This window comes from Anser brachyrhynchus, assembly GCF_964034855.1.
Source record: "Anser brachyrhynchus genome assembly, chromosome: Z".
NCBI classification, from domain to species: Eukaryota; Metazoa; Chordata; class Aves; order Anseriformes; family Anatidae; genus Anser; species Anser brachyrhynchus.
Window position 1 is genome coordinate 11752875 of NC_137697.1, and position 67241 is coordinate 11820115.

The 67241-nt window shown below is 38.8% G+C and overlaps 1 long non-coding RNA gene across 1 annotated transcript; it reads left to right on the top strand.

Moving 5' to 3' along the window:
- Positions 1 to 27789: 27789 nt before the first annotated feature.
- Positions 27790 to 36324, top strand: LOC308184997. Its single transcript, XR_013943065.1, has 3 exons — positions 27790 to 27928; positions 33243 to 33367; positions 34026 to 36324. It is a non-coding gene; the product is annotated as an uncharacterized lncRNA (long non-coding RNA).
- Positions 36325 to 67241: the final 30917 nt, after the last annotated feature.

The following is a 67241-nucleotide window of genomic DNA, read 5'->3' on the forward strand; positions in this document are numbered from 1 at the left end:
GTCTCCTCTCCTCGAGTCTCATCTCCTCTCCGAAATATTTTTTATGATATCATGCACTTTTTTCGTATAATTGCAGATGTTTTATGAACAGGAACAGGTTGCCCAAAGAAGTTGTGGATGCCTCATCCCTGGAAGTGTTCAAGGCCAGGTTCGAAGGGGCTTTGAGCAACCTGGTCTGGTGGGAGGTGTCTCTGCCATAGGTTGGAATTGGATGATCTTTAAGATCCCTTCTAACTCAAACCATTCTACAATTGTAGACTGAAAAAAAAAAAAAGTCAAAAATGACTTTTATAAGCTTCTCTAGATTCTCAAGGTAGATATGGAGTTAGATGTCTTTAGATTCCTAATTCATTAGGTATAAGCCATTAGAATTCTTAATTTGCAATTAATTGATAATAATCGTAAATCATGAGCATATGCAATTCAAGTAGTACAAAGCTATCTAAGGACTATTGTTGTCTGTGCAGGTGACCTGAAAACCGTATGTACTGGGTCTGGCTGGGATGTTAACTTTCCCTGCAGCAGCCCATACAGTGCTGTGCTCTGCACTTGTAGCTAGAACAGCAGTGGTATCACACCAGTGTTGTGTCTGCTGCTGAGCAGTGCTGGCACAGCATCAGGACTCTCTCTAACCCTCCTAGGGGGTGGATAAAAAAGTGAGAAAGGAACATAACCAGGGCAGCTGGCCTAAACCAACCAAAGGGATATTCCATGCTATATGATGTCACACTCAGCAATAAAAGGTGGAAAAAGGAAGAAGAGGGGAGGGGTGGGCTCTCATTGAGAGAGAAATTGTAATTTCTTTCTCTGCACTTCCACATGGCCTTTACATTTTTTTTTTCCCTTTCCCCTTCCCTTTTCCCCTTTCCCTTTTTTCCCTTTAGTTAAATTGTTTAATTAATAATAATCTTTCCTTAATAATTATTTTTTCCCTTTAATTATCCTTATCTCAACCCATGAGTTGTTCTTTCCTTTACTTCTTCCCCACCTCTTCTAAGGAGGGGGAGTGAGAGAGCGGTTGTGGCGTTCAGCTGCCTAGCATGGTAAAACCACCACACAGTACCAGAGCACTTAAAGTCTCAGAGCCCTCCCTCAACAGTTCTCAGATGAGGCATTCCCTAGTCTGTCATGCATGTGAAGAGATAGAATAAAGTAGTAGTGTCCTTCAAAAAAGCACTCTAAAGATTAATTAGACTTTGCATATCTTCACTCATGGCTAAGGTGCTATCCTAGAAAGCAGAGTATAAATGAAATTCCTGCTCATTTACGCTTGCAGAAAGAAGGGTTTTAAACTCCCATTTCCTAGAACCTAGAGAGTTTCTTTGTCACAGAAATATGGATTTCGTGTTTTGTTCAGTTAGATCTTAAAACTTGAGAAGAGGAACTTGAATGGTTTGCTTTGGAAAATGAAGTAATGGCAAGAAGCCATCTGGGACAGATATTTAAATAACTGCTCTGGAGTAAATATATCAAATATTGAAATTAAGACAATCTTGACATGGTCCATTAAGGGGTACTAGTCTCCGAGCTGACAGATATTTCTGATGATTTTCCTTCTCATATTTGGGAGGTGGGTAACTAATTTCAGGATTAAACAGACTGATTTATAGCAGAAGATCTTTGAGGCCAGATCTTTTTAAGTAACAACATTCCACACCTTTCCTCATTGTTTCACTTCTGGCTAGCGTAAATGGCTTCAAGTTATCTAGGGTCAGATCCTTGTTTCTACTGAACTTACACTGAATCTTTACATCTGAAAATATCTTTTGAATTGGAATCTTATCGATCAGCTAACGAAATCTCCAGTGTTCCAAATACTACAAAAGCACTGCAAATCTCATTTTTAGAACCCGAGTCAGATATATTGTGTTTCCTGGGACCATCAGTAGTGTAAATTTAAATAATAAATATTGAACTGCCCCTTAAGATGGATTTGCAGACCACTGAAAATACAGTTTTCAAGTCTGCTTTTTACAAGATTGGAAGAGTATAAGTAAATTGGTCAATAGCTTCACGCTGGAGGTAGTCATGGCTCAAGTTAAAATTTCTGCTGAATTTCTCTAGTGAATTTTCTGCTGAATTTCTCTAGTGAATTATTTACCTATAGACTTTTGAAAAGTGTTCTGCCAATGGACTGCGAAAATATTTCATTTTTAGTCATTACAGCTGAAATCTGGTAATCCTACATAAGGAAGTGATAAATAAGTTAGCACTAATGGGAACTGGTTGCAGCAGTATTATTTGACTAAATAATTGCTATAGCCAATTTCATTTGAACTTGAAGCTTCAAAGGGAAATTATATCTCCACGTCTGCTGGATGGAAATGTAGTTAAGGCAGCTTTACTGTCCTAGAGAAATGTCCAGAAGCTTGTCTGATTTTACTCTTTATTAGTTGGTCTAAATGAAGATAAAACTACTCATTACAAACTTGCCTGGCTTGCGTTTTTACACCATTCTAGGTGAAGCAACATTGTGATTATTAAACCGTATCCCTGTATGCAAAATGACTTTTTTTCAGGTAATGTAGATCACATTAATAAATGATATTCTCTACACTTCAGTCCTAGAAGGATCAGCATGAATAAACTTTTAATTCAACTGATTTTTGTTGTGCTGATGGGTTATTAAAAATAGTATTGGAGCTAACCAGTTAAATATTTCATAGAATCATAGAATCATATGGGTTGGAAAAGATCTCTCAGATCTTCAGGTCCAACCATTAACCTAGCACTACCAAGTCTACCACTAAGCCACATCCCAAAGCACCACATCTACACATCTTTTGAGTACTTCCAGGGATGATGACTCAAGCACTTCCCTGGGCAGCCTGTTCCAATATATCACTACCATTTCAGTGAAGATTTTTTTCCTAATATCCAACCTAAACCTCCCTTGGTGTGACTTGATTCCACTTCCTCTTGTCCTGTTGCTTGTTGCCTGGGAGAAGAGACCGAACCCCACTCCATTATAACCTCCTTTGAGTTTGTTGTAGAGAGTGATCAGGTCTCCCCTGAGCCTCCTTTTCTCTAAGCTTAGCAACTCCAGCTCCCTCAGCCAGCCCTCCATAAGACTTGTTCTCTAGGCCCTTCACCAGCTTCATTGCCCTTCTTTGGACATGCTCCAGTAACCTGATCTCCTTCTTGTAAGGAGGGGCCCAAAAGTGAACACAGTATTTGACGTGTGGCCTCCCCAGAGCCAATATAGGGGGACAATCACTTTCCTAGTGCTGCTTGCCATGCTGTTTCTGATCCAAGCCAGGATGCTGTTGGCCTTCTTGGCCACTGCAGCACACTTCTGGCTTGTATGGCCATCAATCAATACCCCCAGGTCCCATTCCTCTGGTCAGCTTTCCAGCCTCCCTTCCCCCAACACATAGCATTGCATGGGGTCGTTGTGCCCCAAGTGTAGGACCTGGCATTTGGCCTTGTTGAAACTCGTACAGTTGGGCTCAGCCCATTGGTCCAGCCCATTGAGATCCCTCTGAAGAGCTTTTCTGCCCTTGAGCAGATCAACACTCATGCCTAACTTGGTGTCATCTGCAAACTTACTGAGGGGCTCTTGATCTCCTCATCTAGATCACTGAGAAAAATATTTAAGAGGACTGGTCCCAGTACTGAGCCCTGGGGACACCAATGACCATTCTCCAACTCCATTCACCACAGCTCTTTGGACCCAGCCACCCAGCCAGTATTTTACCCAGCAAAGCATATGCCGGTCCAAGCCATGAGCACTCAGTTTCTCCAGAAGAACATTGTGTGAAACAGAGTCAAAATCTTTACTAGGTAGACCACATCCACAGCCTTTTCCTTATCTACTAGGAGGGCCACATTGTCATAGAAGGGAATCAGGTCAGTTAAGCAGGACCTGCCTGAACAACTCCAGTTCCTTCAGGCACTCCTCATAGGGCCTGGAAAACAAGTCCTATGAGGAACTCTCAGAAGGAACTCAGGTTGTTTAGTCTGGAGAAGAGGAGGCTCAGGGGAGACCTAATTGCTCTCTACAACTACCTGAAAGGAAGGTGTGGGGAGCTGGGGGTCGGCCTCATCGTGCAGATAACTAGTGATAGGACTAGAGGGAATGGTCTCAAGTTGTGCCAGGAGAGGTTCATGTTGGAAATGAGGAGACATTTCTTCTCAGAAAGAGTAATCAGGCATTGGAACGGGTTTCCCCGGGAGGTGGTGGAGTCACCGTCCCTGGGGGTGTTTAAGGAAAGGTTGGACGTGGTGCTTAGGGACGTGGTTTAGTGAATGACGTTGGTAGATGGGTAATGGTTGGACCAGATGATCTTGAAGGTCTTTTCCAACCTTAATGATTCTATGATTCTGTGGTAAACACATGCTGACTGGGCCTGATCATCTGTTTGTCCTGTATGTGCTGCATGATGGCACTGAAGATGATATACTCCATAACCTTCCCTGGTACCGAAGACAGACCTACTGGCCTATAGTTCCCCAAGTCCTCCTTGCAGCTTTTTGTTGGGGTTTGTATGTTATATTACAGCCAATTCTGTAGTTGCCTAGAAGTTAAAAATATATTTTTCTTTGAGGCTGAGGCCAATGAATTAAGACATTTATATAGAGGGAAATCTTTCCATCTCTGCCTACCAATGTTACAGTATAATGTTTGAGCACTGAAAGGTAGTAAAAATCTTGAGTAAGTGGAGTTCCCTATTCTCATATTCAAGTAACTGATAGTAGAATTTGGCACAGCTCCTTTTAGCTTGTGAATGCTTCAGTTAATGGACATAATTTGCTGTTAAAGGCAATAGGAAATACAATTTGTGGTTCAGTCTGCTCAAGACAAATATGAGGTTATCTTTGTCAACTTTCTGCCAGACAGCTACACTTACATTTATATTTACACTTATATAATGGTAGGAGAAATATTCTAGAACAGGTCACTACAGTATTCTGAACAAACTCTGTTTGCAAAGGTAATTGAACTATATGAAGATTCACCTACAGGACTTTCATTTTGTCCCTCTTTATTTTTCTGATTTCTCCATGAGATTAGCTTTGAATTCATAGACTGGATAACAGCGAAATCCTGCTGAAAACATTGTACTGGGTCTCTTGTTTAGACACTTATTACTGATTCCATTGAAACCCTTCCACTGAACCAGATGTACTCCCAGCCTTCTCTGACTTTTTTTTTGTGAACTTTTATATAATTTCAGAAGTAAATATGACCTGTCTTTTTTAAATTTAAATTTAACTTTTAATTTTTATTTCTCATGTGAAATCATTCTTCAAATTGAGACAATTTTTACATTTACTTGGGACACATTTTTCTTCATAGTATGTGGTTGTTACTGTCTGGGAGAAATGACTGTACTGAAATTTATTTTTAAACAGCTGAAAATGCTAAGATGTCAATTTAACCTTTCATGACATTAATATTGTGTTTTTGTAGATGTTACCATTTCAATTTAGGAAAAGTGCAAGAAGTAAAACTGTTTTGGACAAGTGTTAACTGTATGATAACAAGCTAATTTATAAAACAAGAGCTCTTAGATGAAAATGGGCCACTCAGAGAGACAATTTTACATTTTGGAAAGTAAGATGTAGTTGTTAATTAGTGTATAGTGTCCAAAATAATCTACAGCCAGGTATTGAACTGCCTAAAGTAGTTTGGATCATTTTGATCACATCAACAGGAGAAAAGGAAAACAAAAGGAAAATGGAGTATTAATTTTTGTTTTTCTTAGAGTGCTGGAGAGGTGGAAAAGTCACAAAAATTCATCCTTTCTGGCCTTAGCCCTGTAGCTCAGAAGGTAGGGAGGCAAAAGAAGCTGAAATCATGATTAGTATTTGGATTCATCTTAAGTGCTCTTACTCTTCATAGAATCATTAAGGTTGGAAAAGTCCTTCAAGATCATCTGGTCCAACTGTCCCCCTACCACCAATATTACCTAGTAAACCATGTCCCTAAGTACCATGTCCAACCTTTCCTTAAACACCCCCAGCTCTTGTTACTCTTTCCACATAGTCCTGTAGATAAAGTAAGACTTTATTCTAAATCCATATGTGTGATCATATTCTTGCTTTTGGCTCTTTAGAAATGCCAAGAATAAGGCCAAATGAAGATCTTCCTCATATCCAGGGAAAAAAACAAACAAACAAAAAAAACACACTCAATTCGTGCTTCAGCTCAGCCATTTAACTCTATCTGAACTACTCCTCCACAACTCTTCCCCATTGACTCACTTTCATAAAAGTGCTGTGAGCACATACACTGTAATCTGGTAATCACTTCATTTCATTCTTTTCCTCTAACGTTGTTTACAGTAGTTACAGTTTATAGATAACCCCATGCAGCATAAAAAGAATCTAAAGAAGTTATTTGTTCAGCTCTTGTTATGCAATTGTTCATGATGCTGGATATTACGAGTGCAGGAACATATTAGTTGCAGGAATTTGGTGTCCTACAGCAAAACTGGAGTCAGCCACTGTACAAAGGTGCAAAGGTGCATAAGATTACTATTCAAAATCACTGCATGAAGCTCTCTCCGGTGGGGATTTCATGTTTGTGCTCAAATTAGAGAGTGAAGGTCAGTGCCCAGGCTTTGCCACCAGAGGTCTTCAAAGAACATATTATAGACATATCTTCAGTAACTGAAAATAATAGGTACCTCTTAAAGTCACTGCTGACAGAAATAGTCAGGAGTAATTTTCTCAAGTGCTTCAAGTCGTTATTTGTCAGAGATGCAGAAGTCGTGCCTGACAGAGTCACTGCTGGAAAGCTGGAACAGCTCATCTTGCTTTGTTTGTCTGTCTGGTTGTGCTGTTCTCTATTCCCCTGCTTAAAGAGGGAGAGATTTTGATAGTGTCGAATTAAAAAGAGTTTCTGATTACTTGTTGAATGTACATAAACAGAAAGAAGACTTCAGTGTATTCCCTCAAGGGCCTTCTGAGGGATGCTGTGGGCCGGAGTGAGTGGAGAGAACGAAGGTACTGCAGGCGACCTGGTCCTGCACACACCATCCCTTGCAGAGGAGGCTCTCCCAAGCCAGGCCCTCCTGCATGTGACACTGCCTGCAGCCCTCCCAGCACAGAGCCTCGTGGACCCTCCTTGCTAACAAGCTTCTCCTAGCCTCATGCTGAAGATCCCTCACTGGGTTAGGAAGCGTAGGATGGTTTTGGATTTACCTTCCTGAAGGCCGTGGGGCAGATGCATTTCTTGGGCTTTTTTTTATGCCTTTTATCCTTGGATAAGGAACAGGAAATGTTTTTGGAAAAGTAATTCCTTTTCAAAAATGAGATATTTCCCTTTTTATTGGTTTTATATTAGAGTGTAGTGATATTTTACACTGTGATAACACAAGGGCGAGACAGTTTTTCTGTCATAAAATAAGTCTCCAGTGAAACTATAAGTCTCTTAAGCTCATCCAGTTAAAGTTAATACATCAGTTGAAAGAAGGCCTTAGAACATGAGAAAACTCTTCTGTGTTTTCTGTGAAGGTGGCAGAGCACTGAACAAGTTGCCCGGGGAGGCTGTGGAGTCTCCTGCTCTGGAGATAAGTAAAACCTGCAACATACTCTGGGTGATCCTGCTTGTCAGGGGGGTTGGACTAGATGATCTTCAGAGGTCCCTTCCAACCTCAAACATTATGTGGTTCTCTGTTTCTGTAACATATAACAACCTAGTGATTTCCCTGTACTCATAAAATACAACTCATGTTTTCTTGAATGGACACTTGGATTTTATTTTATTTTATTTTATTTTATTTATTTTATTTTATTTTATTTTATTTTATTTTATTTTATTTTATTTTATTTATTTTATTATTTTATTTTATTTTATTTTATTTTATTTTATTTTATTTTATTTTATTTTATTTTATTATTTTATTTTATTTTATATTTTATTTTATTTTATTTTATTATTTTATTTAGTTTAGTTTAGTTTAGTTTTGTTCTGTTCTGTTCTGTTCTGTTTTGTTTTCAAATCAAAAGTGGGAAAGCAGAATATTTAGAAGCTGAGATAAATATGCAGTATCATGCTGTCATTCTGGGGAGCTGAAAGTACTGGATCTTCCAGATGCTGATGTGCTCTGTTTTGATTTTGAGAAGAGAATTCATTTTATCGAGGAGCAAATCTCAAAGTTCTCTATTGTTTAAAATGTCACGTTGCACTGTTGAAGTCTTTTCTTCTCGTGGGCTGTTTTGGGTTAGTTTCGTAAGAGCATTCCTTAACTTCCTCTGCCAAGCAAAAAAAGGGTTTATTTCCTTCCTTTCTTTCCTTTCTTTACTTCTGTCCTTCTTTCTTTCTTTCTTTCTTTATCTCTCTCTCTTTCTCTCTCTTTCTCTCTCTTTCTCTCTCTTTCTCTCTCTTTCTCTCTCCCTTCCTTCCTTCCTTCCTTCCTTCCTTCCTTCCTTCCTTCCTTCCTTCCTTCCTTCCTTCCTTCCTTCCTTCCTTCCTTCCTTCCTTCCTTCCTTCCTTCCTTCCTTCCTTCCTTCCTTCCTTCCTTCCTTCCTTCCTCTTTCTTTCTTCCTTCCTTCCTTCCTTCCTTCCTTCCTTCCTTCCTTCCTTCCTTCCTTCCTTCCTTCCTTCCTTCCTTCCTTCCTTCCTTCCTTCCTTCCTTCCTTCCTTTCTTTCTTTCTTTCTTTCTTTCTTTCTTTCTTTCTTTCTTTCTTTCTTTCTTTCTTTCTTTCTTTCTTTCTTTCTTTCTTTCTTTCTTTCTTTCTTTCTTTCTTTCTTTCTTTCTTTCTTTCTTTCTTTCTTTCTTTCTCTTTCTTTCTCTCTCTCTCTTTCTCTTTCTCTTCCTTCCTTCCTTCCTTCCTTCCTTCCTTCCTTCCTTCCTTCCTTCCTTCCTTCCTTCCTTCCTTCCTTCCTTCCTTCCTTCCTTCCTTCCTTCCTTCCTTCCTTCCTTCCTTCCTTCCTTCCTTCCTTCCTTCCTTCCTTCCTTCCTCCCTCCCTCCCTCCCTCCCTTCCTCCCTTCCTCCCTTCCTCCCTTCCTCCCTTAATAAGCATTGATAGGTGAGATTCTCAAGGAATTCTTACTTCTCCTTCTTCTCCTTCTCCTTCTCCTTCTCCTTCTCCTTCTCCTTCTCCTTCTCCTTCTCCTTCTCCTTCTCCTTCTCCTTCTCCTTCTCCTTCTCCTTCTCCTTCTCCTTCTCCTTCTCCTTCTCCTTCTCCTTCTCCTTCTCCTTCTCCTTCTCCTTCTCCTTCTCCTTCTCCTTCTCCTTCTCCTTCTCCTTCTCCTTCTCCTTCTCCTCCTTTTCTGAATATTTTATTTTTTTGTGGCATGGCTTTTAAATATAATTGCAGATTTATAAGCTGGTATTTGTTACTGTTGTTATACCAAGTGCAACCATTGCTGTTATCTAAGAACAAGGTGTTCTTATTGCTGCATGCAATTTACAGTTTGCTGTCGTGGTTCTAGATAAAGGTGCAAAAAATTATTACACTTTTTTTTTTTTTTTTAAACATAAAGCTGCTCATTTTTGTGTCTCTGAAAGAAGAGTCAAAATCAAAACTGTAGAGGAAGAGCTCTGACCATTCAGAACTCAAAGCAGGATTTCTCACATCTTCTCTGTCATCTTTAATAAATCAGTCACCTCCTGTATTGCTGTCTGAATAAGTGTATTTTGAAGGGGGGAAGTAATAAAAGTTTGAATCTGATTTTTTCTTCTTTTACCCTTACTTTATTAACTATCAATAGTAAGCCTATTAAATATAATTTGATATATCTGTACCCAAACTCAACTAGATATATGTATGAATTCCAAAGGATTTGGGAATTTGAAGTAATTTATTTTTAAAGCAGCACTCCAATATAATGTGTGCTTTTAAAGTGGTACTTGAATGTGTCTCATACTCATGCAAAATAAATTTATTTTCAGCTCTGTTATTTATACAGTCTTGTGTATATTTTTTGTCTGTAAGCAAATGACATACATGTTCCTTGTCCCAGAGGTCTCCTTGATTGGAAATGTTAAACAGTAAGAAATCTCAGAGATGCAAGTGTGAAGACTTGGTCTAGAGAATTCCTCAAACCCATTTTTTTTGCCAACGAGGCCAATTAAGGATATGTAGCACATCATATAAGCCATGCTTATATACACACCACTCTGTATTCAATTTACTTACCTTTTATGGAATGGACAGAGTGAACACAAAGATCTGAGTTGGTGACTATGCATAATAATCAATTTATCTTTCCTTATGGCCAGAGATATAAATTCAAGCAATTGCTGTAGTCTTTTCTGATGTGAAGATGTGCAAATCCTGTGCTATGTTTTGAATACCAGTATGTAGTCACAGCAGCCTAACAAAGCTCAGCTTCCTTAGGACTCTGACCTTCTGAGGACTGATGTACTTCCCTACTTCTCTACGTCTAAGAGATGCTAATAAGTGATTGAATATATCTCCATATGTCCATTTGTTAAAGAACTGACATTCTTATTTACAGTAAGTAAAAACACTCTGAAGAGAAGCAGGATTATCTATAATATAACTTTCTTCCACATAGTGAGGAAATTTTACTTTTAAAATCAGTTCATGAGTTTTGGCCTTTATTGGGAAAGATTTTCAGAACATGATTTCTTTGATGAATCAAGAATGTTGTTTTCACCTGAAGTCTTCATTTATGCAGCTAATTTAGGCCAATTTATTCCATTGCGGGGTATGATTTGTACTGAGTGCTGCCTGCAAGAAACCAAGCAGGTCCAGCTTCCTTGAATTAAGTTATGTCCTGAGAAGAATCAAATACAGAAATGGAAAAAGAATCTGATTGGCAAAGAAAGGTACATCATAGATAGGGCAGGGATAAAATGAGATTTGTCGTAAGTCAAGCTGAGTTTAACCTTACAAAGGAAACTAAAGCAAATAGTATTTTTTTTCAGGTATATATGAAAAGGCAAGAAGAGAAGAGCACATGAAGGTATTGAGGAGGACGACTCAGCCAAGACTAAAAATACTCACGACAGAAAAATATAAACTAATAGCTTTTCTTCCACAAAGTAATTTGAACAAATGTTAAAATGAAGAAAAAATTGTTAAGGACGCAGAAGAGGACATGGATTGTATCAGAACGTGATGAGAAAAGGTATTTAACTGCCAGAGAGGAAGGAGAGAGCCTGGTTAGTTTCTTCCCACAAAGGTGAGGGATATTGGAATTTTTTGCAGAAACACTAGTCTAGTTTAGCCCCTAAGGATTGAAAAACAGAGTTTCCAGATAAAAGGGAAGGGAGAGGAAAGGGTTTAGGTGATTACAGTCTTGTTATATTATTCCAATACTATGGTTTAAAAAAAAAATACAAAAAAAAGGAAGGAAATAATGATTGAAGAAAAATAGATCATAATTCACCCACTTTTTTATTTACCAAAAGATAAATCACATTGCACTAGCTTAATGCTTTTCCTGTTTAAATGATTCACTGGAAAACAAGGAGCCTGCCTACATTTTTTTTTTTTGTTTGATATAGTAACAGCTATGATACTGTTAGTTAAGCTAGAGGAGAAGGAGATTAGTGTAGGAATTGCAAGACTTAGGTTAGTATTAGTAAAAATGATCCAGTTAGGCTTCCAGATAGGACTTGAGAATTAGGTTATTACAGCGTAAATGTTGCTTTTAACTGTCCCTGTTAATTAAGAATGGGAGCTTAAGTGTTATGTAAGTTGTCTGGATAGGATACTAATTGTACAAGTAAAAGATGTATCTTAAAGCAGTCTGAATTAACACATTAATTTTGCTTTAATATGTGGTTGGTCTGAGTTAAAATATACTTTCTGTCTCAATGTACTAGATCTTAATATGAATTTCTCATGCAGGATTATGTAGGATGATGTACTATTTTATGTAGGTAGGCAAGACCTAACTAGGGAAAAAAAATGGAGATAGCAATATTTTTCCAATCCATTTCTGTTAAAAGCTATGTAGTAATGTCTTAGCTGTGATATGTTAGTAATACTGACCCAGAGACAGGCCTTTTGTTTATGCTGAAATGCATCTGTGTTGTTGATCAGTGATTATTCATCATTTTCTAAGGTCAAAGGGTTGTGGTGCTGTATCATTAGGTCTCTAGGAGAGAAGAAGTGAAATTTTCCCTGAGATGCTTGCACTGGTCAGAAAGACAAAATCCAGGAAATGGAATTGGTTGCAGCGTAATTTGATGAGGGAAGAGCCTGGGTTTTTCAGTGACTAATAGTGGTATAACAGCTGTTAATTTGTTGAAGTTGAACCTGAAGTGACCTTATTTATATATGAAGCATGTTTTTTTCAGAAAAAAAATGCGAAAGGAAAACTGCAAAATTATAAATGTGTAGTTAAATAATAGCTAGAACTCTGTATAGCCAGGATTTCATTTGAGGGGTAGTATGGTGTACTGGGGTCCCGTAATGAGATATAAAAAATATGCGTATATGTAGACACTTGAGCCATTCAGATTTCTGGAAGACACCAAAATAAATAAATAATTCATCAGGCCTTTCCTTTGAAAGTGCAAGTCAACACCTAGTAGGACTTTGCCAGGCATTCTTACAATTATAGTTTTTTTGTTTGTTTGTTTTTAATTTACAACTTCATTGACATGGTCAAAAAAAAAAAAAAAGCCAGAAGTATAATGAAAGCAAAAATTAAACAGACTCATCATATTTAGTCAACCAACTTCTTTTGGCACAGATAATCCTGTATTTTTTGCATATTCCTCCTCTTTTCATTTTTTTAGTAAATCTGTACATTTTTTTTTTTTCCTGGCTGCTACGTAAGAATCTCCTTTAACTTTTTCTCTTCCTTATTTGAACACTTTTACATACATTCAGGGGTCCTGTTTTCCCTCTTCTTTCCATCTCTACTCTTAATATTTGAAAGGTATAAAACATTGTGAGGGCTTTTGCTAGCTTCTCTCTGCAGACAGCTCCCAAGCCTACCTCTTCACCCCATTCTGTCTCTCTCAATTTAGTTTCACATTTCAGCCTGTCTTTCTGGATGTCCTGTTCTCAGTTCAAACCTAATATTCTGAAAGTGAACTTTTTTTTTTTTTTTTTAAATTATTATTGTTGCTCAGTTCTTCATCCTGGCTGGTAGTTTCATTATTTGTTCTGTGATTTTGACTGTGGCATGTGTCCTTTTCCAGATGCATTTGTGCTGACTGAAGAAAATACTGCTATCTGTCCCCAGACCACCTCTTTTGTGAAAGTTTGCTTCCCAAAATTATGGTGGCCGAAGACTTGTATAGTATTTCATTTTGTTGCAGTCAGAATGAACCAGGTTATTTTAAACAGTGAATTTTAAGTCTACTCTGTTGGAGACATGACAAAGAAAAATCAAGGGAAGGGGAAGGAGAAGGAGAAGGAGAAGGAGAAGGAGAAGGAGAAGGAGAAGGAGAAGGAGAAAAGGAAAAGAGGAAAGGAAAAGGAAAAGAAAAAGAGAAAGAGAAAGAGAAAGGAAAAGGAAAAGAGAAAGGAAAAGAGAAAGAGAAAGAGAAAGAAAAAAGAAGCTCTTCATTTTATCTTCCAGAATTACACTTCTCTCTCTGTTGAATTTGCAGAATTTTCTTTTAAGTTAAATATATAAGATTTGTCTATGCAGAAAGGTGAAAAAGGTCAATCTTCTCTTTCAAACTGGTGAAAGAAGTTGTGGCAGTTTTTGTGTGCTTAACAGCTCAGAAGCTAAAGCATCTCAGGAACCTATGCTCAATTCTCCTCTGCCTACCCAGATGCAGAACCTCATTTCTCACTTTGAGAATACCCTGACCAGCAGGCAGTATGTATTTCATTCTCCAACTATGATATGGAAAGAAAAATGTTTTATTTGGATGCGATAAACTTGCTGTACCCTCTGCAAGTTTGCAGATGACACCAAGGCAAGCAGTGCAGTTGTTACAAGAGAAGGAAGGGATGCCATCCAGAGGGACCTGGATGAGCTTGAGAACTGTGAACCTGATGAGGTTCAATAAGTCCAAGTGCAAGGTACTGCACCTGGGTCGGGGCAATCCCAGACATGAGCACAGACTGGCAGAAGAACCCACTGAGAGCAGCCCTTCAGAGAAGGACTTGGGGGTTCTGGTGGACAAAAATCTCGACACAAGCCAGCAGTGTGTGCCTGCAGCCCAGAAGGCCAACTGCGTCCTGGGCTGCACCAACAGAGGGGTGGGCAGCAGGTGGAGGGAGGGGATGGTGCCCCTCTGCTCTGCCCTTGTGAGGCCCCACCTGCAGTGCTGCGTCCTGGTCTGGGGCCCCCAGCACAAGAAGGATGTGGGGGAATGTTAAAGCAGGTCCAGAGGAGGGACACAAAAATGTTAAGAGGTCTGGAGTACCTCTCCTACCAAGACAGGTTGAGAAATCTGGGGCTGTTCAGCCTAAAGAAGAAAAGGCTCCAGGGTGACCTTATTGCACCTATTCAATACTTAAAAGGGGGGTTACAAAAAAGATGGAGAGTGACTTTTTGCTCAGTCAGATAATGACAGTAAAAGGGGGAAAGGTTTAAACTAAAAGTGGTGAGATTTATGTTAGAGGTTAGAAGGAAATTCTTCACTCATAGGGTGGTGAGGCACTGGAACAGGTTGCCCAGAGAAGTTGTGGATTCCCTATCCCTGGAGGTGTTCAAGACCAGGTTGGATGAGGCCCTGAGCAACCCGATCTAGTGGGTGGCATCCCTGCCCATGGCAGGGGGGTTGGAACTGGGTGATCTTTAACGTCTCTTCCAGCTCAAGCCGTTCTATGATTCTATGGTTCTATGATAATGAAGTGAACTTCATGCTCCATCTAGTGGTTATGTTTCAACCTTCACTTGACAAGGCCAAGAATGAAACTGTATTCCATCTTCTCTGTCTTGGTGAGTGGTGAGCTTGTTGATCTCTTGCCACCGGACTCCTGAATATATGAGAGCTTGTGAGAAGGGATGGCGTTACAATCAACTGCTGTTGCCTCTAGGTTGTGCTCTGAGCGAGAACCAGCTGGTGGAGGGAGGGAAGAAAGGATACAGATGAGCTGCACAGTGTTGTCAAGACTCGTAACCAGGAGATGGCATTTACATATGTAGGAAATTTTACAAAAGCAATGGTAAATTCTGAGCACCAGAAGAACTAGACAGAGTCTGAGCAAGGAGCAAATTCTATTGGTCAACAAGGAGCTATATCTAATCAAGGCAAAGACTAGTCTAGCCTAGTAGTCTGCCTCAGATATTATCAAAGAATCATAGATTCATGGAATGGCTCAGGTTAAAAGATTCCATTAAAAAATAAGCTGTTTCTTTTTTTTTTTTTTTTTCCTTATACTATTCTGATTGTGCTCTCAGTATCTTTTTGTCATACCTCTGAATCCATGCATGCAACAGTTAGTACATCCTGAGACAGTGACAAGATATTCACGCATTTTTCCATGTGAAAACACATAATCACTATGATTTTTAGCAACAGAAATGTAACTGTTTTTAATATCTCATTTTATCTTGCTTATTTATTTGTTTATTTATTTATTTATTTTCCTGAGAGTGGACAGCTTTTATTGCTTATGGGTCTGAAACAAAAGATTCACAGTGATGGATGTGGTGGTCCAATGACATTGCTTAACTAAAAGAAGTTCATTGCTAGAACCCACCAGCCATTATGTGCTCCCTTCACATGAATCTATCTACATTTCCACTCTTCTGCACAACTAGGCAGTGTATTGCTTGGGCTTGATTTAGATGGCCAAAGGTAGTTTGAACCATCTGTTATTCATTTAGCTCTTTTGACCTTGGTATTTGAGCATCTGGCTTTTGTTTTTTTTTTTTTTTCCCTGTGTCAATGATTTATTTATTTATTTTTTTTCTTTTTGGGAGCTGCATTAGAATCATTAAGAATTCTGTGCTTACTATAGCAATTAATCACTAGGGAAGTAAACATCTCGATTTAGCTCTATTTATATTTAAACAAACCAATAACATGTATAAGGAAAGGAATAGGAACTCAGATATTTGATTTCCAAGGAAGTGGAAGTCCTTTACATGTGCTTTAAGGCTAGAGGATCTTGCTTAATTGTTGACTGAGGTGAGATATTTGTAAAATTACTACTAGGTGAGAATTCTTTAACAGATTTTTCATATTAACAAATAACAAAATGATATCAAAAACATGTAGCATGATCCTGCAGATTTTCCTTGCCCAAAAGGTATCTGATTTCACTAGGATTTTTGCCTGTGTTGTTTCTTATGATACACAGGAAGCTAAAGAGATGGTAGAACACATCACTGGCTCTTAGAACTCATGTTGTGCTGCACAGAGTGGAGCTCTTAAATATTGCACTATCAGCAGAATTAAAGTTTGGTTCTTCATTCACAAAATCAAAATCTTCGGACCTCCACTCTTTCTTTCTAACATCAGTAAACCCCAAAATCACCACCATCACCACTAATAATAATAAATAAATAATAAAAACAAATAAAAAACCCTCTCTCCCTCTTTCTCACACACACACACACACATGCATAAATGTTGCGAAGACAGACTGAAAACATGTCTCTGTCATTATCATTGCTAGTTACTTTGCGCTGGGGGGTGTTGGTTACAATTCCTGTTCTGATATGCCCAACATTGCCTTGGTGCTAGGTAGGAAGTCTATGTAACCAGTGCACTGATCTGCATCCCATTGTAGGTGATAATTATCCAAAAAATTAGGTGTTGCAACATTTAGCTCTGTGTGCCAGTGAGTGCCCACTTCGTGTTCTGGATCTAGCATTTTCACTCATCTCTAACTGTAGGTTAAAGTCTTTCCAGCAGAGGGTGATGGTACATTTATGCTCAGGAAGCTGATTACAATGACTTGGGGACATGGTTAATTTTGGGCTGAAGGGGATGTGAACATGCATTTCAGTTAAGCACATTCCAGTATGCAAGTCTGAATGCTTCCAATCTAAAACTAATACTGTTTTTGCTCATGGGAATTCATTACTGACCCAAATAATGAACAAGTAGATACATGAATGCCAGAAACAGGGAAAGCTGTTTTCCCTTGGTGACTGTTCATTAACTGGTTACTGATCTAAATTATAGTAAGATTCTGTGTTGTACTTATGTTTACTTATTACTTTCCCTTTGAGAGCATAGCCCCACTTAGCTCTGTCAGTGTTGCTGATTTTAGATGTAGCAGTAGACCCATAAAATCAAAAGTTAGTAGTTTTTAATCTATCTGGTTTTACAAGGCTACTAGGAGCTTAATTAACCTTGAGACTTCATTGACTCCAGCAGCTTCAGGTGAAACTGGCCAGGGGGTTCAAACATCATGTGGGGAGGATGGGGACTAGAATAACAGATAGAGTAGCTGTGTATGTCTTGCTCCCATATGAAACCAAGCTGTAGAAAGATAAATACACATAGAAATTATGGACATTTTAGCATCGTTAACACCAGTGCTCATTACTTTATTTAACAAGTACTCTGAGGCTTCTAAATACAATGTCCAGGCAAAAATACTGCAAAGCTCAACTGAATCACACTCTGGCACAAACTAGAAAATAAAAACACAAAAAAGTCCAGCTGTCTACACAAACAAACAAAAACCAAAAGAACTATAAAAATGAAAAAGTCTGTATCTCTTCATTGTATTGAAGGTATTGATTTCATTGCTTCTTTGTGTCACTCATTAATTCCAGTGATTTCATCATTAAAGCCATATCTATCACCAAATAGCCCCAGATATATTGTATGTAAATACTTACGTTGCAGATTTGTAATTGATCTTGAACCTTGTGTGTTTCAGAGCAGGTAACTTTAATAAAGAAGTTAATAAAGAATCTTTCATACCTGTCTCCTAAGAGAAAAATAGTCTTTGCATAATATACCTTTAATGAGAAAAAGACAAATGTCTAGAAATCCTCCAACCAACCTATTTCTGTATGTCTTTTCAGACCTGAATTTTTTTTTAAATTTTCATTTTTGATAACTTTTTTCACTTGCGTTAAGTTCCTTTATTTTCTGATGATTTTGTTTCAACGCCATGTCTATTTTTTCAAGTAGGTGTACATCTGACAACTAATGTTTGAAGTATAACTAGAGAAATTCTCTTTTGTACACTGTGTTTAGATGCAATTTTTTTTTTGTTCAGAATTCCTAGGTAAAGAACATTGAGTTCTGAAAAGGTAACTCCTTGAAGGAAAGTACTTATTAGCCACTGTCGGAAAGGAAATTGGTCCAAAAGACTGCATTTGGAGAGGAATCTGTAATTGTGGTATGATGTTAATTTGGCTGCATACTGAAATATTCATAGCCTTCTGTATTAATAACAACAACAATCACTTGCATTTTTACATACACACTCACAAAAAGCAGAGGAAAGAGGCATGTCTAACTCTAACTTTCACAGTAGTAAAATCATCGATTGGATGCTTCTATCCATCAGCAATTGTCACTTGCAAACAAGTAGCTGGAAGGAATTATAGTAGCAGATGCTGTTGTTTCTTTGCACTCTCTTGGGCTACTAACAAGCACATGGCAGATGTTGTAACCTTCATGCTTCTAATGGAATTAGCTTGTATAATTTATTTTATATTATTATATCCAGTTAATCTCTTCCCTGTATAGGGGAATTCTTGGAGATCCAAAGGATCTTCTTGGAAATGTTGTGTTGCTTGATTTTTATTTATTTATTTTTAATTATAGAGCAAAGAAATTTCACTAATTTAGGGAGAAGCTCTGAAAGTAGTTAATCCTGTGCTTACATTTAAGCTGTGCAGCTACAAGGCCAATGTACACACACACTCATATACATTTGTTTAATGTGATCAAATTAACTGTCACTTTTGCAAAATTAAAATAAGTGTGTTTGCAGAAGCTGAATCTATCATAAACTTTCAGAGACTGCGTCTGATTTAGATCCATCAGAGGACCAGAATATCTCATAGAATCCCATGTTCCCTGGTGAGTCATATGGAAAACACAATCCAACTGGGACAAACTTAGGGAAGGTGCTCTCCTGTAAGTACAGGAGTGGGGCAAAGGAAAGTATATTTCAGGAGGGAGGAGGGAAGGAAGTATATTAACCATGGTAAGCAGAACAAATTTTCGTCCTTGTAGTAGGTTATTCTGCCAGCTAAAGTCCCTTATTTTGTTATTCTAACATATCTCCTTTAGATTATAGGGACTTCTCAGGGTTTAATACATATAATTCTTTGTTATTTTTAGAATTCTTCAGGAAAATTTTTGTTGTTGTTGTTCTTAATTTACTATATTATGATCAATTCAAACCAAAAATGATTCCCAAGAAACTAGCTTATTAAATAGTAATTATATTAAATGAAAATTAACCATCTTTGTGGCAACACATATCTTACTGTGTGTACTTGTCCTTATAGAGACTTCATAGTAATGGGAAGGACAGATTGCATATCTTCCTGCACCAAAACCCAATATTGTTTCATACATCTAGCCTCTGTTGCTTTCTCCCACCAGAAGGCCAGATGATTATGTTTATTTTATTATTATAATTTTTTTTGAATTGCTAAACAAAAATAAAATACTTGGGTATACTGAAGCTATTTCAGTGAACAGCTACTCAATAAACTCTAAAGCAATATTTTTTCTAGATTCACAGAAGATAATTTTTAGCTCACAAGCCTACAATCAGGGAAATTTAGTGAAACAACATTTTGTTAATATAAATATAAATATAAATATATAAACTCTATATTTTTGTACTAAGTTCCTTTAGTTAATCTTAATTTTCAGAGTATTGGAAAATTTTGCAAAGTCTTTGAGGTGGGCATATTGTTTGTCTTTGCAGTTAGGTATGGATATACAAAGACTAGAAGTCAACCAAGAAATGTAAGCTTTCATCATGAATGTATACATCCATTTTCACCATAAATGCATACAACTATTTTGTTGATGGTATCTGTGACTAAGGACTTGCATCAATGTTGTAAAAAGGGCTGAGCAGGATACGGCTCCTCAAACTTACCCAGTGCCCAGTTGTCCAGATCCTATCTTTCTCAACCCCTACAGTTGGCATGCAGAGGGCTGCCACCCTGTCTCAGCTCTCATAAGAATAGCTTATGACTGCTTTGATCATCATGCAAAATAAACAAAGCAATTGTAGTAAAATAATAATCAGGGAATAAAAGATTCTCATACTCATTTAAATTTGTAGGACTAATAAAGGGGAATGTACTCATATATTTGATTTTTTAAAAATGTTGCAATTCTGTAATTTCAAAACTATTTTTGCAGGTTGCAAGCAACTTCTGAGAGAGACTGTCTCCCATTTGAATTCAGTAACTTAAGTTGAACACATATATGCATATCTTTATTTACTGTGACAACTATTACTTTTTGCTCAGAAATGTCTTTCTGAATACTTTTTCTAGAATATTTAACACCGCAGACATGATTTGCAATTAAAGAGGAATAAAGATATATACCTGAGCTGACTTTAAACTGCTTAGCCATGGTACTTGAGCAACATCAACACAACAACACAGAGCTTAGCAGGGCTGCAGAATTCAGTTGGGAAGTAAAACAAACACCTATGCCATTAATTTGCATGGAACTGCAGCCTGCCATCAAAAGCTCCGTCATTATCTGAACTAGCTAATTTAAAGCAAAAAAAGTTTGTCCATACTGGACTGCACTATAACCTCTTTGATGCTGAATGGTGACCAAAGCAACATTTTGTTTTTCAAGAACAGAGAATGTAATGAGTCAGTAGCAACAATGTGTTCTGAATTCCCCTTGGAAAGAGTGTTGTCTTGTAAGATGCATTTTTTTTGAATAGCATTTTTTATACAAAAACTTGTGGTGGGAGAATATTATTAATCATCCTAGGGTCCTGTGTAACTTTGTTAAAAGTTGCTGTGTGAGCAGTTTTTATGGATGCAAGTTGTTCACGCCTTCATTGCTTGAATTATGTAGCAGCCCATGTTCTTAACCTTCTATTCTGCTTGCACAGTCAGTTCCATGTATTTTACACTGAAATGCAATAGAGAGGGGAAGGAGAACAGGACCAGCACACCCTTGAAGAATGGTGCCTGAATGACTGAGCTGATTCCTTGTTGTATGAGATCAGCCCTGTTTTAACGTGTCGTTAGTGGAAGTGACCATGGCTCTGAGCCTGCCAGTGTTCCAGAAGTGTTTGGATGTTTTCACATGCATGGTCTGATTTATTGGGTGGTCCTTTGGGAACCCAGAATGTGGACTCAATGATCCTTGTGGGTCCCTTCCAACTTGGGATATTCTGTGATTCTATCATTCTATGATACTTTAGGAACCTTTACTTTTTCAGTGTAGCAGTTAGTGCAACTCTGTTACAATTGAACAAAAGAAAGATTTTGGTTACATTTTTTTCAGTTAATCACTTGATTTTAAATTCAGAAAAGTATGTCTTGTTGTTTTGATTGCTTTTACTTTTTCTCAGTCAGTATTTTTCTAAACTTTGACGTGTGTTTCCTACTGTGTCTGCCATGGCAACCGAACAAGCTCAAGTCCCTGTACACAAAGTTCTGAGTCTTGTTTACCTCCTTTAACTCCTTAATCCTTCAATAGCAGCATTCTTTTAACAGCATTCATTCTTTACAATTTCCTGGCCATTATCGTTGTCATACAATATCGGTTTATGAAGAAACATGGTGCTGAAACAGTTCTTCTAGGTCATTGAGTTCACTCTGCTACTGCAGGTAGCATGGATCTCTTTCAGAAACCAATCAAATATTATCTCAGCAGTTGACAGTTATTGAATTCATTATTACCTTTCTTTTAGAAACCTAATTCAGTTTAAGTTAAAATATTTATTTTCTTTTTGCATCATATTCAGAATACCTTTATTTTGCACTATTTGCCTTCAGAGAAAGCATCCCTTGAAAATCCTTGTCTCCAGGATGCTAGTTAGTGCCTTTCACATTCCTTTTCTGCTTTTTCTTTACTTTTCATATTAATTTGGAGGTGAGTATCCTTCTAGCTTGGTCTGTAATCCTTTCCTGGCAAAATCTTTCTTTTTTTTTTTTTCTTTTTTTTTTTTTTTTATCCCTCCTTTTGTTCCCCCCCCCTTTTCTTTTTTTTTTCTTTTTCTTTTTTTTTAATTAAAACTGGAAATACTGACAAGATTTCAACATATTGCACTATTTACATGATATCAAATGTAACCTCACTAAATACATTTTCAATATCTAACAGCATGTATTGTCCTAATCTAACATATGCACATGTAGGTTATATTGTATTATTTTGTAAGGTAGGCTCATTTTATGCCCAGGCTTCTTGAACTCCACAGTGGAGACAGAAGAGACACTGAGGATGATTCAGATTCAAAGACTCAAAACAGATTATTGTTGAAATATTAATTTTGAAAAAATAAAAATTACTAGTAAAAGTACGTGGAATTCTGGCTTCAGGAATTATTTCTTAATCTATAATGAGAAAGCAACACCTGCCTATCAAGGAATAAAAGCACTGTCAGGCTTCCCTCTGCCAGTTGCCCTGCATTTTGAAACAAGGTGTGATAAAGAAAGCACCATTCTCAGGAATGATTCTCCTTTTTTCTTATAGGTAGAATCACAGAATGGCTTGGGCTGGAAGGGACCTTTAAGATCATCTAGTTCCAATCCCCCTGCCATAGGCAGGGATGCCACCCACTAGATCAGGTGGGGATCACTTCCTGTGGCTTCAATGCATGCGAGAAAAGAAGGTGGTTTAGTTCCATTCCTCAATTACTGCAGATAAGCATGTATGAGGCTGAGAGCAGTTGGTATGGTGATATGTGAGATAGAACATTTCACTGGGAATGCTACCAATATGTGGTCATTAATACAACTCCATTGTTGCAAAACATGTATGTTTGGTCTTTTTATTATTATTATTATTATATATATTTTTTTCAGTACTGCAGTTAGCTAGGAAGCATAGTGTTCTGGGATGGGAACTCCAAGCCAACTACAGTGAAAGTGCAGTTTTCCCACTGAAGAAGTCACAACAAATTTCTTCAAACACGCTATATGTATTTGAGAAGGGTTGCCAAAATAAACAGTTGTGTCAGGAACTTATTTTTTTTTTTAAAGGGCTGTCTGAAGCCAGCTTGGGTTCAACAGGAGAAGTCTAATTTGACAACAGTCCCTGCATAACCTCCCCACACCCTGCAGGTTTACACCAAGATTCTCAAAAGCAATTCTAGTGCCAAGCAGAGCTGGCACCAAGGGAATATGTTGAATTTTAAAAAAGCTGTGATGCTTTCACTTCCCTCTCTGCTTCCTATTTGCTTCCCTCTGTGCTTTCGCTTGTGATATTTGGAATTTAAATTTGACATCCTTTTTTTTTTTTTCTTTTTTTTTTTTCCCCTGTGTATTACTGGTAGAATTCAGCAATTGGAGTATGACTTATGACTGTTCCTCCACCTTAACCTTCCTTTTACAGCAGTGTTAGGCTTGAGAATGGGTATTACAGAGACTAACCCTAATAGTTTTATTCAGAAAGAAATGTCTGTTGACTTACATAGCTTTTCTCACATACAGGATTGAAATGATCAAGACCTGAGAGTTTAGCCAGTATACAGTTACATAATCCTGTTTTATAAGTGCTACATGTATGTTTAATGTATCCCTCGGTACATTGCATAAGAGGGCTCCAGGACTGCAAAAGAAAATGGTCTCTCACTAAGTGATCCTGCTGCCTGAGTGACTGCATCTTCGTAAACTGCTGTAAATATCCGAGATGTATTATAATTCTCTCTCAGCCTAAGTTTTATTGTGAATTCCGTAGCAAGTTTTACATACTTCAGTGTGAATATAAGTATGTTCCCTAACTATCTGCAGTTATTTCCAAAAATTTAACATATTTCAGAGGATTTTTCTCCATTACTTCCACTACTTCTCTTTTCCTTCCTTCCTTCCTTCCTTCCTTCCTTCCTACTCCATATGGCACCGTTAGTTTTGAGAAATTCCTTTACATTCATTTATTCCTGTTCAAAAATCCATGAGACTTGTTTAGTAAGGTGCAGTGATTTACAATGAAAGAACAGCAGCATTCTCAACATTTCAGTGTTGAAAATGATGTTTGGTTTCCTATTACTTGGCTGTGAATCATGTGCAATCTTTTGGAGTTTAATTCTCTCTGATAGGAGTAGGATGAGGGTAGGTGGGCGGTTTTGAAAAGAAAATGTGTAAGTGCTTCATTTGAAATGATTTAAGGTCTCTGGTTTGAAGCACTTTGGGAAGAAGAATTTGAAATTATTACGTGTCTGTGCTTTGTTGCTATGTTCTATAACAATTTTCATACAAAAACTGATTAGATTGTCTCAGCTACTGTGAAATTCATTCTAAATGAAGCTATACCAGCTGCATTCTCTCAGGGCTGATTATTTTCTTTGGATAAAGGTCGTGTCACTCAGTTGCTTGGATATGACTTGTCATTCATGTATGCCACATGCCCCTCACAAACAATTACAACGAACTATATCTTCTGTAGAACTGTAATACAACAGAGCCTAGGGAAATAAGAGATTCCATTTCTTGAAGTTTGTGATGAACATGTGAGAGCTCTGAAGAGTACTTTATTGCTCCAGGCAGGTAACTTAAATGTCAAGTGACAGAAAGTTGGAGGAGATCAGACTATTTTCTGTAGTATTTCTTTCTGTACTGGAATATCATTTGGGGAAAAAAAAAAAAAAGATAATTGAGATTATTTTGGACAAATCAAATTATTCCAAATTTATTCTAGGGAGTAAATAACACTGTGTTCCATTCCAAACCAATTGTCCCCAAAATGAGAGTTTAAATACCTATTGACTGGTGTCAGAGCCTGCAGCAGACATAGGTCTACCTTGCTGTAATAGGGCATATGCACTGGTGAGAAATCTTTGTGCTGTTCTCTTCCTTAAGCTGATGACGATTATCACTGTATGAGGTTATACATCCTCAAATTTTCAAAGGTAACTGTGAGAGAATTTTGGGTGCAAATGCATTGCATTTTAAAGAATAATCACTACTTGCAAACTGAATTCTTTTGTAAAAGAGATTTTCTATTGATCTAATGCAAATCATAGGTGCATTCAAGATCATCAAGTCCAACCATCAGCTGTTAGATCAGGTCCTTTGTTGCTGCAAAATGACCCACACTGCCTTCCACACACCAATTCTGCCATGCAGCATTTTGCTATTTAAACTCCAACAACAAACTGACATTCATAACATTCCTGTTGAGTTTCAACAATACACATCTCTCACATCATTAACCCTTATGTGTACATTTCTCCCACATTCCTGAATTTCCTGTGATATCCCAGTGATCTCCAGGCAATGTTTGTAGTTTTCATTGGAAACTACCAGAATTACCTGGGATTCAGTATATTGGCCTGCTGTTTTCAGATTTGCCACTAGCCAGCCCTACATCTGTTACCCAGCTTACCTTGTCACAAATTGCCCATGTTCCCTATTACAACAGAGGTAAATTTGTCTATAAGTCATTTGTAAAGGGTGCTGAGATCCACTGACTCAGGTGGGCTGCAACATAAGAAACGATTAGTTTAAGACATAGATAGTTATTTTAACATTCAGTGACTTCAGAGATACCGTTAAAGTCAATATATACAAAAATGTAGATTTCAAATAATATAGGACCATGCATAAGACCATGCAGACAAATAGTTAGACTTTCACAGGTAAATAGGAAAGAATTGTATCTGTGAGAATATGTTGAAGAGTACAAGCAGATTGGCTTAGTAAGGTAGAGGGCTGGTTGGCTTCTGTGATTTAGTGAGACATTCCTATGAATGAGAATACCATACTTGTTAGCAGTATGGGAAGCAGGCATGGATGCCTGTAGGTTCTGTATTAATTCTGGCATGGATACACGCCATGACCAACCTCTGATAATTTGTTTTAAGAAAGAACATTTGTAAGTTGGAGGTAAGAAAGCTCTTTATTAAGATGAAATGACTGTGATTCTGTATTAAAATTTACTTTCTGGTTCTACATTCTAAAGTCAGTATTCAATTGAGAAATGTATTGCTTAAAGATTTCAGTACCCAAAATGCTTGAGGAACCATTGGTGCTGACAATGTTTAGATGATGTGAATACTTAATTTTCTGGGACTTATACTTTATCAGGCAGTTGAATATGTGCTTCCAGTCAACTTCAAAAAGCAGCTGTTTTTAGAATGACAGCTATATGACACTAGTATGCTTATTTAGTCATATCTTCAAATAATCTTGACCTAAATAAATTTCACAGCCATTTTATCACTCAGTTACAGGCAATATTTTAAAGGAAGTGTATTATTTCTGACAGTGAGAGCTGTACCTTATTTAATAAGCAAGCTGCCAAACCTATTTCAAAACAATTTTAGTCAATTAAATAATTTTATTTTATTTTATTTTATTTTATTTTATTTTATTTTATTTTATTTTATTTTATTTTATTTTAATTTTATTTTATTCTTATTTTTATTTTTATTCTGTTTATTTTTGTTTTTAAATCAAAAGTGGAAAAGCGGAATATTTAGAAGCTGAGGTAAATATGCAGTATCATGCTGTCATTCTGGGGAGCTGAAAATACTAGATCTTCCAGATGCTAATGTTACACTGTGCATAGCACGTTTCTGGCTGGTCCTCATTCAGATACTTTAATACTAAGGGAAGTACTAATGAAGTACACTCTTCATTAGAGGTTATATCTATACCTCTATCTACATATTTATATATAATTTTTGTATGGATAAATGGTAACTTTTAATCACACAAAAACTGATAGAATTGAAAAGAAACAAACAAACAAAAAACAACTTCCAACAAAACAAACCCCAAACCAGACATTTTTGTCATATAATGTTTACGTCTAATTTGAAACAGAAGGAGCATGTTAACTCTATGATGGGTTCAAGTTAACCTTGATGTTACTCAGGTAATTTCAGAGAAAAGTGTTTTGGGCACTGATGGCATAAATACTCCCCAGAAAGTTCAGTCTGTCTTTGACTATAAATACTAATACCTATAGAAAACCAGTAGCTGGCAGTTTTCCTTGCATGTTATATCACTGTTATTTTGAATAATGACATATATTAATTTATGTTTGGATGGAGCTGACTTTACTCCATTCATTCAGTGATCCTGGGACAGACAGATGGTCTGACTAACAGTTCACAGACAAAGGACCAGAGAGATAAACAAAATTATTATTTTTAATTATGTTTATCCATATTTTATGATCATTTAGTTTGTGAAAATAAGATAACACTTAGGGAAGACTCTTAGATAAAAATCATTTGCTGATTTAAAAAGAATGTTTTTAACTTTCCTCTGAGAAGTTCAGGATAGGATTTCTACATTTACAGGTTGCTCTATCGGTCACGGAAGGTGTTTCCCATAGATGTCATGACTGGCTGGAAAAAAATAGTTAATATTAATTTCTTGACTCTGATCCAACCAAGACAATATAAAAACAGACAGAACAGAGATACAAAGAGAGAGGACAACCATTTGGCCTCATTTCAGGGTATTAAATACTTGTTTTCATGCCAAGTAGCTTCTTAGTTTCAGGTGGGCTAATATCATTCACTTAAACAGTGAAAGGGAGGAAGATGAGGGTAAGATTATGATTATTTTGATTATTTTTTTCCTCTTTTTTTTTTTTTCCCCCCATCAGAACTACTCGTAGACAATCTGGAGTTAAAAATAACAAAATAGCCGCAGTTTTTTGTGTGTGTGTGTGTGTGTGTGTGCTTGTTTGTTAGTGTGTGTTTGTGTGTGTGTGTTTTTTTTTTTTCTTTCCCTAATGAAAAGAACATCAGTTAGCAAGCTGCCAGAGGTCTCAGGTGTTTCCAAGCTAATTTGGCCTGGCAAGCAATGACCTCTGGGATTTTCAGAGCCAAATGTTAGTCTCTGTGGTTTGTATTTCTGCCTCCTACTTTTTGTTGTGCAGAACAGAAAGCACAAGCTGCACAGCGTGTATCATACTGTAGCAGTCTAAATCAGACAATTTTTGCTTTGGGTTTCTCATGCAGATTCTTCCATTATGTTTTTGAAGAAGTGTGAGTTTGCATTGCAAAACTACAGCCTTTAAGATGTAATTGTGGGTCTTGAGCATGTTGAAATTCTTTAAGCATAACTTGCTCATAACTATGGAGTATCACTCTGAACTCAAACTGTGTAGAACTGTGAATTTTGCATGATTAGGATGCAGCAACAGGAACTGTGAATCATTTGTTCCAGTTTTATGAGTCTTTGAAGATTGTAGATGTGAGGATTTTGCTGGCTATGATACACTTTATATAGTTTCTGGGTCTGCAGCAAACAGTCCTTGTGATTAACGTACCTGTAAAAAGGCATGGTTAATGATCTATTCAACTTTTTTTAAAAAAGACAAAGACTTGTGTTAGTTCTAGCTAACTTTAAGCATCCAGTGTGATACCTAAAGGAGGAATCCAGCCTGATATATGGAGGAGATTGTAGTGAAGGGGACAAACTCACCTTCAAAGCTCTTGTCTCTCTCCATTGATCAGAACCAGGGACGTTAAGTGCCATAGTCTAGCTGTGATATTGCACATAGCTGCAAATTATTTTCAATGATTTTATTAACTGGAAGAAGTGTCAGTTATCAATAACCATTAAGCATAAACATTTTCAGGTTGGAAATTAGGAGAAATTTCTTCTCAGAAAGAGTAGTTAGATATTGGAATGGGTTGCCTAGGGAAGTGGTGGAGTCACTGTACCTAGAGGTGTTTAAGGACAGGCTGGATGTGGTACTTAGGGATATGGTTTAGTGGGTAATGTTGGTGGCAGGGGAAAGTTGGACCAGACGACCTTGGAGGTCTTTTCCAGCCTTAATGATTGTATGATTCTATGAATTGCTGCTTAACCATTACTTTCTTATGGAGGGTCTCTCATTATGGCTGTGGTCAGTTTTTGGCTTAGGAAGACTGTTTTTGTTTTGTTTTGTTTTATTTTATTGAGATTTGTGAATCCTTGCCATAGATTTTCCTATTACTTTACAGAATTACTGACCTTTGAAATCTAAATAGAATGTAGTGTTATTTCTGTTTGCAGAGTTGCTTATCTTTTCTAAGAACAAAAGAAAGAATCCTGAAATAAACAGAGGAAACTGTTTAGAATATATCATTGATTAAGGAAAAAACTATGCAAAAAAAATCAGCTGGAAAGGATTCTAATTAGAATTTATCCTCCTTTGATGTTTGAACAGGAAACACTGCAAAAAGTTGGATACTACACAATATTTTCTTCCCTAATTAACAATGTGGACACAAGCAATTTTTCTATTTTCAGTTTCAAAATGTTATGATCTCATATTTTTTTTCTGACAACTCTTCCACAGATTAGTAAATGTTTCTTGCTGCTGAAAATATGTTCAGTACCAAGAGTGACAAAGGCAGTGTTCACTGTAGAGACAAATTCTAAAAAGAGACTATGAAGTTGCTAATATTAAATCTTTCTGATAATTGCCAGAAATACACTTTGAAAACCTTGTCAGTTTTAACTGTTTGATTTTATCTGCAAAACCAGATGGCTTATTTGGCCAATCTAGTGGAGCAATTGATTGAGAACTGGCATTTTGGAAATTTGCTAAAAGTGAGAATATTTTTCATGGCTGGCTGCTGCTTCAGTGAGAAATTGCAGAATTGTATGCTTGTCATGAGACTGGGTGTTGATGGGAGGCTGAATTCTTGCAGCTTCTGAGTTCACATTCAGAGCACTTCAGAATATCTCCTTACATTTTGCTTACAACACTGCCGCTATCATTGGGTTTATTTGAAATTGGAGATTGAAGATCTGATTTAGAGTCCACTGACGTTAGCCTTTCTGGACTTCCATTGTCTTGTTATGTAGAGTGTTAGTTGATCATACTGTGAGTTAAGTCAACAGAAATTGTTCTGCATACTCTAAGTGGAAGAAGATCATATCCTGAGGAAGAAATTCTTCTTGTTTAACCAGCAGAAAGCATGTTCATTGTAACAATATGCAGTGAAGCACTGAGCAGCCAAGGCTCAATATAAGAACTCAATATAAGAACTAGAAGACTAGGATGGAAAAATATAAGGGATTATCAGATGTGCTGTGCTTATGCTTTGTGTAGGAATTGCAATTTACTAGAATAAATTTTAAAAAAGGCAGTTAGCATTGATTTATTAAGTGGATACTATTTGGGACAATCTTTTATGTATATATTGACAACTACTTCATTTATTTCTAGCTGTATAGTAGTATACTGCTAAAGCCCTGTATAATGAGTGTAAAATTAGAGGAGAGGTGTTTTTTAATAAATGGATAAAGCTAGTTATACATTTTTTGTGCTTCTGAGTACTCTGTTCATTGTAGAGTTGGAGGATACACAATGTATCCATTCTACTATGACCAAGGCTGTCATGTTGTCTCTCTTTTTCATATAGTTACCTCAAGGGTAGTAAAGATAGTAGTAGACAGTTGGCAACCATCAAAGAAATAATGAAGTATTTCATTTCAAGACTTTAGAACTGTTCAGAATATTACTTAAAGACCAAGAACAGCACAGAGAATTTAAATGGCAGTGCAGAGTTGAATTTTTGCAATTTCTAGGTTGTGAAGCCTTTTTTTCCTCTGACTCAGGAAGGAAGATCCTCTGATTATTTTGGTTCTATAGGCAGCTGGAAAACAGCTACATGTGAACTCAGGATGATGTTATCTGGGGACAAATTAGAATAAAGACCTCAGAAATCAGAAATGTGATGTTTCTCCATCCTTATTTTAGGTCATTGAAGGTTACACCTGAAAAGGATAATCTCAAATAGGTATTTCTGGTCTCACATATGCAAAAGTAGGACAAGAGATTATTTTAAACAGATCAACACAAAATTTGTTGGTTAGGATAGCTGGTGCCAAACACTGAGTTTACTTGACAGTAAGTTGCTTTTTATATAGCTTAATCTCTTTGCTAAAAACTATCGTAACTAATCCATACTGAAAAAAGGAAATGCTTCTTTTTGGATTAAAGCATGCAAACCGATTAAAAATGTCATCTCTTCACAGAATCTGGAGTCCAGAGAACAGGTAACCAAAGGAAACAATGCTACCTAGCAAATGTCATTGCTTTTTCCAATGTCAGAATATTCCCTGGGAACTTTTAAGGCACTGTTATTTCAGTCAGATGGAGATTCAGCTAAGTAATATATCAGTTCATTTTAATAACCAATTCCTGTAAAAAAACCAGCAGTATAACAAAAGATACAGGACAGTTGGGCAGAATCAGATCCTTAAATAAAAAATAAAATGTCATTAGTTCTATAAGTATATGAGAACCATTTTAAGAAAATTTATTTATTATTCAAAAAAGCATTGATATTCCCCCTGGAAATGTTTTGCAATAAGGTTGCAGTTAGAGTAGTTTCTAGTTTGGGGCCAGCATGATGTAAAAGATAGACTCAGAAATCTGACTTAGATATTTGACATAATAGACTCGTGTGGTTTTAATATGTTTTATATTCAAAATTTCCTTAGAGTTACTCAAAATACTGTAAAACTCAATGATTGTATAATAGAAATTATATCCTAATTTATATCTTGACATCCAGATAGATAACTGTAAGGTGTGATGCTGTGCAAACCAGACTAATATGGAAAAGAAAAATGTTCAGCAAAAATAACAAATATAATTCTATGAGCATTCTTCTGCTATATTTACTTAATGTGATATATTCAAGATTTTTCCTTGAAACTAATAACCAGATCTGTCCCAAGTGTGCCTGAAATCCAAGTGTAAATTTCTTTGAGGAAGAAGTCCTAAGTTTTGCCATGCATTCTTCTTGAAAATATGGAAATTGATTTGCAATAAAAAGCCAAAACTTTATTTAAAGTGAAGAGCTCTGTAGGTTCATGAACATCCCCACTTTCCAGAAGCTTCTTTATTCGTAGCAGAAAAAAAAAAAAAAAATCAGTAGGATGTTTCTACATCTAGTACTTTTGTCCAGGTGAACAAGAAAGTAAATTGCTTAGTGGCTCACTGTGAGGTCTGATAACACCTGAATGAGATGTGGTTTCATGTTCTGCCATATTTAGAGTCAGTACTTTATCTTGCAGGCATTTATTTGCTCTGTGAAGAGGTTTAGGATCTGCACTACAACACCATCATTGCCGGTTTTAAAAGAGCAGATTAAATTAATAATTTGTTATACATGTGAAAGTAATCACTCATTTCGCAAGCTGTCCTAAAAGGCTGCACTTCAGACTCCTCAGATGTTTCAAATAAAGGTAGATGATATGAGGAAATTCTTGTATCTGTAGTTTCAAATGCCTGTTTTTAAAGCAGTTTTAAAAGAGTCATAGTTGAATGGAACATTCAGAGAAAAGTTTTTGCAAGTTTTAAATTCCTGGAAAGTATATCTTAAACTTACAGATATCTCTGCTGTGAATGCTTAAACTGAAAGGAAATTTTCATCTCCCTATGGCATGCACGGATAGAGCTGTGATTCTCACTGAATATTTCTTGTACTTCTTTCATCTTATCTGTTAGGGTGTGGATGGGGAGCAAAACAATGTTCCAAAATTAAAAGTGCTGAAGACCTTAAACTGACCTCTTAAACTGAGATAATAACAAAGGAACATTGAAGGCCTGACTTCACAACCTCAGGAAAATGCCAAGCAATGTTGTATAGTACGACGAAGCAGAAGTATTGGACCTTATTTTAGCTCTTCTCTGACACATGCACTGAAGCCTTAGGAGATGCATGTGCTTTTCTACTCATGTGAAACACTTTTTTGTTGTTGTTAAAAATAAATAAATAAATCCTGCATGCCCACAAGTGGAGCTCAACTGGCTACAGGATGCTGGAGAAGTGAAGGCTCTTGTACAGCTGGGGCAGGAGGTATACAGTGCACAGCCCTCTGGGATTTTTCTTTCCTCCCTTGGGAAAGGTTGGCAGCAATCAGATATGATGGAGTAGTAATGGAGTACAAGTGGTAGTCCTGGGAACGTGTGTGCTTTGCCATAATCTACAACTTCAGCAAGCCCAAGTAGAGTCCCATCACTTAAAGAAATTGAGTTTACATTATATATAAATCTTTATACAAGATTATATACAGTGAAGTAGAAAACAGGTGTCCATGTTAGCTCTAAGAACAAATAGCTGTGAGGATTAAATTCCAGTTCTCTTAAGCTGAAGGTCCTTTTTAACCCAGTCCTGGCCATTATCAGGCAGAGCTAGGATGTCTGTGGCTACACTCAACACAAATTTGACGGATAGAAGTTCCTCTCTGGGAATGAGACACTCTGGTGGGTGTCCATGGCTGTCTTCTGAACTGTGGGGTACATCTTGAGGAAGGACTCTAAATACCAAATCACACTCTCATCTCTTTCAGATGAAGATGTCTGAAATCCTGCTGGAATGGGTTTATCTGCAGAGGATTCCATTTCAACCCCATCTTCTCACTTTGAGGATCATTGACCTGTGATGAGCTCTTATAGGAAAGCATTAACAGCAAAGGCATGTTTGTACTGACATAAATGTGTCTGTTTAGGGTTGTAATGAGGGAATATTCCTACTCAAAACTGTTCTTCTGTAAGGAAGTTTATATTCTGAAAAAGTGCTGCATATGTGAGGGGGAAAAAGTACAGCGGAAATGCTTGGCTAAAATGTTGTAAATCTACAAAGTCTGCAAAATGCTTTTATTGTAAAATATTACTTTCCTTCCTATAATAAAATGTCAAACAAAGAAACAAAAAAAAAGAGCTAAGTCAGCAGAAAAAATGGGAGTGCTGCAAATGAACTATTTAATCTTTTGTCTTGTCAGTCCAAGTGGAAATTTGTGCTCTACACTTTGTTATTAGGCTGCTGTTGGTTTAGTTTTTGTTTTGTTTGTTTGTTTGTTTCCAAGTTTGGAGTGAAGAAGAACAATTATGTTTTAATCTTATTTTTAAAGGGAGAAAAAATATAAGTAATCAGTATTCTAAGTAATGAAATGGGGATTCTTAAGTAAAAAAAAAATCCTACTTGTGTAGAAAGCAAATGCCAGAAAATAGTTTTAAATTTCACATTGCAATTAAAATTTGTCACAATGACAAATATAGTACACAGGGCTCCAGTATAACTTTGATGTAATTAAACTGAAATTTTGCAATTACTTCTTTATACCTCATTACAGGAAATTTATCAAAAAGCTTGTGGGAGTGAGCAAGAGGAAGGTCTGGATTCCTTTCAGGGAGGTGATGGACACTAATGTCTGATGGGATTTTTATCCAGAGATGCCTGCAGCCGTCAGCCTTGTCAGGATTTGTTTTTTATCTGACTAGCAGGAACTGTGGCAAACAGTGTGTACAGTTACTAACAACATTGTGACGGCAGAACTAGGTGCTGTCAGTATTATCTCTTATAATACAGATATTTCTTAAGAAGCTGTGGATGCAGTGGGTGGTATGTAGCCTGTGAAGGTTGAGAAGAACTGTAAGAGATGTGGGCTCCTTTTCAATGGAGGCAGAGAGGAATCTCCTCCCAGATCTTCCACACCACCTCTGAGATGGTTTTCCCATGCTTTTTGGCACAGCCTTTTCCAGGCAGCAGAAACATTTGCACTGTGAAGAACTGAAAGGGCATGGCTTTATCATCGTGTTTCATGGACATAAAAATCACTGCCACTTTGTCTGGGTGCAGCAGAGAGCCTGCCAAAGGTAGACTCAGATAAGCTGAGAGAGAGACTTTAAGGCCACAGGGAAGCTGGGAGAGATTTGGCGTGGCCTCAGGAGAGGTGAGGGAATGAACTGACGAGAAACTGAGAGCTCAGCTGATCCCATCCCCATCTGAAATTCCCAGAATGTTATATCAGGATTACAAGCTTCAGATTCTGCTGCATCTTGCTTGAGAGAGCAACAGCTATAGGGAACATGCAGAATTTGATAAGTATATGAAAGAATACATTGAGTACAGATGGCGTCTGGCTTTATCTTTTCATGTTCTTGTGAAAGGATAACTTGCAATCCTAGGAGATTTCAGTCCTAGGACATTAAATAAAACAGTTGACAATGAATGTTAATACTTGTCTTTTCTGCTCTGGTCAGTTGTCCTTAAAGTAACTCCTGCAGATTCCATCTGGCCATCCTTATGTGACATTGAAAAAGGCAGCACTGACTCTCTATTATAAAAATCATCTAACTGTTAATTTCTTCTTTCCTTCTTTCCTGCCTGGGCAGAGAGAATAGTAAGAAATTTCCTTTTGCTGCCAAGGAAAAAAAAATGATGATAGCAAATTTAGGTGCTTCCCTCCGCTCCATATATTCTGCATTGCAATGGTGTTATGGACGTAAAGGTAAATGTGTGTTTTCTCTATTTTTTTTCCCCCTGCATGTGGAAGAGGGCAAACAAACAAACAAAAAATTATTTATTTATTTATTTATTTATTAACAGGAGAATATATAAACAGGATGGTCACATGTAAGGAGTGAAGTTATTTATTCTGTTCTTCCTGTTTATTGTGAGCTTTCAGCTGGACGAATAAGCTGGAAATAGATCTTAGCATATTTGTTCATTCATTCCTGTAGGAAGGTGTGTCAGTTTGACATGCCTTACAATTCTGCCCTTTCTATGATGTTTAACTTGCATTCAAGTATCTGTACTTGGTCTGTTTAGGAGGAAGCACATAATTTATTGTTGGATAATCATTGGTCGCCTGAGATTTTTTGAAGTGGCAAAGCAGATATCCGCTGCATATCCTTAGCAAAGTAACCATCATGCTTCCAGTTACAAACTTGAGAGCTGACTGTTATGCACAGAGATGAAAGCCATGCACCGAAGAAACCTGCGCATGACATACAAAGAATTAAACATACGAGCTAGCATATGCATGCTGGCTACACACAGAAATGCTGCTAGATTTAAGTATTTTTGGATTTTGTATAAAACCTCAGATTTACTATAATAAATCTAAAGCAAAAATATTATATATATGCATATATATATACTTATATATAATTTTATTTCATTTATTTATTTTCAAGAAAGAGGAAACTTTTTAGTATGCTGTGGTGAATTAGGTATTTCCAAGTTCAGATGTATCCATATGTATCAACTCTCATCTGTGACTCTTTATGAGTCTTTTTTTTTGAGACTGTTATAGCTGTAAAAACAACATAACCAACTTCCTAGCTATGTCCTCTGCATTTCAACAAAGAATGGAGTACTGGGGTCGAGATAAGTCATCAAAAACTACATGTGTTCAGGAAATCAAAGTAGGTGCCACCATTTCTTGAGAGACATTATAGTCAGTTTGAGCTCAGAGGAGCCCTGACTTACATCAAACACATCTCCAAAGAGTGTATTTCTGAAAAGCTAGGTTTAATACAACCGAAAACATCAGTGATTTGATTTGACTAACAAGAGCTGTTTGGTTTGTTCTTTATGGCCTTGCAAGTAATTATGTTATATTCACTCTATTATGACATTTTCAATTAAACTCTGTAATTAAAATTTACTCTAATTGTAAGATTGTAAGACTTCACAATCCCTTTCATCACCATCATCATTATTATTGTTATTATTATTATTAATATTATTTAAAGAAACAGCTTCTCAACATTTTTGCATCTAGAGTAGAACCATATAATATATATATGCTGTTGAATGTCAGTATCATTTTTAGTAGTCATTCCTACCAGAATTATATTGGAATTGGTCTCTCTATTTATCAGAAGACTGTCAGGACTATTAGAAATGTGGGCAAATATGTGAGTGAAATGTAAAAATTTTGTTCTAAATCTAAATGTATTTAGATGTACAGATATAGATTTGGAAAAGCCCAGAAGGGCTTTTTTGTTGTTGTTTTTGTTTGTTTTTAAGCACTCCTATCTCAATTCATCAGGGCTTCTAGATGTTCTACAAATCTTCCAGTGATGGAAATTCCCCTCCATTCTTGGCATTATATTCCATGTTTATATTAGAAAGTTTTTGTAATACCTAACTCAGTCTTCTTCCAACTCCATCCTTAGTAAACTTGGAAACCAACATGTCTGTGTTTTTGCAATGTCTTCTTTCAAACATCTTATCCCTACACTGAAAACAATTCTTTTGGTTATCTCATATGTCTTGTTTTCTTTACCCCATTGGAATTTTCTCTACATCTTTTGTGAAGTACATGGACTCTAAACTAGTGCACTATCACAGATGGAATTGTTACTTTATCCATCTTGCACATCACAGTAATGTTTATACACTTCAGTATGATTTTGTTTTATTATTATTGCAAAAACACGATAACATTTATTCAGTTTTATGTGTTGATCTCTCTTTTTTTTTTTCCTTTCAGTTTTATTTATTTATCCTCCCTCCTCTTCCCCCCTTCCTGAATTGCTCTCTTCTCACACTTTCAGTCTTTTGTTCTTGACAGCTGCTGTTGCTGAAATTCCATATCTGGCACTTGACCTAACCAAAGTGCATCACTTTTCCTTCCCTGCTTGTTTCTACATTTTTTTCCAGGATCTTATAAAATTCTGGTCTCCAAAACACTTTCAGCCTTTCCCTGCTTTTTGTCATCTGACAGTTCAATAAAAATATTCTCGGACTCATCATTAGTGTCTTTGATGAAAATATTTATTTAGCTCCAAGAAAGACCAACAACAGAATATAAGTTTTCACAATAAACTATTTGTAACTCAACTTTGAGGACAGTTTTTAGGTAGGTTTACCAGAAGCTTGTATTAGTTTCATTTGTATTGTGCTCCCACAGTTTGCTTATAAGAATATCAAGTCATACAGCGTCAAAGTGCTCGCCGTAAAAATATTAGGGTGTATTGACATCAGTTGCCTAGCTGTACTACCCTTCTAAAGTACCTAGAAACTAATAGTAATACTTTCTGGCATGATTATTTTCTGTTTTATTTGTTTGTTCTCTGTCTTTTTTTTTTTTTTTCCTCTTTTTTGTCTATTTTGCTCTTGCTCTAACTGGGAACTAAGTAACATATAAACGAATAAAAAATTTCTGTCTCTCCTTTTTTCTTCTTTTTTTGCTTGCTAAAATGTAAGATTCACTACGACACCTGCCTCCCCCCCCCCCCCCCCCCACTTCATTCTGCTAGATATGTAGATATGATTACTTATTGCAGTTATTTTCTGATGGAATTTCCTGGTCTTCTTTCTGCAGGCGTTCAGTCCAGGCTGAATCTAGATAATTCTAATTCTAATAATAAATTCTAGACAATTCTATCTAATCTAGGTAAGATTAGGAATACCTAGACTGTCTCTAGTGGTTGTTTGCCTCATAAGGTCTTAGAACCAGTCAGAGATAATCTTTCTGTATTTTCAGTTGACCAGTTTCAGTACTAAACTACAATTCCAGATGGAATAAGATTTGTTTCCTAATGTGCTAACCAAATCTTTATTATTTGAAATTACAGTGGTTGCTCCTTGCCTGATCTTTGGTTGGCTTGCAAGCAAATTGATCTCCTTTTCTTTATTCCACTTTCCTCCAGGTTTGAACTCTGTTGTTATACTCCACCTCAGTCTTCAAAACTAGAGAAGCCTGAATCCCTATTTGGCTGTCATGTATTTCCAGCCTCTTAGTTGTTGCTAACCTTCTTTACATTCTCTTTTAGCTTTTCTAATACATGGTGCCCAAACCTTGATGGCGCACTCCAGATGAGATTATCACAGAATCACAGAATTGTAGGGGTTGGAAGGGACCTCAAGTCCATCAGGTCCAACCCAGCTGCCAAAGCAGGTTCCTTAGAGCAGGCTGCCCAGGTAGGTATTGAATATCTTCAGAGAAGGAGACTCCACAACCTCCCTGGGCAGCCTGTCCCAGGACTCCGTCACCCTCACTGTGAAGTTCTTTCGCATGCTGGTGCGGAACTTCCTGTGATCCATTTTGTGGCCATTACCCCTTGTCCTGTCCCCACAAACCACTGAAAAGAGGTTGGCCAAATCCTTCTGTCTCCTACACTTCGGGTATTTAGAAAAATTGATAAGATCCCCTCTCAGTCTTCTTTTCTCCAGGCTGAACAGACCCAGGTCTCTCAGCCTTTCCTCATAGGGAAGATACTCCAGGCCCCGTATCATCTTTGTGGCCCTCCGCTGGACTCTTTCCAGGAGATCCCTGTCTTTTTTGTACTGGGGAGCCCAGAACTGGACACAGTACTCCAGGTGAGGCCTGCCCAGGGCAGAATAGAAGGGGAGGATCACCTCCCTCGACCTGCTGGCCACGCTCCTTTTAATGCACACCAGGATCCCATTGGCCCTCTTGGCCACCAGGGCACACCGCTGGCTCATGGCCAACCTGTCACCCACCAGGACCCCCAGGTCCTTCTCCACAGAGCTCCTCTCCAGCAGGTCGCCCCCCAGCCTGTACTGATACGTGCAGTTGTTCCTTGCCAGGTGCAGGACTCTACACTTGCTCTTATTAAACCTCATTCGGTTTCTTCCTGCCCATCTCTCCAGCCTGTCCAGGTCTCGCTGAATGGCAGCACAGCCTTCTGGCGTGTTGGCCACTCCTCGCAGCTTTGTGTCATTGCTGTACTTGCTGAGGGTGGACACTATTCTCTCATCAAGGTAGTCGACGAAAATGTTGAACAGGACTGGACCCAGCACCGACCCCTGGGGAACACTGTTAGTCACAGGTCTCCAGCTGGACTCTGTACCACCAATCACCACACTCTGAGCTCAGCCAGTCAGCCAGTTCTCAACCCATCTTATTGTCCACTCCTCTATCCCACACTTTCTCAGCTTTGCTAGCAGGATGTCATGGGAGACGGTATCAAAAGCCTTGCTAAAGTCAAGGTAGATGACATCCGCTGCTCTCCCCCCATCTACCCAGCTGGTGATGCCATCATAGAACGCAATGAGGTTGGTCGAGCATGACTTCCCCTTGGTGAATCCATGCTGACTACTCCTCATAACCTTCTTCTCTTCCAATTGCTTGGAGACGGCATCCAGAACAAGCTGTTCCAACACCTTTCCAGGGACAGAGGTGAGACTGACTGGCCTGTAGCTTCCCGGATCTTCTTTCTTGCCCTTCTTGATGACTGGAGTGACATTATCCATTGGTGTTTCTAAGTAGTACAAAACAGAAAAAAACCTCTGTATTCTCAACCGTATTCCTTTTATGACAATAGATGGACACTTAATTCTTTAGAATAAGATTGTAGACTGGTATACATTTAAAATATGCATTATATAGTTTTTCTTCGGCCTTACATTAATAGCTCATTTCAGTTACAAGGAGGAACTACATGAAAAAGTGTGTTACTCCAAGCCAAAGACAAAAGTTCTTCATCAAATATGATCTCTTTCGTTGAGTGAAAAAAAGAAAAAGCAAGCAATAATAAAACCAAAACCCTAATTATATGCTCTGCAGAAACAATTTGGCTAAATTGAATTGGTTCTTCACTATACTCACACAAGGGCCAGTTGGTTCACAGCTCTTCAGAATTTAATTTGCTGCCCTGAACATAAAGGGAAACTCTTGCTGTGGGCAGGCAGCAGAGGATAGCTGTTGATTTTAGGGATATTCCTACTTCCAGCTTGGGTGTGCTTTTATAGGCAATCACCTACCATGCCCATGCCTAAAGCAAGCCATGTTTTTAAAGAAATCAATGGGAATTCTGCTCAGTGCTTCCCCTTAAGTTCTATGCCAAAGCTTAGACATTTGCATGATGTTCCAAATATATCCATTCCAGCCTGAGCCATGACTATCTTGCTAATCTTCTGACATAACTGCAATTTGCAGGACTCTCGCTACAGGTAAAAAAAATGTAATTTTAAATTTAATTTTTTAATCAATAGTTGGAAGTGTCCTAGCCCATGATTTGTGATCCTTTCCTCGTTCTCACTCTTTCTGAGAAGATGAGGAATTCGACAGTCTGTGATAGGGTGTCTGGCATATAAGTTGCTAAAAGATAATTAGCAGGACAGCTTCTCATTTGCCATGTGAAGGTGACACTGATACAGTGGAGCAGAGATGAAATTTAAATATTATCCTCAGTGACTCTGGCCAGCTGGGCCAGGTATGAATCACAACGTTCACCCAAGTGAGGGAACTTAATTTCTATCTTTAACAGCACTAACAACCAAGAAACAGGAGTCACAGGCTTGTAGGGTGAATTTATTCACTTTGATGCCTGGGCCTGACTGAGCACAGATTTCAGGTATGAGTGATATTGTACCTCGGGACCATGTTAGGAGTATTTGGCAAGGGAGTAGGGGAGTTCATGGTGCAACAGCCTGGGGCCCCTTCCCATCCAACATTTAGAAAGAGACCTTTCACAAATTAAAGCTATAGATAATTAAGTTTATTTATAGAAAGGCCATGCAAGAAGTGTAAAGCTGCACCATGGGCATCCTGGCAGTGGTGAAGGGCAGTCTGCTAGCAGTATTCCCTAGTTAGCAAGCATCTGTGAACATGAAAGCCTATAGTCCCTTCTCGTGCTTTGTTGTGTAGAGCTATTCTCCTTTAGAGTGGTGACCTTTCTCCCACTACTTCCACCAGCACATGTGAGAGTCTTTGAATCTTGTGCCCTGTGACAGGATTTGGCTTGCCTCTGTGGGATTCTGAGAACTGAGATCTGAAATCCATCTGGTGTTAGTATCAGACCCTTATTATGTTTTTGCACAGTAGAGTTCAGCATCCTCCTGCAAATATTCAAATCTGCATTTTGTTCTCAGAAATAACTGCCACAGCTGTTGTAAAATGAAATCTGCTGGTTGTACCCAATGCAACGTACAAGTGGATGAATATTCCTGATGACTATTTTTTTCACTGTATGTAGGAATGCACACAATTTTTTGAATCCCTTTTTATCCTTTATGAAACCTTACCCTTTTGGAGTAGTTGGTACTATCATGCATCTGTGAAGTACAAGGAAACTAGTCAGCAAAATTATTACTTTTAAAACTGATCATGTAATAGTGAACAGAACAGTAGCCTACTTAGCCTATATCCTCTCACTTAAGGTGGTCAGAAGAAAGCGGTTAGGGAAAACTATAAGAAACCAGACCAGTTGTAAATGATTCTTCCTCTTGTGATTCTCAGTCTTCAGCAATCACAGTTAATTGTCAATGCCATTGACACTTTGACAGCTAGGTCCTAACAAATCAATCATATTTTATGCTGTGAAGAGCCCTTTTCTTTTTAGATTTTGAATGAAATTTACTTGGAAGTTGTCCTGCACACATCACTTGTTACCTTCTTAAAGTTTTGCTTTTCTGCTATAAATAAATAAATGCACTCTTGGCCTCAGGAAAAGTCATGAGTGTGATCTAACTAGAGATATAAACTCTGTGAACACTGGGAAACTGGCATTTTAAGAAGCTCACCAGGTTGAAAGCCTGCTAGGCTTACAGTACTGACCTTTGCAAATTTACCTTGCTATCAAGGTACTTACTTTTCCAAAGTAAAAATGGATAATTTGTACTGGTTAACTAGAACGGAGAAAAATAAATGTAAATATATATATAAAGAAAAATAAATAAATAAATAAAAATCATCTAGCACCAGAAGCTTTCAGGTATTAGCACAAACACCTCCTGAGCTAAATTTAGATTTCGTGCCCTCACAGGTGACTACCATTTAAGTGTAATAATGAGATAGCCTCTAGCCATTCAACATGCAAATTTGACTGACTGGGATCTTGCCTATCGTGCCTGTGGGAGGACGTATGTAGAAAGGAAGTAGGAGGACTGTTATTGTGATACTGAATGAGTCTGAAATCTCCTGAATCTAATTAGTTTAATTTTTAAAACCATTATTTAATCAAACTTCAAAGAAGGAGAATATGGAGAATACTTTGAATATTTTTCTTTTTTTAGATGTTAATGACCCAGGCTTCAGATAGGTTGAAATCACTTTTTTAAATATAGGGGATGAGCAGTTCTGTGCTTGACCTTTTAAGTCATGGACGAAAGTCTTTGCCTGGCTGGAAGCCTCATCACCTTTCTCCCTGTTGGAAAGTGGGAGAGCTCCAGGGCATGATAACATCTCAGTCACTGCCTTGCGTGCAAGTGAGACACATAATAACGTCGGCCTGAATAGATTGCCAGTTTATTTTATTCCATAGCTGAAGATTTGGACTACAGTTTCTTCGCTGTTGCAACTGTCTTGAATGACACAGGTTAGCCATAGCTGCTCAGGGGAGAGCTGTTTGTATACAAAATATCAGAGCTGAGTGCACCTACATTGTGGATTTGAGATTGACTAAAACTGCAAAAGGAATAATCTGAATAACATTTATGTGGAAGTACACTGCTCAGGGCACTTGTGCAGGCTAAGTTCAATGCCAGGCTCATACAAGAGCACTTAAACCCATGGTTTTGGAAAATATCTGCTCCATGGAAATGGTAGATATGAATGTGGCTGTTTTATCTCCTCTTACCTGAATGAACAACTAACTGAAAAATAAATCTCTGTTAAGTATCAAATATTTTTCTCAAAAAAAAAAAAATTCTTTAATGCTGTGTAGATCTCATACCCTTACATGCTTATAAAATATTTATTATATCTGAGGTTGTGCTTCTGTAGTTGCAAGTATATTTTCATTTTTCTAGACAGATGGATGTTTATTCCATGCAATGGGAAAAGGTGTTTTCTAAGGGACATGAAATTATTTAGTAGATGGATTATTTTCAGGTAGAATTTGCATGTGGAGACCTGCAGCTGGAAACTGCATATCATAATCACGGCTTTCATAAGATGATGCATAATACTATCATCCTTTTTCTTGTAGCCTCTTGGCTTTTTAATAATGTTAGTCTGGAATGTTTCCACTGTTCATGGGAATCTAAAGTTCAGTTAGCTGTTGAATTCTCGTTACCATATCTTGCAAATTCTTGTTGTCGGTTATTTGAATTATAAATTTTTCATGATACAAAACTGCTTTCTATTAAGGTCTGTCTTTGACATCTAAATCAAGTTTATCAGCCAAACTAGTGAACTGATGGCCCTGGTCAGCACAGTAGGATGATAAAATCCAGCTTTGAAGTATATAATCCTCTTATAAGTTATATAAGACAGGCTAGCAGGAAATTTCCCAAATGAGGTCTTAAACTGTTTTGTTCTCCACTTATTCAAAACCACCCTAAAATCTCAATAATGATATTTCTAGCCCTTCCTTGGGTGGAAACATGTTATTATAATTTTTGGCATCTTATATTAATCAGAAACAATCTCTTACTTTCTGCTCCAGTCATTATTATTATTATTATTATTATTTACGTATTTGCTGCCAATTCTATCAATAACTGCTTTTCATTTATTCTTTTCAAACCTCTTGGGGTCCTAAAATATTACTTTCTTTTGTTCTCTTGAGTAGTCTTTTCTGTGGGAAGAGGGGCTGAAAAACCTTAAAAATACACCCACCAGCAGCTTTGTTCCTTCCTTAATTTTTTAAACTTATTTCAAAGCCAGTAACTCAATGCCAGTGTACTGAGCGTGCTCTTGGTTTGCACAGAATTGTTGGATTTAGAGGTTAGAGAGCTGCATTTCCTCATTTAATATTCTAAATCTGTGACATATTTTAATTCACAGAAGGGTCATGCTGATTTAGCTGATAATGGTTTCTATTAATTCCACATGCTGTACCAATTAAAATCTGGGCATGTAAATTAAAATGTTTACTGTGGATGAGTGGAAGACAGAAGAGGCTGTAAGCCCCAAATGCATCTTTGAAGTGTAGCTCTATTTGAACAGAAAGAGCTTCTAAACATTATACTCTGGTTTCTCTGTTTATTATGTCTCAATCAATCCTTATCAAATGTGCCCAGGTTACGATAAATAAGGTTTTTATTTCCTTAGCTGGCAACCTTGACAAGCTGGTGCAGCCTGTCAGAGCCAGACTAGAATCTTTCCATCACAGGTTACATGACCAGTAAGAAAGATTCTGCAGGCCAAAATCTGTCCTCAGCTGCACTCCTGCAAGCCTGTTACCTCCGTTGTGTGTCCTCAGTGACACCAGAGCAAATCCCTCCTCTGTGACGGAATTCTTCAGCTGCAGGGGAAAGGTGTCAGAGGTAGTGAAGAGACTGATGCATGTTCCCCTTATATAGCTCTTTGGTTGATTTTATAAATTGTGCATTCTTATTGAAAAAACATATAAACATAGAATCATCCTGTTTTATATTGTAACTGATTAACAATTAGTGAACCACGTTATTAAAGATGAACCAGATGGGTCAGAATACAAGCTCATCCCTTGGTTTCTATCTATGAGCAATTCCCTTTGTACTTCCATTGTGTTATCAAAAGAAAAATGAATTTGAAAAAAATCCACATTTTACAATCAGATTTTTACTGAAATCTGTCAGAATTGAAATATCAAGAGCTTATAAAGTACTTTGTGGAAAGGAACATGAGTTCTTTTCTGTATTAACAAATAACATCTTGCAGCAACAACTTTGTATCCTGTATTTTTGATAAATGATGGTTATTTATCAGGTCATTCATTTACTCCCTTTTTGTCCATGCATAAATGGATATATTGCTTATCTTTGTGTACCTATAGAATATTTTGAAGGAAAACACTGATACAAGAATCAGGCTATGAGCAGTACTCTTCCACTGTGACTTGCAATGAGTAAGTAGTACTGGGCTACATCTGGACCTTTGTGTGTGTTCATTTCTGTATAGTGTAATTTGTATCTGACAAGCTTACTAAATGTGAGAGAGTGTGGAAAAAAAAAAAAAAGTAATACAAGTACCCCTGATGTTGTTGACTTTCTTTTTTCACAACTGCCAGTAGTTCAAACTTACAAGATCATAGACTGTGATAAGCATGCACAGGAAGGCAAAGCAAATGAACAATTTTATTTGAAAAACATTTGCAAATCACTTTTGTTAGCAGCTGAAATAACTGTGATTATGAATATAAAGTATGTGATTGACAGAGTCAAGAGAATTGTTTTGAGTTTCGCAGAGTGCTGGTGCTTAATAGAATAAATGAAATGCATTTTGCAGGTTTATTGTTCAGGTTTTAAGAAATAGACCAATTGATCATCCCACTTTTTTAAGAAAAGTTTAAGAAAGTTTCCTATAAAATGCTGACTTTACAATGACTAACCAAATAAAACTGTAGATATTCATGCTTTAATCCATTAACAAGCTAATGAGTGGAAGTACACCATATTTGGTGTACATACATATCCATGATGACTGTCAGGTCCTATTTCAGCACGGATGTTGAATATATAGAGTTTCAACCTGGGCAGTCCTGTTATTGAATATAAACATCAAGGAAAGTTGTCTGTCTACTCTCTCGTATATAATGACTCTTGTATAATACTCTCTTGTATAATGACTCTTATTTATCCTCTAACATCCCTTCAGAGCCTAAGTGTTGTGTCTGGTTTCTTTACAGCATTCCGGCAGCTACACTTCAGTGACATTGTGGTAATTTTGGATTCTGAAGACCTGTGCGAGAATGGGGAAACCAAGAGGAGATCATTTGTTGATCATTGGTTTTATTTGTTTTGTGTTTGTTTGGAGAAACATGGCCTGGCCTTAGACAGAAAAAAAACTATGGAAAACAAAGCAACCCTCTACATGTGAAAAGAAACCCAAAGAAGTTCCACTTCCATCTGTCTTTATACTTGCATATGGTTGCACCTACTTGCCATTTTGTAATACCCAAGTTACTAAATGTACCTACGTACTTTAAAATCCAAAGGTTGAGCAGCAGCAGCTTGATTTGCAGCACATATTCCTTGCCTCCCCCTATCTGTGATAGAAAAGTATCAATAGATTTTGATTTGATGAAATTAGGACTCCCAAAATCACAACAAATCATGAAATTACTCTTGGTGATATATATATATATATATTTTTCCCTCCTGGAAGTATTAGTGCATGAAAGACATGAAGAATTTCACATTGACAGTCCAATGTGTTCAATGCTTTTTCTGGTAGCAGTTTTAAAGTTTCCTCCCGTCGTTTGTTTATATAGTATATTGATAATGATAACAACCAATTGCTGTCATAGTCTTATCTATACTGCCATAAAAATAACATCCTAACACCTGGATCATGCATCAAGACTACTGCCAGCTCTTGACTATATATGCCAGACAGGGAATGGGAATTTCAGAAGAGCATAAGTATATGCTAATTCTATTTTTTTCCTTGTTCAGAAACTTAACAGGATAACTCTGATTAAACAGTTGGAAAAAGAAAAATGGGTGTGTCTAGATGCAAAATAGCCCTATGTTTGCCATGAATCACTTTTAAAACCTTTTAAGTTGGGAACCTTTTTTCCTTTCACGCACATAAATGCAGCAGGCTGAAAGCTAGGTACTTAGAGGCCTTACCTTAGCTGGCTTGTACTAAAAAGAACCAAAAAACCTCACTTATTAAATAACCTCCAAAAGGACATATGCTTTTTGGAAGAACAACTGAAATGCATTGTTTGTGCTTGTGATTACCACAGATGCTGCAGAGTAGTGAAAGAATAGTAATATCTAATATTTTCTAAAGTAAGAATAAAGATGCTCTTCTCCTTCCTTGTTTCAGGATGAAGTGCATTCTACCATACCTCTATGTAGGGGACACTTACAATTTGGTTTATCAATGGTCTAATCCTGCTTGGAACAGTTGAGGTACCTGCTTGCTCACTGACAGGCTCCTCTGGCACACTGATTTCTCCTCCAGCTGGTATGTATGAGTGCAGGAGGCTGCAGGTTTGTGGGGGCTCAAGATTTACCTGGCTCACTGGACACCTGCAGCCTATGACTTTATCTCTTCGCCATCTGTCACAAGAACCACGCCTCTGAGTTGCTTTTCCTGGCTGCTAATTCAGGTCAGGATTAGAAAAGAGTTTTGTTGTCTGGATGCCACAAATCTTCCAACGACCTCCAAAGGTGAACTTGCCAGGGTGAATAAAAGCAGAGCTAAATCCGGTAGCCTATGTATAAGTATACCTTCAACTTGGGCTTTCTTTTTGTATCAAAAGAATAGGGAAAAAAAATGTAATTACATAAGCAAAATGGAGTTTTTCTGCTGTGTTGGCAAATTGCTCTTTTGCAGGGGTCCCAGCAGACCTCTAGTATGGAATACATTTCTGCAGCCTGCAAGGGTAAGTTGGGGCCAGCAGGGCCCACTCTGACTCCTCTCTCAGTAAGTGGACAGCTATGGCTTGTGCTGCTGTGTTGCATATTATCTAACATTGTTCCATATCAACCATGTTAAATGCTAAGTAAAATACCAACCCTTCTCCACCACCCCCCCACCCCCATACACACACACACACCCCCTGTAGAAAACAGAATTAGGTTGGAGAAATCTATCAGCAATGATAAGTGGTTGTAGTTCAGCTGAAATACAGAATCCAGACGAAACTGAAGTGGACTATGCTCCATATTTCCTACACATTTGTACTAACTAGTGCATTCTTAAAACTCTTTTCTCTTTTGTTCCTTTCTCCAGCTGCCAACCTACAACATAAATGACTTTTCTGTAATATCACTTTCCTCTGATGTTGTAATAACAAGACACAGTGCCTTGGGGACTAGAAGTGGTAAAGAACTAAACAGTTAGATTAGACTCTTAAATCAGAAGGATGTTGCTTTTTTAATACTGATTGTTGCTTGTTATTATTTTAATGTGCACAGAATTTTATTAAGTGGTTTTGAGAAAATGTCTTGAGGAAAATATCTGTGCCCTGATTGTTAGGTCTGCTTCAGATACATTTATCACAGTTAAATGACATAACCATGGGTCTGTTTTCCATCTCCTTTCACTTCTCCATGTTCTTGGCCTTGTAAGGGGCCTGGCCACCTCCACTTGGACCCGGTGTAATTTTACTTCATTGTTTAACTCCCTGCATTTAACATTTCTGTAGTGTTGTAAGACTCTATCCGTTCTTCCCTGGTTCACCACAATCAAGTTGCTGCGCTTTCACAAAAAAAAAATAAAATCAACACCTGGATATCAAGTTACTGTCTGATGGTTCCCCTGCCCTGAAAATCCTGTTCATCGCAGTTGGTGTCAAGAATAAATTATGGCACATTGACTTGAGCTGTCTCTTAATGTCTAAGTTTTTCCAGTTATCCATATGACATTTATTGCAAATGATACTGTCTCCCATAGAGCATTAAAGTGTACGTACATAACAACACTCTCAAGGCCTTATTAAATTAAAATAATTTACTAATGCCAGGTAGGAGGGGAAGAGGAGCAAAGATAGGTGGGAATTAAACAGTTGTTTAGTATGGGACTAGTAAGATGTCTTTTTTTTTTTTTTTTTGTAATGGCAGTTATCAGATTCAGCTGCTGCAATGTATGGGTACTGTGTTACCTAAATATATTAAAGAGCAAGAAATTTCAGGTATTTATTCCTGCAGCTTTTGAAAATAACACTCTTCTGGATATGCCTTATATCATTTAGAGGACATGATTTCTGGCAGTAACTATACGTTTTCAGTGTTTTAGCAGAGATTTCTTGTGCCGGTGACAACCCCCTGTTGCTGTCACCATTATCTGAGAAATACTACTCTCTGCCAAAGCTGATACTCTTTAATGACCTATCACCATTTAACAGTAAGCATTAAAATTGTGCTTGTTGATTTAGATTGTTCTGTGCAATTTTTTTTAAACATTGTATAAGTGCATAAAGTGCATATGCATTATCCTTTAATGAGTCAGGTTATTTAAATTTCAGATCAGACTGGGGATGTAGCAAGTGTAATGGTTCTATATTTCTCTACCATCTGTCACTGAGGAGCTCCTTAAAGCTGCAGCCTCAGTTAGAACAGCTTGGCCTTTTAATCTCTTTTACTGTTTCTGAGCAAAGACCAGAGACAGATTTCTCATCTACTGAGAACTATTTTTTATCTTTTTTTTTGTTTTTTCAATTAATTATACCTTTGTAGCAATTTTGCTAAGTGGCATATCCAAGACTGTATTGGCATTATGGGATGTTATGTATATCTAAGTAACTCAGACCATGGATATTTCTTGCAGAAGCTCACAACTTGAGGTAGTAATTTAATGCAAAGCCCTGGTGCTGAAACAAGGCAAATGGCTCACCTTAAGTTGCACTCCAGCAAGGAAAGGAGGTATTGCCTGATTTTACCATTTTTCTTCCTTTTGTTGCCATTGAGGGAGATCAGACAATTGTAGCTGAAGGAGAGGAATCACTCATTTTGGAAGTGAAAAGGGCATAACGAAAGAAGAGACTCTGCAAAGATGGGCTGAGATGCCTCCGGCTTACAAGTCTTGCAGAATTTGGATGGTAACAATCCCTAGCTCATCACAGGTTATCTGAGGAGTTTTCCCTATGACTATTTTGTTCTGAATTAATGACATTTTATCAAGGCTATCTGCTTTTGGTTCATGCTCTCCTTCACTCCGTGACAGCTAACAGACTATCCCCTGGGACTAAGTCACTCTTGCTCTGGTGGATCATGGGCTGTAGGCATTAGTTGGTAGGAAGAGCTGAAACAGGCTGGAGACCTGAAACCTTAAAGGAACACCCTTTAGAAGCTCCTGAAAGCATTGAAAGAAGCAAGCCTGGATGCTGAGAGCAAATAAGTGCTTATTCCAGTGCTGGAAGAGCACTGCCTTTGACAAAAAAGAAAACAGATTGGTCTGTAAAAACTAATTCCCTTCCACATGCCCCTCACTTTCCTCGAGAGTAGAGCACAACTTTTATTTTGTCTTCCTGAAAGCAGCTATGATATCCTCCTTCTGAATGCCTGTGTTATCTGGTTAAGTAGTGCTCTTCTTGCACAGCAAGAGGCCCAGTGGTATAGCTGATAAAGCACAAGGCTCTGGAGATATAATCCCATGTGTCCTGCAGTGATCATCATTTTCTTCTCTCCCTCTTTCTTTTACATAGTTTGTAAGCTCTCCAGGAGGCAGTTGCACGGAAAGACCTAGATCTTTCTCAGGGCCTTTATTTATTTATTTTTAAAATAAAATATAGCAGTATCTCTGCAGTTTTATTTAACTCATCCACCTCTCAGGTGGGTTGAACTCTTAGAGCACAGAGAGGAAAGCCCCAGTCTAGTCCCCAATTTTTTTTTTTTTTAAAGTCAATTATTTTCGTAAGTGATCGACAAAGAGTATTAGGTAGCTTTTAGTTTCTTTCTATAAAGTGTCTGCTGTTGATTTTAGTGATGCTGGCTGATAAGTAAATACATCTCTTATTAGTCTATTACATAATTTAAACGGATGATGGTATGATTTTTAAATGAAAATGTAGTGCCAGTGAGGACAAATAAAATCTATCTACTATCAGCTACTGTATATACAGAAGCAGCCATGTGTACAGATTAAACACATTATATTTGCAAACAAGGCAACCTTTCCTACTGCTTTGAAGTGCTGGCTTGTAATTTGATCTGCATTGCTGATATGTGAAATGAGAATTGTGAGCAAAGTCATAATCTTCCTCCTACGTGTAAATGGACAAAATGGATGTTGCATTCTATTCTGCAACATAATTCATGTCTCAATAAGATTAGATTTTTTTTTTTTGGTCTTTACATATCTAATTGCCTTTGTGCTGCTATGACTTGTAGATATTCAGTCCCTGTCATATGAGTATTGCTCACATTTGTCCTGTGAAACTGGTCCTGAATTGCTGTAAGAAAGCACTTTCATATGTTCCTGAGTCCTTGGCTACTTTCATTCATTAGAGTATTTTCTTCTCTTCAAAATGAGTTCACCAAATAACATTGATTTCCCGTCAGAAAGATGTTTTCTGCTGGACAGGTAGGACTTTAGTACTGTAATTTAATATGTATTACTAACCACAGTTGTGATTATGTACTGGCACTGAAAAATGACAAATGACTTTTTCACCTCTGTTCAATTTCAAAGTACAGTCTCTAACATATAATCTTTTCTGTTGGTACATTTGGGTTTCCTGAAATTACTAGATAAAAATGTGCTAGACCATACGCTTGCACAGAGAAAGTGTCTCAAAGCACATGTATCAGAATATTTTTCAAGTGTCGGACTGTGTATAAACACTGAAAAAAAAAATCACTGAAAAAAGGAGATTATTAGAATACTCAAAACACAAGGCTGTCCTAATTCAAAGTTTTATTTACCAGTGGGATTAAAAAAATTATCCCATTATACTTAGCATAATACTCTTACCTGAATTTTTGTAAGTTCTGAGTTTTCTGAGTGTACAATGTATTATATATAATTTATTATAACTCTTTCTAAAATCTTTATTCTCCTATTGTGCTCAAACATGGCACAGAGACCTTGCTGTTCTTTGGGCAGGGCCTTGAACATCCTGACTTAATGTGGAGGACAAGCTGTCATCACTACATGTAGTGAAAGGAGGACAATAGGAATTCACAGGAAATATGATTGCAAAATTCTAAAGTATATGGTAAAATATGCAATGGCATATCCTTCATATAAGATAGGGGTAGATTAAAACATTAGAGGGGAAAGGCAAAATATGCATATGCCTTGTATGATTTGTAAAACACTGAGAAAGAAGAGAAAGATGACTGAAAACCTGCAGATTTGGGGGTGAATATTACCTGCCTATTCCCCTGGGCAGTGAAATTGCAGATTTTAAATGCCTCATCGGTGTTGTTGCTCGCAGTCCTACCTGCTGTGGCAAACACCTGCACTTTGGGAATCTGCCTTCCTAATGTGGAAGGCAGCCAAGAGCATTACAGAGAGGCAGCTCACCTACCCTGCTGCAATCCAAATGCATTTAGGTCAATGTTACTCAGGGGTTGTTCTCATAGCTCAAAGAACTTTAAGGAAACAACAAGGTTGCTCATACAAATGCCTATAGAGGTGTTTATTCAGATATTCAGATCATCCATATCTGCAACTGTTACCTCACCAAAACAAAGACCAGGCAGGCTCTGACTGGCAGAGCCACATGACAGCTTGCCATGGCACACAGCACTCCTCCCTTCCTGCAGCACTAACGCACAGCCTCTGCCTGGAGGCTGCAAAATTTCTGCAGACCAAAACAATCTGAGCATGCTTCAACAATGCAAAGTGAGTATTATCAAAGCATTTTCCAAACTTATCTTTAAATCCTGTAGTACCTCTGGAGGAAGATGTGCTATCCCTTCTTAACGGACAGGTAGATGGAAGTGCTGGACAAATGAATGCCTCTCCTTGAGGCTTTGGAGGGAAGAGATGTCATCCAGAGGGACCTGGACAGGCTTGAGAGGTGGAACCATGCAAGACTCATGAAGTTCAACAAGGCCAAGTGCAGGAGGCTGCAGCTGTGTCAGGGCAATCCTGAGCACAAATACAGGCTGTGTGGAGAATGGACTGAGAGCAGCCCTGATAAAATGGACTGGGGATGGTGGTGTATGAGAAACTGAACACGCGCTTTGGATAATGCCCTCAATAACATGCTTTAATTTTTGGTTAGTGCTGAAGTGGTCAGGCAGTTGGGATTTGAAGGTTCCTTCCAAATGAACTATTCTATTGCTGACAACATGTACTTGCTGCCCAGAAAACCGACCATGTCCTGAGCTGCATCAAAAGAAGCCTGGCCAGCACGTTGAGGGAGGTGATTGCTCCCCTCCACTCTGTTTTCATGTGACCCCCACCTGGAGTCATGAATTCAGCTCTGGGGCCCCCAGCATTAGAAGGACATGGGCCTATTAAACTGAGTCCAGAGGAGGGCCACAAGGATGATCAAAGGATTGGAGCACCTCTCCTGCGAAGATAGGTTGAAGGAGTTGGGGTTGTTCAGCCTGGAGAAGAGAAGGCTGTGGGGAGACTTTAGAGCAGCCTTCCAGTACCTAAAGGGACCTGCAGGAAGCTGGGGAGGGACTCTTTGTCAGGGGATGGAGTGACAGGACAAGGAGTAATGGCTTTAAACTTAAAGAAGGTAGATTTATGTTAGATATGAGGAACAAATTCTCTCCGATTAGGTGGTGAGGCACTGGAACCGGCTGCCCAAAGAAGCTGTGGATGCCCAATCCCTGGAAGTGTTGAAGGCCAGGCTGGAGGGCACTTTGGACAACCTGGTCTGGTGGGAGGTGTCCCTGACTATGGCTGGGGAGGTTGGAAAACAAATTACCTTTAAGGTCCCTTCCAATTAAAGCCATTCTATGATTAGATTGGAAGAAGTGATTTTGCTTCCTTAGCAGTTTCTTGTTTGTTCAGCCAGATCTCCCTTCAGCAACTGCTTCAAGTAATGTTCTCATTGCTGTTTAATGCTCTTAAGTTCCTGGAATCAACACAGCTGTAGGAAAAAGCTGTGGCAACTGTTCCTTCAATGAGACATCAAAACTTTTTATTAAGGTCAGTTCTGCCACAAGAGAGGCATCAGAGCCATATTACTATCCTGAAGGGGCAATTCTGGGGGCAGATATCTTGTACAGACCTACAGTGTTCAGCAAGGGTCAAAACCTGACTTGACTTTCAGATTCCAGATTGAGTTTGCAGGATTAATTCTTAGGAGTAGAGGAAAATGGGCCAATCTTCTTTTATTCATAAATTAAACAAAGCTATTGAACAAAACATTGAAGGACACGGCGGCAGACTATTTCCCAATTTTCAGAGCAGGTTCATGATAACCAATTAAATGTTTTAGTGATAAGCAGATACACATCTATTTCTTCCCTGAAAATTAAGAAAGAGTGCTAGGTAAAACATGAAGTATATGGAAACAATTGGTCCAAAGTTAGACAGCGGGACAAAAAACAGTGCTAAAACCACTGCTTTATTACAGCCATCTCCTTAGGTGAAGCTCACCTGTTTCTAATGACAGGATGCTCCTGAAGAATATTCAGTGACTCTGCCTACCACATGGATATTTGTCTTGCTGTGTGGAGATGTCTACAGCCAAGTTAATAATCCTAACCTCCCATTCAAGTTTTTAGGGGTAAGTAAAACCATGCTGGAGGCATTTAATCTAAAACCAACAACTATGTTAGATAAATCATGCCCTAAAATTTCCCATGTATTCACTGACTATAAGAGAAGCTGTGGGCCAGCACTTCAGCAGTAGATGTCAGACTAGGTGTCTGAAGTTGAGAAGCAAAAATAAGTTAGTTTTATTTAGAAAAAAAAAAAAAATCCAGCTGTATATTTGACCTCTCTGGAAATTTTTAATTTTGTATTTTGAAAATAAAATCTACACCACCCCCCAGAATCAACATCTGTTATGTGAATTAATATTACGGTGGCTAGAATGAAAACATAATGTTTTGATTTTGGTGAAGGAATAGTTTTCCTCAAACTTTGTGGAATAACTTTTCATCCCAGACAAGTTTAGACTGAAAATAATCTCAAAATGTGTCATTTTTTTCTCTGAAATAGAGATTCTGAGGTTTGACCAGCTTTACTTAGGAAACAATTCTATGAGTCAGAAATTTGTCCCAAAGTAAAGTAATTATACATGTAGACATGATAGGATGTGTCCTTTTATGGAAATTTAACCTAGGCAGATATTAAGGGCTTTTTGGTACTTACCCAATATATTTATTTGGAAATTCCAGATTGTTGACAGCTTAACATAACTAGATGAACTGTACTACATACGTAGTGAGGTTATCTTATGTCTTGCGGCCATCTTCAGGAGCATGTATCTTCAACAGAAATACAGAGAACAGTTCATTCAGTTCATTCAATGGAAATTAAAGTGAAAAACAGTCAGTGAGTGCACAGATAAAAAAGTGAAGAAACAAGAAAGTAAGACTGGTGGGAAGCAGGGTACTTTCATACATTAAGGTGCCCATTTCATCATCCTATTCAGATAGATTTTTAATTAGATTTTGCATGTAAACTACATCAGTTTGTTCTTGCGGAGCTCTTCAAAGAGAGGTACCATTTATGGCTGTGTATATCTTGTCTCTCCAACATGGTAGTGTGTGGTGTTAAAATCGCAGACTAGCCTTGCCATTGGGCTCAGCCCCTGCTGCTCCCCAGCAGCAGTCTGGTGCCTGCATGGTGGCACAGCATTGTCCATTGCTCTGTGTATGGGAGCCCTGGGGCTCCTCTGTCGTGTGGCCTGCTTTCAGCTATTTTGTTCCGCTTCCTTGTGTTTTCCTGTCTTTTTATAGTCCTCCTCCCCTCTACTGCAGGTCTGTCTGCAGGTAACATTTAGCTCTCTGTGCTGGTGTTAGATTATTTATTTATTTATTTATTTTGCTGCACAGAAGCTGTTAAATGTCTAATTAAATACAAGAACATAAGATCTAGAAATAATTTTTAATTAGGAGTTAACAGTTCCTTGAAAATTAACAGTAAGGTGGCTGCCCATACCTGTGCAGGAGACGATGAGAATTAACACTTAGAAGGGAAGGGAGATGTGCTCGTCTGCCCACATCCCCTTCATCTGCTTGTGGCTGAGTGTGGTGGTTTTGTTAGCGTTCATAAAGACACATAATCCACAAAGTGATTATATGAAGGTGCTTTTATTATATGAAGGTGCCGGAAGTTAGGGGCATGCCTGCCCAAATCTAACTTTACCTGATTTGTTCACTCAGTTCTCTTTTATCTCCTAAAATATTACATATGCATTAAGTTTCACAACACAGCTATGCATATTCATTTCCTAGCTCCGCCTAGCCCTGCTTCGTATGCTAATTATCTTATCAGTCCTTCTGTGCCTGCGTATTACTCTCTGGTGGTCATCTGGGTGGTCGTCCAGATGAAGTAAGATGTCTTCATCAGAGTTGAACTTTTTAACCTTTTCTTCTTATGCATGCTCTCTGAGCCCTTGGTCTCAGTCCAAACCACAAGATTGGTTTGATACAGTTCCCGGAGTCCGAGAGGCCCCGGTTATCTAGATGTCTTGCAAATTGTGCATTGTTTTAGTCCTCCTCCTTACTCCTCATCATGAATTGTTGCATTCTCTCATGCTATCCTTGCACATATATTTTGTATCTTCCAAGCGCAGCCCCGCAACAGTACATCGCAAATGTAACACGTATTAAGCAATATTGTATATTTCGTCTTCCATTACCAACAGTTTCACACTGCTGGGCAGCTGATCTCCACCATAGCCACTCTCCCACTCCCCCTCCTCAAAGGAAAAGGAAATGCAATGGAAAGTGCTGAAGGTTTGAGATAAGGGGGGAGATCACTCACCAATTATTGTCAGAGGCAAAAGAGATTCAGGATTGGGGGACTAATATAATTTATTGCCTATCACTAGCAGACTAGAGCGGTGAGAAACTAAAAGCAAACCAAAACCACCCCATCCACCCTATTCCACCTCTTCCCCCATGCAGTGAAAGGGAACAGGGAATGGGGGCTGCGGTCAGTCCCCAACTCTTCGTATCCGCCGCTCCTTCACGGTCACTCCCTGCCCCTGCTCCATGCAGGGTCCCTCCCACAGGATGCCATCCTTCCCAAACTGAGCCTGCGGGGGCTGCCCATAGGCAGCAGCTCTTCAGCAACTGCTCCCACATGGCTCCGTACCACAGGGTCCATCCCCCAAGAGCAAACTGCTCCAGCACGGGTCCCCCACGGGCGGCAGCTCCCCCCAGGCCCCCTGCTCCTGCGTGGGCTCCTCTCCACGGGCTGCAGCTCCGGCCCGGGGCCTGCTCCTGCGGGGGCTCTCCATGGGCCGCAGCCTCCTCCAGGCCACATCCACCTGCTCCACCGGGGGCTCCTCCACGTGCTGAAGCGTGGAGATCTGCTCCATGTGGGACCCATGGGCTGCAGGGGGACAGCCTGTTCCACCAGGGGCCTCTCCACAGGCTGCAGAGGAACTGCTGCTGCCTGCCTGGAGCACCTCCTGCCCTCCTGCTGCACTCACCTGGGGGGCTGCAGGGCTGGTTCTCACTCCTCATTCTCCCAGCTACTGTAGTACAGCAGTTTCTTTTTTCTTTTTTTTTTTTTTTTCCCTTTCTTCAATCCACTCTCCCAGTGGCCCAACCAGCATCACCCACTGGCTCAGCTCTGGCCAGTGGTGGGTCCCTTTGGAGCTGGCTGGAGCTGGCTCTGATCTGACAAGGGGCAGCTGTGGACTCTCTTCATAGAGGCCACCCCTACAGACCCCCTGCTGAGCTGTCTCAGCCATTTGCTCTTTCAGAGGAAAAATATATCAGCAAAGTGCAGGGAAGATAAGAAGAAACAGTGTGGGTAAAAAAAAATAAAAATAAAAAAAAAAAACAGGGGACAGGAAACTAAAACTGAACTGAATGTTAAAGGGGTCTTTTCTGATAAATACATATTGTATTACCTGAGCTGACTCTGTGCTTGGACCTGGATTCACTATAAATACTTCCCCCTGTGATGGAGTTGTATGTGGATGTGATTCCTGGATCAGTGCTGCCAATTATCAGCTTGCCTTCTTCTGAGGGTGAGAGGAGACTCCTTGCTTGTGAAAATGTGTTGTCCTGCTGGGGGTGTACAGGGAAAAGCTAAGGCCGTGCTATCTTCCTGCTCCTGGAGATGGAGGTCTTGTTTATACTTCTGTTACTCACAAACCCTTCCTGATCTTCTCTGGCCCAGGTAAAGGCAATTCGTGCTTTCCTCAAGAAACAGTGTCATCTTAGTGAGGCAGTAGTTTTCAAAGATGTTTAAGTGATTCGTACACCTTGTTTATTTGAAATTTGTGGACAATACAAATCGTGGCAGAGTGGCTGACACACCAGAGGCCTGTGTGGCCATTCAGAGGGACCTGGACAGGCTGGAGAGTTGGGCGAAGAGAAACCTCGTGATATTCAACAAAGGCAAGAGCAGGGTCCTGCACCTAGGAAGGAGTAATCCCTAACACCAGTACAGGCTGGGGGCTGACCTGGTGGAGAGCAGCTCTGCAGAGGGGGACCTGGGGGTCATGATGGACAACAAGTTAACCATGGACCAGCAGTGTGCCCTTGTGGCCAAGAAGGCCAACAGGATCCAAGCCTGCATCAAGAGGAATGTGGACAGCAGGCTGAGAGAGGTGATCCTCCCCCTCTACTCAGCTCTGATGAGGCCAAACCTGGAGTATTGAGTGCAATTGAGGGCTGCCCAGTACAAGGGGGACGTGGAACTTCTAGAGAAGTAGGACTTAGAACTCTTCTCAATGGTAGCCAGTGATAGGACAAGAGATAATGGGTATAAATTGAACCACAGGCGGTTTCATCACCATGTGAGGAATAACTTTACAGTTCAGGTAACAGAGCACTGGAACAGGTTTCCCAGAGAGGTTGTGGAGTCTCCTCTGGAGATATTCAAAACCCACCTGGATGTGGTCCTCTGTAACATGCTCTAAGCAACCCTGCTTGAGCACCGGGGTTGGACTAGATGATCTTTGGAAGTCCCTTCCAACCTCAACCATTCTGTGATTCTGTGAAATTTAAGTACATGTTGAAATCTAGATAGCTTTGAAAAGTCCCAGTTGGAGTCAGCTTAGTGGTAGAAAAGAACAGGCTGATAAAACAACCTTGGCCAAAACACAGAGAAATGACTCACTGCTATAATTCAACTTAGAGCCTCTATTGCATTTAACAGTATTTATTCATTACTCATCTTAAAATACATATATATTTTTTCTTCTCTCCACTTGTTTATTAGGGACAGATTTGTTTCAGATCTAGTGGAGAGAACATTTCTTTTAAGGACATTCTGGAGGAGTTGTTTCCACAAGGCTGATCAAAAATTGCAAAACTGAATTAAAAAAAAGACAAAATGATGTACTGAAATATGGAAAATAATAATGGCAAGCTTTTCATACTAAACAACAAATATGACATGCAACCATTTCCTCAAACAATCATTCCTTTAACTTGCTAGGTACTTTTCAAGATCTGGAACTAACCTATTCTTAAATATAGTAATTGAGAAACAACAATCTTTGACATGACAGAAAAAGTTGATATTATATATATATTTTAGAAATCTAATTCGTATGACTCTCTTGTATGTTCTCAGTGCACAACACACTATGGAGACAGTTAAACTAGCCCCAAATGCACCAGTTTTGCTATGGAGAGCAGATGTAGCTGGAGATCCATGCAGGTACATTTGTTCGTTTTCACTTTTCATTCATCTGCAATGCAGACGTGCTTTTATTCTATGAATCATAGAACAAAATGTTCTATCTCATTGCTTACAAGTTATTTCATCAAAGAAAAACTACAAGTATTCTGTGAACTCTGCTCATGCCATTTGTTATCAGATTTCTAGCACTTTAGTCTAGTGAACAACACTTTCCTTCTGCAGAACCAAAGCCCAAAAGATGAGCTTTTCAAAAATAAGACAACGCCAATCTGTATGTTAAAAAAATATTACATTATATTCTGCTTGCCAGTGAATGTCACTGAAAATGGAAATGTACTGACATAATCTGTCTTCTCTCCACTAGCCCATTTTTTAAGCCTACCTCAATTTTAAAAGCATCTGAGTAACTATTTCACAAAAACATTAAACAGTCTATCATTCTTCCACTTAAATTTTCTTGTGGGATGTATATTTTTGTTAGACTCAGTTGTGTAGGAAACTGTAAATTTCAATGAAATGTAAATTTCATATGAAATATGAAATTTTGACTGAATTGTTTGTTTTGATGTATGTACTTGTGTCTGCTCTGAATGTCAGGCCAGAGCATCAACTGGTGTAAAACAGTAGTCTTTATTCCATCCAAAGGAAGTACATGAATTTGAATCATCTGTGTGACAGAGCTTTGTCTACATTAGCAATACCTAAATAGGTAACTGAAAACCAAATTCAAACTGCTGGAGAAGTGAATGAAAAGAAAGTATGATTTGTACTCTACAGTTGGAGTGTCTTTTTTTAATCGTGTAGTTGGTGACTTTGCATTCCTTATAATCTACCCGAGAACAGAAAGATACTTTATAGCAACTGTAGATTGTCAGCCCTGTAAAATGTGTTTTCTTATATTTTTCTTTATTTTATATTATTTTATTTTTGTTTTGTTTTGTTTTGTTTATTTACTTTTTATGATTTCCAGAGGCCTCTTGAAAACTTCTTTAGCCGTAGCCACAGTCTTCTGCCTTTTCCATGGTACTCATAAAAACTAGCATATACACTTTTTGTTGTTGTTGTTACAAGGAGATAAATGACAAGAATTTCCCCAGGTATCTAGTAAATCATAGAATCATTAAGGTTGGAAAAGACCTTCAAGATCGTCTGGTCCAGCCATCACCCTACTACCAAAATTGGGTTATTAAAAAAAATTCAGCCCTATTAAGAATCTACCTAACATAGGTGTTTCTGTATACATTGCCATAGCATTGAGCACAGCCTTCCATACAGCATGATTAATTGTTATATGGAAGGACTGAACATAGAATTGGGTTTGCTGTGTATTAGATCACCATGCATGCACAGTCTAATCAACCATGAAATGAATCAAGCAAGTCAGGGATATGTTGGATTTTCTCCAGAGAAGACTAAAGAACACAGCCTGATTCAGAGCCAGCCTATCATGCCAACAAACCACGTGCTCTGCTCTACTCTGTCTGGGTGCATGGGTTTTGCAGTGAGAACATCTTATGGGTTGCATTAATCTAAAGATTAAGGAAGAAGATATTTCACATTTTTTAAATTTACTTTCCCTTTGCTGTAACAGTATCTTCATTTTTTCTGCTCAAGGGTACGTAAGAAATTTGGTTCAGGCTCTCTATAATTGGGACAGAGACTGACAACGTTTAGAGTTATTATGGGAGTGAATTTTTATGTAGTTACTGTGTCAAATATGGATAAACCTTTGATAAAACCATTCTGAGAATACGATGTCTCAGAAGTGATACATTTATACAGCTATATTCTTTTCTGTCATTAGCCAAATGGTTAACATTTCTCTCTTAATAAATAGAGACAAAGAGACTAGAAATATGAACCAAATTTATACAGACCTTTAAAAATAATCTCTGCAATAAATGACTCTTTTCCTTGTTTGTTTGTTTGTTTGTTTTTTCTTTTTTGTTTTCTTTTTTCTGTTATTTATGTCCCATTTAGAAAGTTACTACTCTGAAGTGTTACTTATGAGCCACAGAACTTCACCTGGAGATTTCTTTATATTTCACCTTCTCATCTAGAAGTAATGTTATCTGCTGTTTGCTCTTGGCATATCAGCAACTGATATGAATAGCAGTTTCTGACACAGAATTTCTTAATGATTATCTACAAAAATAAGAACAGTGCATTCTCACTATTCAGACTTTTGCATCATTAGAGATCAACAAGTTCAGCAGTCTTGAAATGATGTTCAGCAAAGCTGCAGAGCTGAGTGATTTACAAGCCTAACAGCAATACTAAACAAGATGGATATTTTCCTACAGTCAGGAAAAAAATTACTCTCTGCATGTACACTGCTTTTAATGTCTACATTATTTACATTTCAATATTTACATTAATATTTAATATATGCTTCTGATACAGATGAAGATATCAATTTTATGCAGTTTTGTGTTGCTAATGCATTTTTTCTATAGGGAACTGTTGGGTTTGTTAGATTAACTGAAGCTTACTGTAGGTTCTGCAGTCAGCAGCAGTCACGGCCACTGGTTTTTAACGCTCACACATTCTCCTCTGTGTATTTATGCAGATAAGTATTATAAGACATGAAAGTATCTATTCATTATTTAATATGTTGTTTGTCCTAATAATTTAAACATGAAGGTTATTCTTAAGTAAATACTCAGTTGAGGTGTCCTGTAAGTCACACAAGGACATTCTCACTTGAACTAATCATAGACTCATAGAATGGCTTGGGTTGGAAGCGACCTTTAAGATCCCTTATTTCCAACCCCCCTGCCATGGGCAGGGATGCCACCCACTAGATCAGGTTGTTCAGGGCCTTGTCAAACCTGGTCCTGAACACCTCCAGGGATGGGGCATCCACAACCTCTCCGGGCAACCTGTTCCTGTGCCTCAACAACTTCTGAGTGAAGAATTTCTTCCTAACCTCTAATCTATATCTCCCCTCTTTTGGTATAAAACCATCCCACATTGTCTTGTCATTATCTGATTGAACAAAGAGTTGCTCTCCATCTTTTTTATAAGTCCCCTTTAAGTACTGAAAAGCTGCAAGTGGTATTGCTGTCTTTGTGAGACCTCTTTCCTTTGCCAAGACTGCTGCCACAGCTGGCATTTTCAGTGTGTTTCCCAGGAGGTGGATCACTGCGATTCCTCAGTGATGTCCACCTGGTTGGCCCTGAACAGTGACACATGGTGTTCCCCACACTTTGCTCTGACTACCACTGGAGTGTGAAACTCCAGCTGGCATGAAAGAGGCTTCCCTAATTGCTTACAGGTGCTGCACAGAGCAGTCCCAACTGAGGCCTGTAAAATGGAAGTAGGCACAGCTGACGCATTCTTCCTGGGTCTGTGGCTGAATTTTTCAGCATTTTTCATTTGGGTTATTATCTCACTTGTAGTCCATATTTGTGTGCATTTTTTCTAGATAATGCTTAAAAGAGGAAAAACTTGGCTACTTTGAGATGGGGACCAATGTTTTAAGGATGTTATTTATCACATGCAAGAACATGGAAGCAGAAAAATTCTTCTTTGCAGCATGCCACTGTAGCATATTTTTCAGTTTACCTGGATTAGGACATATTGCAATTCATGCAAATGTGGAAATGTTCCCCAGGGACACAAATGATTGCACTACTTGCCATGCAGAACTTTTAAACTTCTGGTTCGCTACATGAATAAGCTTAATATTTCAGTAAAACTGTTTTGCTTGTTTGTTTATTTCTTTTACAGTCAGTAACTAAGTTCTGATTCTGGAATGACTGAATGAAAAAGTGCTAGCTGAAATTCTACACGGTTGTATAGATAAAGCAATGCATTTAAGGAAAACACCTTAATTGTACATTAAAGATGAAAGAAACTGAGTGGATATTAGTATTCAGGAATTATATTTTGAGATTATAGGATGTCTGTAGGAGCATGAACTCATTAACAAATAAATTTTAACTTCCCTGCGCTCCCAAAGAAATAAGAAGGAAAAGAACAGAAAATATAACAGAGAGTATAATTTTACCAGTGTTTGACTACATTGTATGCCTGAATTTTGAACGCAGTGAACAATTCCAATCTTGCAGACTCCGAAAGGTGTAGTAGAATGGGAAAAGATTTTGTGATGAGCAGTGAGGATGAACACGTTCTGGATTGGTTTGTGTATGTGGCAATCAGAAAAGGGGCATTTTTGGAATCATGAAAAATCGTGGTCTGTAGAATCAGACGTAACCAGGAGAAGGTGATTAGGGAATAATTACAAATTACTGGCCTAAGGTTACCTACGTTTTAAACTAATACAACTGTCATTTTGGAAGAACAGGAGGCCTTAGTAATGATATGTAGAAGATGTGGAGTTTGCTAAAATTTTTCTCTTTAAATACACTGGTGAACGTAGAACCTGAGCTATGATCTAAGAGACATACAACATGGAATTTGCTTTGAAATCTGAATGAAATTTAATTTTAGTGAAGGCTCTTCAAGTTGCTGCAAAGTCCTTCACAACCAGCAAAATATTTTTCAGGACATTGAGAGAAACATTATTTATTTATTTATCTATCTATCTATCTATCTATTTATTTATTTATTTTCTTTCTGAATAAAGTATTGACCTCTCAGTTAAAGGAATTTAGTCTCACACTTCAGTAGCACCAGGATTTTTCCCCTTAGTCCTTTCATATATGATGTGAAGAGATTCAGCTATGAATGGTGTACATGTACACCTCCTCTGGAAGTAAATCCTAGTTCTTGAACTCTCTTTCTCTCACATTTCTGGGTGATAAGTAATTAATCAGAATGCTCAGATTCCTCATATTCTGTCTCTGATGTGCTAAGTGCTGATGGGAGAATGGAGGGGAGGGGAGGGGAGGGGAGGGAGGGAGGGGAGGGGAGGGGGAAGGGAAGGGAAGGGAGGGGGAAGGGAGGGGAAGGGAAGGGAAGGAAGGGAAGGGAAGGGAAGGGAAGGGAAGGGGAAGGGAAGGGAAGGGAAGGGAAGGGAAGGGAAGGGAAGGGAAGGGAAGGGAAGGGAAGGGGAGGGGAGGGAGGGGAGGGGAGGGGAGGGGAGGGGGAGGGGAGGGGAGGGGAGGGGAGGGGAGGGGAGGGGAGGGAAGGGGAGGGAAGGGGAGGGAAGGGGAGGGAAGGGGAGGGAAGGGGAGGAGGGAAGGAAGGGAAGGGAAGGAAGGGAAGGGAAGGGAAGGGAAGGGAAGGAAGGGAAGGGAAGGGAAGGAAGGGAAGGAAGGGAAGGGAAGGGAAGGGGAAGGGAAGGGAAGGGGAAGGGAAGGGAAGGGAAGGGAAGGGAAGGGAAGGAAGGAAGGGAAGGGAAGGGGAAGGGAAGGGAAGGAAGGGAAGGGAAGGAAGGGAAGGGAAGGAGGAAGGGAAGGGAAGGGAAGGGAAGGGAAGGAAGGGAAGGGAAGGGAAGGAAGGGGAGGGGAGGGAGAGGGAAGGGGAAGGAAGGGGAGGGGAGGGAAGGGAAGGGAAGGGAAGGGAGGGAGGGAAGGGAAGGGAAGGGAAGGGAAGGGAAGGGAAGGGAAGGGAAGGGAAGGGAAGGGAAGGGAAGGGAAGGGAAGGGAAGGGAGGGAAGGGAAGGAAGGGAAGGGGAAGGGAAGGGAAGGGAAGGGAAGGGAAGGGAAGGGAAGGAAGGGAAGGAAGGGAAGGGAAGGGAAGGGAAGGGAAGGGAAGGGAAGGGAGGGAAGGGAAGGGAAGGGAAGGGAAGGAAGAAGGGAAGGGAAGGGAAGGGAAGGGAAGGGAAGGGAAGGGAGGAAGGGGAAGGGAAGGGAAGGGAAGGGAAGAGGAAGGGAAGGGAAGGAAGGGAAGGGAAGGGAAGGGAAGGGAAGGAAGGGAAGGAAGGGAAGGAAGGGAGGAAGGGAAGGGAAGGGAAGGGAAGGGAAGGGGAAGGGAAGGAAGGGAAGGAAGGGAAGGGAAGGGAAGGGAAGGAAGGGAAGGGAAGGGAAGGGAAGGGAAGGGAAGGGAAGGGAAGGGAAGGGGAAGGGAAGGAAGGGAAGGGATGGGAAGGGAAGGGAAGGGAAGGGAAGGGAGGGAAGGAAGGGAAGGGAAGGGAAGGGAAGGAGGGAAGGGAAGGGAAGGGAAGGGAAGGGAGGGAAGGGAAGGGAAGGGAAGGGAAGGAAGGGAAGGGAAGGGAAGGGAAGGGAAGGGAGGGAAGGGAAGGGAAGGGAAGGGAAGGGAAGGAGGGAAGGAAGGAAGGGAAGGGAAGGGAAGGGAAGGGAGGGTGAAGGGAAGGGAAGGGAGGGAAGGGAAGGGGAAGGGAAGGGAAGGGAAGGGAAGGAAGGGAAGGGAAGGGAAGGGAAGGGAAGGGAAGGGTAGGGAAGGGAAGGAAGGAAGGGAAGGGAGGGAAGGGAAGGGAAGGGAAGGGAAGGGAAGGAGGGAAGGGAAGGGAAGGGAGGGCAAGGGAAGGGAAGGGAAGGGAAGGGAAGGGAAGGGAAGGGGAAGGGAAGGAAGGGATGGGAAGGGAAGGGAAGGGGAGGGAAGGGAAGGGAAGGGAAGGAAGGGAAAGGGAAGGGGAGGAAGGGAAGGGAAAGGGAAGGGAAGGGAAGGGAAGGGAAAGGGCAAGGGAAGGAAGGGAAGGGAAGGGAAGGGAAGGGAAGGGAAGGTGAAGGGAAGGAAGGGAAGGGAGGGAAGGGAAGGGAAGGGAAGGGAAGGGAAGGGAAGGGAAGGGAAGGAAGGGAAGGGAAGGGAAGGAAGGGAAGGAAGGGAAGGGAAGGGAGGAAGGGAAGGGAAGGGAAGGAGGAAGGGAAGGGAATTCTTCATTTACTGCTACCTTCTTTACCTTCTACAATGAATGAAAAAGTACGTGAGAGACTGACAACCCCTAACACTAGCAGTCAAAGGCGATCTGTCCATCTATGAATGTAAGGATGGGCATTTTTAAATTCTGGTTAAAGCTTTGAATTGTGTTTACCCAGACAGGTCTCAAAGATAGGGATCTTGTCTTTAATAGCTCACTGTTGTAGCTATTCAACTATAATAGCTTGCAACAGAAGATGATTATGAAGTGTGTTCTGCTTCAAAATAATTTTAAAAGCACACTTTGAGGTATAATGGGATTTCACAGAAACAATTGAATGTACTCCCTATGTCTTCACCAGTAACATATTGTTTTTTGTTTTGTTTTGTTTTTGTTTTGTTGTTTTGTTTTGCTTCTCCAGTCACAAATAAACAAGAGTTACTAATTTTGTTGCCTATTTTTAAATCAACCTTGAAGGATGGAAGTCAATGGTTAGAATTCACCACTGTGTTCTGATCCTAGTACTGCACCAGTCGCAGTTCATTACAGACAAAGTAGGACAATACAAGCTCAGGCATGGTTTAACAATGAATAATGAATAAACAGAACCTATTTTTTGTGAGGCCCCATCTGACCACCAGGACCACTTTAGGCATAAACATATTTTCTTACCCATCTTATCTGTGGCATCTTACCCATGAGGATACAGAACCCTTTACTTTCCTCCTTTCTGCTCTTTTTTGTTGTTTAATCAGCCTCAGTCCCTCAAGACATCCTTTCCCCATGCC